Source organism: Malus sylvestris, chromosome 16 (assembly GCF_916048215.2).
Source record: "Malus sylvestris chromosome 16, drMalSylv7.2, whole genome shotgun sequence".
In the NCBI taxonomy this organism is placed as follows: Eukaryota; Viridiplantae; Streptophyta; class Magnoliopsida; order Rosales; family Rosaceae; genus Malus; species Malus sylvestris.
In genome coordinates this window covers 32916826-32988914 of record NC_062275.1, presented here as the reverse complement: position 1 = coordinate 32988914, position 72089 = coordinate 32916826, and the positions used below count along the sequence as shown (strand labels likewise).

The 72089-nt window shown below is 38.9% G+C and overlaps 1 protein-coding gene and 1 long non-coding RNA gene across 35 annotated transcripts; one reads left to right on the top strand and one right to left on the bottom strand.

Moving 5' to 3' along the window:
- Positions 1–22329: 22329 nt before the first annotated feature.
- Positions 22330–42465, bottom strand: LOC126607476 (probable N-acetylglucosaminyl-phosphatidylinositol de-N-acetylase). Of its 7 annotated transcripts, none has more exons than XM_050275065.1 (14): positions 42321–42465; positions 41921–41990; positions 27509–27742; positions 26537–26666; positions 26390–26450; positions 26069–26139; positions 25222–25286; positions 25024–25053; positions 24799–24843; positions 24639–24719; positions 24372–24439; positions 23118–23166; positions 22819–22979; positions 22330–22585 (listed from the first exon to the last, which is right to left on the bottom strand). In XM_050275065.1, exons 4-14 carry the CDS (start codon positions 26652–26654, stop codon positions 22522–22524), a joined length of 813 nt encoding a protein of 270 aa, XP_050131022.1. In that variant the 5' UTR covers positions 26655–26666; positions 27509–27742; positions 41921–41990; positions 42321–42465; the 3' UTR covers positions 22330–22521. The 7 variants fall into 7 exon arrangements, with proteins under 7 accessions (XP_050131022.1, XP_050131020.1, XP_050131026.1 ...); XM_050275063.1 differs by having other exon boundaries at positions 25222–25289; positions 26072–26139; XM_050275069.1 differs by lacking the exon at positions 25024–25053.
- On the top strand, positions 27858–51820 carry LOC126607477 (uncharacterized). 28 transcript variants are annotated; one of them, XR_007617618.1, is made up of 15 exons: positions 27858–28482; positions 28633–28746; positions 29323–29387; positions 30252–30682; positions 31530–31805; positions 31890–31942; positions 32284–32329; positions 32753–34099; positions 34184–34268; positions 34374–36859; positions 37001–37700; positions 38015–38539; positions 38638–39303; positions 40255–49828; positions 50920–51820. It is a non-coding gene; the product is annotated as an uncharacterized LOC126607477 (long non-coding RNA). The 28 variants fall into 28 exon arrangements; XR_007617617.1 differs by lacking the exon at positions 50920–51820 and having other exon boundaries at positions 40255–48577; positions 48661–49977; XR_007617619.1 differs by lacking the exon at positions 50920–51820 and having other exon boundaries at positions 40255–48882; positions 49751–49977.
- Positions 51821–72089: the final 20269 nt, after the last annotated feature.

Here is a 72089-nt window from a genome sequence, read left to right as displayed (position 1 = left end):
TTCACAAATAATGTTTTTTATTTGAGGGTAAAATTAATAAAATTAATAATAATTATTGTAGAAGTGTAAAAAATGTAAACAAAAATATACATTCACTCATAGTGACAAACTTTACAACTTTCATGAAGGGGTCAGCTTCGAAATCCAACACTATAATTCATAAACCTTAAATTTATATTTAACCGTCGATTGCCATTTACGTTTTATTCTTCTTATTGAATTTCATTTTTAAAATTTTCTTTTTTGAAAACATGATCATCTGGTGGATGTAAGAAGATGAACGGTTCAAATCTTTGATATCACGTTTTGATATTTACGGTTAACTGAAATATGAGTCGATGTCATATAGTTTGTAGAAACTTTATAAACATCAAGCAATATTTTCACTAACCATAAAACTTTGAATATAATATCAACGATCCAAACCGTTCATCTTCCTGCATCCTCTAGTAGATCAAGTTTTCAAAAAACAAAATCTGAAAAAACAAAATTTGATGAGAACAATGAAGCGTAAATGTAAACAACAATCAACGGTTAAATTTTGATCTATGATTTATATGATTATAATGGCGAATTTCGAAGTTAAGCTCTTCATGAAAGTTGTAAAGCTTGTCATTACAAGCGTTTATATATTTTTTCTATATTTTTTTACACTTCTACATTAATTAAAAACCTATTAAAGACTTTAGGTAAGTGAAATATACTTAAAAGAAAAATGCGTTTTTATGTTTTAGATGTGACAATATGATCTGTATATACTTATTTAGTTTTATGTTTTTCATTTGATTATTTATTGGTTTAAAATATATTTTCCATAACGGGTAATGGGTTGGGTCATATTACCTGTTAATATTATCGGATCGATTTCGGGTTGGGTCATTTTACCCTTTTATTTTAACGGGTATTACACAACATGATCCGTTAAGATATCGGGTATGACATGAAAACGACACGAACATGGAAAACACGACACGAATGCCAGGTCTAATCACAACCATGTCCATGAAATCTGGTGTGGACGAGTTTGACTCACCAACTCGGAAGGTCGACTCGGTGAGTTGGACATATCGATTTTCAAGCCATTTATGGCTTAGGTAAGCCTTGAGAAACCTTTAGAACCTTCATTTCACTTCTATGGGTTGTTATTGATCCTTTGTTTGTGTTTTCAACGTGTGGTTTTACCCATAAAACTCAAGAAGAAGGAGAACCTGCGTTTTTCATTCCAGAACCATGACCATTTGGTCACTTTCAAGCCATTTTTTTGGTCAACCTTGACCACAACTGGACTTCTTCTAGGTACAAACTTGTTCTCTACATTCTTAACTTCAAAATGGCTTTTGAATCACTGAGTTTGGTTAAGTAACGAGTTAGAAATCAACTCTGGAAGTTAGGAAGAAAAATTTCAGCTTCTGGAAAAATTTGTAACCGTGGTCGTTTGGCCACTTTCAGACCAAATTTCGGACTATTTTCGACATTTCTATGAATTGAGATCGGTAGATCACATTCCTAGCTTTAATTTGGCTTTTGTAGAAGTGAATTTGGTTGAGAATCGAGCTCATTAGAAGCTCTGGAAGTTGGGCCAAAAATTTGCAAAAATTGCAGATTTTCGCGAGGAAGGCGAGTACAATGTACTCGTGGGGCGTGTGGGCAAGCTGTGCAATCCACTTTGGGCAGCGCATGAGGGCGCGTCCGGCCTCCAGCAGGCGCGTGGTTCACACGTGTGTGTTTGTGTCGTCGAGTAAATCGATTTCATATATTTAAAGCCTAGGTTTGAGCAAAGTATGGAGGTTTTATTTAGGTTTCCGTTATGTGCTTTAATTAATGCTATTTTAATTATTGCACATATAGGGGAAACTTATCCCGAGGATTTTCAAGGCCAAGCTAGGCTCGGTGGCTACGACCCAGCGAGGTACTTGTGAGTGGGCAATTGTTTTATACCTATACATATTTATAGTTTCCATAAATGCGTATTTATTTCACCTTTACTCCTATATTGCCTAGTATCATTATTGTGATATAAATTGTGATAAATGCTGCTATATGGTTGTGATATTACTGTCATGGCATTCATACATATTTGTACATGCTCATCTTGCTGCACCCGGTGTTAGTACTCGTCTTAGGGCCAGGGCCAGTCCTTCACGTGTATGTCCACATCACACCGTTCGCTCACCTTGGACCCAAGTTTAGGTGCCAGTCATGTTGGGTAGATTGCACTAGTCAATCCGACTTGTATGTGATGTGCTTCTGCACCAGTCTTCACGTGATCGTAGTACTAGAGCATATTAATTACACCAGTCCTATTCGTGTCAGAAACCATCTGTTCGAACTTGTGTGTCAACTTAGATAGATGAGCGCTTAGCTATACTTGATCATCACATGAGTATTACTATGGCATTCGATACATCATTTACTTGGCATATTTCTGATTATTATACTACTTTAATGTTATCGAATTATTGTTTATATACTTGAGTAGTATATTTAAGGAAACTATACTTGTTTTACGGCGAGAGGTTAGTATATTTGAAAATAAAGGTTTCATATAAACATTGTTTTGCTGACCCACTGAACTTTGTTTTTCGCCCCTCCAGGACCTAGATAGTTGTACTCTTTGTGGCACTCGAGGAATCCGGGCAGTTCTAAAATTTCCTTCTATTTTAGACGTGCGAACTTATCACTATGATGTAATAAGTGTACTTTGGTTGCTTTGACTACTCTTATGTAGTCTCATTGTCTATTACGCTCTGAATAATTGTAGTGGGTTCAACCCACGAATTGCGCACTCTTTCATTGTTTAGTTCTAATTAGTTTTAATCTTATTCACTTTTTGCATCACTTACCCTTATGGTTATGTCACCTCACGATGATGGTCAGCATGCTTCGACCTTTCCAGGTCGGGGTGTGTCAGTTTGGTATCAAAGCATCGATTTAGACAATCCTGCACTTCCTAGTGTGTTTTAACTCTTGTTTTCTTATGTCAGAACCATGCCACCTCATAGAGAGCCACATTTTCCAGCTGAGAATAACTTTCCGGACTTTGGGCAGTTTGGTGAGGCTATCACCACTGCTATTCAGTCTTCACTCCGTCCTACCATGAGGAATACTCTGGATATTGTATCTCGCCTGAAGATTAATGATTTCTTTGGTAATGAGGGATTGGAGAAGTCAGAGATATGGTTCGTTCATGTGGAGAAGACTTTTCGAGTTATGCACAAGCAGGGTAATCTTTCCCTAGATAGATGGGTTGAGATAGTGAACTGGTTCTTTTGAATGGGAGCAAAATCTTGGTGGGATCATGAGAGGAGATCCTTATCTGATGCAGATGTTATAGATTGGGATGTTTTCAAACAGTTGTTTCAGACCAGATTTGTCCATCCCGAGTATTTGGATAGTAAGAAAAATGAGTTCACAGACCTGAGGCAGGGCAATATGTTAGCCACTGAGTATCATTGAAGGTTCCCAGACTTATCTTGTTATTGCCCTGAGACTGCTGCTAATCCCCAGGAGATGTTTTGTTTGTTTAAGAGGGGAACTTGCAAGAAATGGCGTACTATAGCAACTTCTACTCTCTGTGCTACTTACCAAGAGTTCTTCGAGATCTTGCTTCAGATTGAAGATTCAAAGAATGCTCCTGACGATGAGGATGTTGGCAGGAATGTCTAGAGGTACAATAACAGGGGGCGATCATCAATTGGCCCGAGAAGGGCTCAAAATTTTAAAAGGAGTGGAAACAGCTCTGGATCCTCGAGCGGGTTCTAACTTCGGTACACCTCAGAGAGAAGGCAGGTCCGCTGGTGGTTCTCATTTTCAGAATCAAAGAAACTCCAGCAGTTCAGGTGTTCAGTTTTGTCGCATGTGTAACACCCGTCACTATGGCGAGTGTAAGAGAGGAAGCAGAGGATGTTTCACTTGTGGAAAAACAGGGCATATGGCCTATAATTGCCATCAGAATTAGAAGAATCAGCCTGCTAATCTACCACTAGCAGTCCCCCTACAGCAGCTTCCAGCACCTGGTAACCGTCAGCAGATAGGCCACGATGGAGCTTTCCACTACCAAGAAGGCGTAGTCCCGAATCAAGAAGGATCATACCAGTATACACCTGAGGTTCCCTACTATTAGGGAGGCTATCAGCAGACTCATGGAGGTTATCCACAGTTCCAGGGAGAGTACACACCGTATCAAGGTGGCGGAGCATAGATGTATACTGGAGGGCAGTATCAAAACCTAAATGTAGCGTCTAGCAGTGGAGGTTCAGACAGACAGGCAAATTTACCCTAGCAAGGCCGAGGTAATCAGGGTTGAGGTAATCAGACTCAAGCAAACAGGGGTCGTAGAGGCAGACAACAAGTTCAGGGAAGAGTTAACAACATCACCCTTCAGGATGCTTAGGCGAATTCGGACTTGATCATGGGTACGTTGAATGTTCTAAGACATTTTGCTAAAGTTTTAATTGATTCTGGTGCTATGCATTTAGTTATTTCCCATAAGTTTGCTCAAACGACTCAACCACATCCTACTTCACTCGACTACGAGTTGGAGTTCTCGATGCTTAGGGGTGAAATCTGTTATATTAGTTGGGAATATCAAGGATGTCTTATCCTTGTCGAAGATGTAGTCATGCCGACTAATCTTGTTCATTTGGATATCGTTGATTTTGACGTTATCTTAGGCATGGATTAGTTACACTGCAATCGTGCCAAGTTAGACTGATATGAGAAAGTTGTTACTTTTCACCGACCGAGCATGCCTATTGTCACGTTTATCGGTGAGCGCAGTGGTCTAAAGCACGGAGTTATCACTACCATAAGGGTGAGATGACTGTTGAATAAAGGTTGTCAAGGTTACTTAGCTCATGTCGTGCTAGCGGAGGAGACTACTACATCTGTGGAAGACGTCATAGTAGTTAGACACTTTCCCGATGTTTTCCCAAGGAATTACTTAGCTTACCCTTGAATCTTAAAGTGGAGTTCACCATCGATCTACTTCCAAGTACTAATCCTATTTCTCTTACACCTTATCGTATGGCTCCCACAGAGTTAAGGGAACTTAAAACTCATTTGCAAGAGTTAGTTGATAAGGGTTTCATTTAACCAAGCACTTCCCCGTGGGGAGCTTTAGTTTTGTTTGTAAGGAAGAAAGATAGAACCTTGAGGTTATGCATCAATTACAGGTAGTTAAATCAGGTGACAATTAAAAATCGTTATCCGTTACCTCATATTGATGACCTCTTCGATCAGCTCAAAGGTGCTTGTGTATTCTCGAAGATTGATCTGAGATCTGGTTACTACCAACTGAAGATCAGAAGCGACGACGTTCTAAAGATAGCTTTCAGAACTCGATATGGTCATTACGAGTTCCTGGTGATGCCATTTGGATTGACTAATGCACCAGCAGTTTTCATGAACCTGATGAATCGAGTATTCCATCCATATCTCGACAGGTTCGTCATTGTTTTCATAGATGACATTTTGGTGTATTCTAAGAATGAAATTGATCATGCCAGGAATCTACGTTTGGTTCTAAAGACGTTAAGGGCAAATCGGTTGTATGCTAAGTTCAGCAAATGTCAGTTTTGGCTGGATCAAGTATCATTTTTAGGGCACGTGGTATTAGCTCAGGGTGTGCTTGTGGATCATTAGAAAATAGCAGCTGTGGAGAACTGGGAACAACCTTGGATAGTTATGGAAGTTCGAAGCTTTCTTGGTCTTGCTGGTTATTATCGACGCTTCGTGAAAGACTTTTCAACCATAGCACTACCTCTGACAAAATTGACTAGAAAAGATATTCCTTTTGTGTGGAGTAGTGAGTGTGAGCAAAGTTTCCAACAGTTGAAGTATCTTCTCACTCATGCACTTGTCTTAGCACTTCCCGATGATGGTGGGAACTTTGAGATCTACAGTGATGTGTCTCTGAATGGTCTTGGTTGTGTGTTAATGCAGCATGATAAAGTGATTGCTTATGCATCGCGACTGTTAAAGCCCAATGAGAAGAACTATCCTACTCATGACCTCGAGTTGGCAGCGATCATCTTTGCCTTGAAAATCTGGAGGCACTATCTTTATGGGGAAAAGTGTAAGATCTTCACTGATCATAACAGCCTTAAGTACATCTTTAATCAGCCAAACCTCAGTCTCCGGTAGCAGAGGTGGGTAGAGTTGCTCAATGATTATGACTGCACCATTGAGTATCACCCAGGTCGTGCCAATTCAGTAGCTGATGCTCTTAGTAGGAAGTCTCATGGCCAACTTAATGCTCTTTATGCTAGTCGCATTCCTCTTTTGACTGACCTGAGATCCACTAGAGTAGCTTTGAAAAAGGGTCGTTGGGGGGCCTAATTGCTAGTTTTCAGGTCAGATCGGTTCTGTTGGATCATGTTCTCGAAGCTCAGAGGAACGATACAAAATCTCAGGAATTGATACAAGCAGTGTTAGACGGGAAAAAGAATGACCTCTGGATTAGAGATCCTGACAGCATGCTTATACAAGGCGAACGAATGTATGTACCGAATGTTGAGGAACTAAAGAAAGACATATTGGATGAAGCGTATATTTCTGCTTATGCAATGCATCTAGGGAGCACTAAGATGTATCATACACTTCTATTATTGGCCAGGTATGAAAACAGAAGTTGCAACGTATGTTAGTCGTTGTGCAATTTGCCAGCAGGTTAAGGTAAAAAGGAAAAAGCTGTTTCGATTGCTGTAACCACTCCCAATACCTCAGTGGAAATGAGAATATATTACGATGGATTTCGTGTACAAGTTACCTCGTACACGAAATTGTTACGATGGTATTTTGGTGGTGGTTGATCGACTTACCAAGTCAGCACATTTCATACCCGTTCGTGAGAATTACTCGTTGAGTCAGTTGGCCAAACGGTTCATCTCTGAAGTGGTTAGGTACCACGGAGTTCTAGTTAGTATCATTTATGACCAGGATCCACGATATACTTCAAAGTTATGGGTAGCTTTTCAGGAAGCTTTGGGATCAAGATTACTCTACAACACCGCCTATCATCCTCAAACTGATGGGCAGTCAGAGAGAACTATCCAGACTTTGGAAGATATATTGAGATCGTCAGTTCTATAGTTTGGAGACGCTTGGCACAAGCGTTTACTGTTGATAGAGTTTGCGTACAACAACAGCTTCCATTCTAGCATTGGTATGGTATCGTTTGAAGCGTTGTATGGGAAACCATGTCGTACTCCACTTTGTTGGTTTGAGGTCGGCGAACGAGTTTAAGTGGGCCTTGAGATCGTGGAGGAGACGACACAGAACATTCAGGTGATAAAGGCTAACCTGAAAGCGACCCAGGATTGGCAGAAGAGTATCGCCGACAGACATTCTACAGACAGAGTTTGTGAGGTTGGTGATTGTGTATTCTTGAAATTATCATTGTGGAAAGGTGTTGTGCAATTCGACAAGAGAGGGAAACTCAGTCCTAGGTACATCGGGCTGTACCAGATCGTTGAACAAGTTAGGGAAGTTGCTTATCGACTTGCTTTGCCACCAGAGTTCGCGAGAGCGCACAATGTGTTTCATGTATCGATGCTACGGAGGTATGTTTCTGATCTGTCACACATAATCCCCCCTCAGCCTCTGGAGATCAATCTAAATTTGACCTATGATGAGGTTCTAGTGACTATCCTTGATTGGAAGGATAAGGTTCTTAGGAACAATACCGTGCGGATGGTGAAGGTTTTGTGGAGGAACCACTTAGTGGAGGAAGCCACTTGGGAGACAGAAGAGCGTATGCGAGATATGTATCCACGTCTATTTTATGGCTTTGATAGTAGTCAGTATTGAAATTTCAGGGATGAAATTGTTATAAGAGGGGTAGATTGTGACGACATGTCCCTAATTTTCCTATGTAGTTTCTCCCCGAGTATGTGTATTGACGATTATGCCTTTATTGGCAAGTGACGTGGACTTATTCTTATTGCTTTCCTTTTTATTTGTCGTTATCGCATTTAAATTGTACATGCTAGTACGGGTAGGCATAGATTTTAAAGTGTAAAAATATCTACTTCGAATAGATTTCGATTTCCTTTTACTGTAGGAAATCTAAAAACCTATCCATTGGATTCCTTTTTAACCCATCCCGTGCACCTCTCTTCATTATTTCACTCTCACCTATCCCATCCCTTCTTTATTTTTTGCCCCCCCCAATCAGAAAAGTAGCTCTCTCTCTTCTCCCTATCCCACGCCGCACTTATTCTTCTTCTTCCTCTCTGCAACCATCACAAAACCACACCAAAACACTTAAACGTGAAAAACAAATTACACCATTGTGATCATCTCAGCCTCACGATCACAACCGTGTCTATGAAATCTGGTGTGGATGAGTTTTGACTCACCAACTCGGAAGGTCGACTCGGCGAGTTCGACATATCGATTTTCAAGCCATTTATGGCTTAGGTAAGCCTTGAGAAACCTTTAGAACTTTCATTTCACTTCTATGGGTTGTTATTGATCCTTTGTTTGTGTTTTGAACTTGTGGTTTTACCCAGAAAACTTGAGAAGAAGGAGAACCTGCGTTTTTCATTCCAGAATCGTGACTATTTGGTCACTTTCAAGCCATTTTTTTGGTCAACCTCAACCACAACTGGACTTCTTCTAGATACAAACTTGTTCTCTACATTCTTAACTTCAAAATTGCTTTTGAATCACTGAGTTTGGTTAAGTAACGAGTTGGAAATTAACTCTGGAAGTTAGGAAGAAAATTTTCAATTTCTGGAAAATTTGTAACCGTGTTCGTTTGGCCACTTGCAGACCAAATTTTGGATTAACTCGGATGGCCACTTTTAGACCAAATTTCGGATTAACTTAGACTATTTTCGAACTTTCTTTGAATTGGGATCGGTAGATCACATTCCTAGATGTAATTTGGCTTTTGTAGAAGTGAATTTGGTTGAGAATCGAGCTCGTTAGGAGCTCTGGAAGTTGGGCCAAAAATCTGCAAAAACTGCAGATTTTCGTGAGGAAGGCGAGTACAGTGTACTCGAGGGCGCGTGGGCAAGCTGTGCAGTCCACTTTGGGTAGCGTGTGAGGGCGCGTCCGGCCTCCAGCAGGTGCGTGGTTGACACGTGTGTGTTTGTGTCGTCGAATAGATCGATTTCATTTATTTAAACCCTAGGTTTGAGCAAACTATGGCAGTTTTATTTAGGTTTCCGTTATGTGCTTTAATTAATGTTATTTTAGTTATTTCACATATAGGGGAAACTTATCCCGAGGATTTTTCAGGCCAAGCTAGGCTTGGGGGCTACAACCTAGTGACGTACTTGTGAGTGGGCAATTGTTTTATACCTATACATATTTATAGTTTCCATAAATGCGTATTTACTTCACCTTTACGCCTATATTGCCTAGTATCATTATTGTGATATAAATTGTGATAAATGCTGCTATATGGTTGTGATATTATTGTCATGGAATTCATACATATTTGTACATCCTCATCTTGCTGCACCTGGTGTTAGTACTCGCCCTAGGGCCAGGGCCAGTCCTTCATGTGTATGTTCACATCACACCGTTCGCTGACCTTGGATCCAAGTTTAGGTGCCAATCCTGTCGGGTAGATTGCACTAGGCAATCCGACTTATATGTGATGTGCTTCTGCACCAGTCTTCACGTGATTGTAGTACTAGAGCATATTGATTATACCCAATCCTTTTCGTGTCAGAAACCATCTGTTCGACCTTTTGTGTCAGCTTAGATGGATGAGCACTTGGCTATACTTGATTATCACATGATTATTAATGTGGCATTCGATACATCATTTACTGGCATATTTCTGATTATTATATTGCTTTAATATTATTGAATTATCGTTTATATACTTTATTAGTATGTTTAAGGAAACTATACTTGTTTTACGGCGAGGGGTTATTATATTAAAAAATAAAGGTTTTCGTATAAGCATTGTTTTGCTGACCCATTCAACTTTGGTTTTTGCCCCTCCAGGACCTAGATAGCTGTACTCTTTGTGGCACTCAAGGAATTCGGGCAGTTCTGACATTTCCTTCTGTTTTAGACGTATGAACTTATCACTATTATGTAATCAGTGTACTTTGGTTGCTTTGACTACTCTTCTGTAGTCTCACTGTCTATTACACTCTGAATAATTGTAGTGGGTTCAACCTACGAATTGCGCACTCTTTCACTGTTTAGTTCTAATTTGTTTTAATCTTATTCACTTTTTGCATCACTTACCCTTATGGTTAGGTCACCTTACAATGATGGCCAGCATGCTTCAACCTTTCCAGGTCGGGGTGTATCACAACCCTCTTTACTGTGAATCTAATCCAATCCAACGCATGTGTAAAGAAACTCCCACCCACCCAGGCTCAATGTGAGCTAATTTTCGAAGTTGAGGTGGAATGGGAATGAGAAAGGTCGTAGTGGTGGTGGGTGATGGGTGGCGGTGGAGGTGGTGGAGCAGTACAAAATAGTGCAACTTAGTTTGGGGTTTATGTTCTTTTTTTTTTTTGGACAAGGAAACTTTATTAACTACAAATAATCATATTTACAAACGAAAGGCATAGAAACAGAAAAACATAAACAAGCACAAGACGGGCTAAACACCAAACGAACAAGAGCCCAACCAAACAGTTGAGGCTGAAAAACAAAAGAAAACAAACCAAGACGTCCGCTACTACCGTCTCCACCAGAATAGTGCATCTTGACCTGCAAATCCATGCTCACCACCAAACATCTCCTCACCAGTCTCATCATCCAACACCAATCTACTCTCCGAGCATAGCCATTAAGTAAAGATAACCACAAACTGAAAAATATCAGTTGGCTATCGATGGAAACAAGCCCATGGAACACCATGAGCAACACTGCCACACATGGCAGACAACAGAGAGAAGGTGGTGGTGTTGGGAACACTCGAGTCAGTCGAAACACTGAAACTCGAAGCACCATCTCAAAAAGTATGGCCAAAGGTTGAAACTTAGATGAAGGAGGAAAAGGGATGTTAGCAAGGTAAGAATAGGAGGGCAAATCAAGAGGAGGAGGAGGGGAAAAACAGCAGAGAAGGGGAAAAGAGGAGAGAACAAAAGAAAGGGAAAAGTGGCAACCGACCCCAGCCGGAGCTAGAGTCGGTGCCAAAGATCTGATGAAACAAGATAAAAACCCTCACCAAAAGGGGGAAGAACTCTCACGCTGGGAAAAAGCTCTCTCACGGAAAAAGAAAAAAGTTTTTTAGGTTGGGGTTTCTGTTTAACAGACAGTACACTACACACTTCTGCTAGAGGGAAAAAGCTGAGTCAAATTTAAGTGCATGACTTTATTGCTTGTCCAGCTGGACACTATGTGCAATGCAGTGGGCCACAGCAAAACAGGTCAATATTGTATCTCCCCTGTCTTGCTTATGGGTGGGCATGGTGCGGTTCCACCCCTAAATCGGAACCGGAACTGGAAAATATCAACAATTCAGTTTGGTGCGGTTCCGCTTAAATTTATTACTAGAACCTTATAGTTCGGTCTACACCGGTTCCGATTCGGTTCTTGCCAGTTTACTGTTCCAAATATTAAATTATTTGAACATCAAATCATCATGCATTCAAAACATCTTCTAAAACTGATTATATAAAGTTGCATACAACACATCTTTTTTAATGCAAATGTCTTTGGTAGTGGCACCAAGTCAACAAAAAGAGACAACTAAAAGAAATATTAGACCTGGCATTCGTGTCACGTTTCCCGTGTTTGTGTTGTTTTCGTGTCATACCTGATATCTTAAAGGGTCGTGTAATGTAACACCCGTTAAAATAAACGGGTAAAATAACCCGGCCCGAAATCGACCCGATAATATTAACATGTAATATGACCCGACCCCTTACCCGTTAAGAAAAATATATTGTAAACCAGTAAATAATCAAATGAAAAACATAATACTAAATAAGTATATACATACGATATTTCACATTCAAAACATAAAAACACATTTGTCTTTCAAGTATTACATATTTACATACCCAAAATAAGAGCATAATAAAAAATAAAAAAAACTTTAGAGCATTACAAAATATCAAATGTTCAAAAAGATTTGCAAAATTAAGGGAGTTATGTTTCAAGGTTTGGAACCTTGCACATTTTCTTACAATCAAACTCTTCAATTTTCATCAATCACCACGGGAAACGGTATTGGAACTTTGGTTTGATATATTGTCTTCAAGAGTTATATTAATGTTATTTTTAGTGAGGCTTTCTACATTAACACTCTCTTCTCATTTATCCTATGGCTATTGTTTAAGTAAAGTCTTTAATAGGTTTTTAATTAATGTAGAAGTGTGAAAAATATAGAAAAAAAATATATAAACGCTTGTAATGACAGGCTTTACAACTTTCGTGAAGAGCTGAATTTTGAAATGTGCCACTATATCATATAAATCGTAGATCAAAACTTAACCGTCGATTGTTGTTTACATTTATGCTTCATTTTTCTCACCAAATTTTGTTTTTTTAGATTTTGTTATTTGAAAACATGATCCATTAGAGGATATAGGAAGATGAACGGTTCGGATCGTTGATATTATGTTTGTCACGCCCCGATCCCAACATACGCCCAGGATCGACATGTGACGTCACCAAAATTCGTATCAAAAACTTATTCCGCCTCTGGAATATGGCAAATTACAACTCCATAATCAAATTTCGTAGTGATTTTTCGTATATCTTATGGCTGCATCTAACCTCCTCAATAGACTGCCTACGTACCCTCAATAGGGATCAAGCCATTCATAGTTCGTCATACATTACACCAATTATCACATCGTTCACTTTACCTTCAGCGTGATATATCCATAACATGTAACATATCAAATAACAAACGAAACACAATATTAATCTCAAGTTACCTTGATTAACTAAAATAATCATAATAATAACAATCATATTCAACGTCATTCCACAATCCCGTCAATTAAACAATTCATGAATTAAAGATGCATGATCTTAGCATTTAGCTACGTTAATCAAACAATGCAATAACATATCATTTTATGAATCTAATTAAAGAACTCTATATAATTCCCTAATTGGATTATAAGTAATAAACATGGTAAATCTAATTTATATTCAGGTTTAGTGTGGGTAATTCCCATTTGCTTGAATCTAGGGTTCTAGACTAACCTTATGGAAATGAGAAAGAGCAAGGATTCCGGAGCACTCAACGGAATCCAAAATATCAAGTGGTTTCTCGTAATCTACCCAAATCTATCTGATAGGAGCATATTTATGTGACTTAGTTAGCTTGTTTTCTTGCATTTTCATAGTTTGTTTGTGTTTATTATAGTGTTTTAAGCTATTTTCGTGTGTTTGTAGGTCCATATGACAAAGTTGGCAAGAAAGTGCAATTTGGAGCATTTTGAGGCAGTTTTGGGCACCAAATGGATAGCTTATGAATGGAGCAAGATGGATGGACGAATTTGAAGTTCAAGAGGCTAGGAATGTGCTGAAAAGAGTGAAGAAATAAATCCAAGTCAAGGAAGATAAGAAATCAGCTCAAAAGAAGGAACATTATCCAAAATCTTATCCAACCTTATCTTATCTTATCCTATCCTAATCCTATCCTAACTTAATTCCAGTTGCAAAGGGGATTTATTTTCAGATTAAAACACATTAAAATAGGTTTCTAGAAGCCCTTATCCACTCCTACAAAGGTGTTGCACCTTATCCCTTGTTTTTCTAGAAATCAGCCACAAAACAACCTTTCTAGAAGGCCTTATCCCTTGTCCTACAAAAGTGACGCCCCAAACCTTTCTAGAACTTCTAGAAACCTGATTATTCCTTTCCCCCTTGGTTTCTAAAAGCCTTAGCCTTTTCCTTCAAGGATTGTGTGTTATTGTCCTATACAAATTAGGCCTTTAAATCCTTTTCCTTTGCTACATAGGGGCTGCGAATTTCAGCCTATAAATACCATCCTTTGCTGCACCATTTAGTCACCACCCTCTACCATAAATCATCTACATCCATCCACCACACCATCCACCACACCATCCACCACAATCCTCTTGTGCCGCAGCTAAGGAAGGAGAAGAAGGAGCCATCTGGAGTGTTTCTAGGTGTTTTCTATCTTTATGTCAATGTTTAAATTTATTTATCTTTGTTTATTTGTGAACATGAGGAACTAATTTCTTTGTAGTTAGAGGGGAATTCAAAGCCATGATCATATGTTTTATATGACTTGATTTCCTCCAGTTATGATTTCATAAATCGTGAATGTGGTTTACTTATCTATTTGATTGATAACATGTTTATGTATGTTGATTGAGGGTCGACACTTAGTTTGCATGCATGAATTTGATGCTAGAGGATAAGGGAATTTCACCTAATCATTATTAACTTAAATTCATAAGTAGTAAAAGTCGCTAGTCACGATTGTGTTAAGTAAATCCTTGGCAAGAGTAACATGCGTATTCCATAGTTATGAATGCCTCGTCAATGCTTATGATTTCCATTGAACTTAATGATCTTTGATATGTGTCTCTATCATGCGTATTCCATAGTTAGGGTCCTTGATAAGAATAATTTGGTTGTAATGCGTATTCCATTCAATTCAATGAATCTAGGGAAATTTGAGAATTAATTGGTGCAATCTAGTTAATTTGGGGCATTGTCATTCATGGTTTGTTGAAAGAGTAACTGGAAATCGAGTCGTATGCATATGTCACGTGTGGAGAAGGACCCTCTAACTAGCCTTTCACCATTCTTTTTCATCCAAAATCGTTTTTGTTAAGTTTGTTTTCAAAGTTTATGTTTTAACTTTCAATTTCGTCAAAACAAAATCCCCATTCATTAAGTCTTGTTTTTAGAGTCAAAACCTGTTTTCTTTTGGTCTTTTGAGTCTTTTAAGTTCTATTTTCGTCCAAATCACTTATTAGGTCTAGAATTGAGTCTTTTTTATTGTTTCTTGCTGTTTTGAGTGTTTTGAGTCTATAGAGTCTAGTTTAGTGTTTTTGAGTCTTATTTGTGTTGATTAGCATCCCTAGTTAATCCCCGGTCTAGAACGATCCCTACTTGCATCATTACTACAATTGTCATCAATAGGGTTTAATTTGTGTGTCAAGTTAATTTTCACATCACTATCACATGTAAAATCAATGTCTACATCATAGAAATGGTACATTGGGCCAATCAGACTCTTAGATAAATTGCAAGGCTTGGGTGAGTGACAATAATACAAGTATGTGATATTTAGTAAAAACAGACCAGTGATCACAATCTATAAACATCGAGTATAGAATCATGCTTTATGAAATCATAATCAAGTCACTGCAAACTTCAAAGGAGTCACCCAAACATCCAATGGCTTTTCTAATTCAAACCTCAAGATTCTCAAAACCATCATTCATATGTACATAAAAAAAAAAACTAGGGCTAGAGGGACGCAGTTCCGCCGAAGCATACATAAGTAACCACACAGGAAGTGGCCCCCCAAAGTGGATTTACCAAGCAGAGCCACCCCTGACAAAGTAACCAAGTAGGTAGTGACTCCCTAACGTGGATTAACTAAGCAGAGTCACTCCTACAACTGTTAGGAAGTGATCACCTAATGCGGATTAACTAAGCATGATCATTCCTAAGCATACATGGCCATAAGGATCACCCAACGTAGATTAACCAAGCAGGACCACTAGTGATCCCCCAATGTGGATTAATCAGGTGATTACATCCATGTACCACTGTTACATGGTGCAGTTAGATCAACACACAAACCACTTACCCTTATCTCATCCGCTATGATTTACATTGTAATCACTTGCACTATCAACTTCCCATGACCACTAACTATCTTATCATACAAGCATAAAAGTTCTACATAATACTTCTCATAAGATTATGGGTTCATATCGTCATAAAAACAATCATACACATCATACTAATCATACATATCTAACCACATTTGATAAACGTTTCCAAGCTACAGTCGAATCATAATTAATAAACATAGATCGATGCTAAAAATAAAAATAACAATTCAATAGAAAGCACATTTAATAACAAATATAACTCAATATGGTGCCACTAATACATATATCGAGACACACGTCAATTGGAAATGACACGTCATCGTGATGAGCCAACTAAGCTCCATCAAGCCTCAACAACAAACTAGAGATAAACAACACTCTAGAGTAAAGCACATTGACTAGAACGTCAACCGTCGATAAGGTAGGTCCATTAAGGTCAACAATCTAAGGTTATTCAATCTTGAAGATCCGTACGTTGGGTTTTCGATTCGTAAGTTCTCAAAGGTCCAACAACTGATAACTAGGGTGCTCACAAAATTGTACGACGATCCAATAATCAGATTGTTGTCAATCAAGCAAACAAGTGGTGGTCCAATTTGATCACCACACAAACAATTGAATTTTTGGAAACTGAGCTAAACATAGGTTCATAGGGTCACTACAAGGTATTTGGTACTTAGACAATACTCATGAACGGTCCCACGCACCACCACAAGTCATGGTAGCCAAGGTGGAGGGTTTAGAAAACCTGAATTTTTAACATTAACTAAATGAGCTCAAATTTACGTGGTAGCTAGAGCTCAACAAGGGAAAAACTTTTCACAACTAGGCCGACGATAAATTCTAACCGGAAACCATCCAAATTCACCGAAGAAAACTGGATTTCTAAGGTTCTAAACACCCAACTCTAAAATGAATACGAAAGCACTAACCAAGCATACAAACTTGAAGATTATGAAGAGTAGATGAAGTTTCATACCTCATTCGAAGGAAATAGTTGCTGGAATCACCGGAAAAATGATAAAACAGCCGGAAAAGTCGTGCCTTTGTGGCTTCGAACTGCAAAGATGGAAAAGAAAATGAGAAATATAACACTAGAGATGTGTAGGGGTCATCAACAACTTTCCATGGACACCAAGATCACCCAAAATAGAGCTCGGACAGAGGAGATACAAGCGGGTCAAGTTGGTGGGTTAACGGGCCCCTCCCCCTCTTTTTTTTTTTTTTTTTGAAACCTTCCCCCTTTAATTTGATTGGTCCTTCTCCTTCTAGTTGATTGGTCCCCTTATTTTTGCTTAAATCTGATTAGGCTTCTTCCTTTTGGAAGTTTAAATGATTTCAAATCTATAGTTTAGTAAAACAACTTCAAATGTCCATAACTATACTGTTATGATCCGGAGTCGCAAAATGGCTTTCGCCTATATGTTTGTGGTTTCAAGATCTATTCAAAAATATAAATTATGACCTCGAATGATCTACGGATTTTAAATAATTAATTTCCAAATGTCAAACTTCGTAACTAGTTTAATTAAAATCTAAATTCAAACAAATTAAAATAAATTCTCGAGAAATAATATAAAATCTCAATAATACAAATACGTAGATTATAACAGTGAAATCCAGGAACGGGATTTCACAATGTTTAGAGTTTTATTGTTAGTGAAAATATTGCTTGGTGTTTATAAAGTCTCTACAAACTATATAACATCGACTCATATTTCAATTAACCGTAAATATTGGGACATGATATCAAAGATCCGAACCATTCATCTTCTTACATCCCCCAAATGATCATGTTTTCAAAAAAGAAAATTTTAAAAATGAAATTCAATATAAAGAATAAAGCTTAAACGACAATCGATGGTTAAATACAAATTTAAGGTTTATGGATTATAGTGTCGGATTTAGAAGTTGACTCCTTCACAAAAGTTGTAAAGCTTGTCACTACGAGTGATTGTGTATATATATATTTTTACATTTCTTACACTTCTACAATAATTATTATTAATTTTATTACTTTTACACTCAAATAAAAAATACTATTCATGACGGTTTGGAGGGTTTTAAAAATCTAAATGATTATGTAAGTGTAACCATTATCTACTCGTGGAGGAATGATGAATCACAAGTGTTTATAGATTCTTTCACATTTTTCATACTTGTAGGGATGTCTTATTGCCTATACTAATACTATACTAGTTGGTTTTAATTTTGGACAACATGTTAAGTAAAATTTATCATATTAATGATAATAAGAAACTCTCGTAATAAAAATAAATAAATGAATAAAACTTAATTTTTTTACCTTATATAGAATAATAATACAAAAATATATATTTAATATAGAATATACCAATATATACAATATGGCTATTGTATTTTATAATAAATTTTTGGGTAAATTACATAATATCCCCTCAGGCTTGAGGTCTATACAACCCCATACAACATCTTTAAAACATTTGACTTTCATATCTCACGTACTATTTTATTTCTAAATAATACATCTGTTACATTTTCCATTTATTGATCTGTTAAGCGCTGACGTGGCTACCACATTTGTGCCACGTGGCTGCCAAATGTGTGCCACGTGGCTGCCAAATGTGTGCCACGTGGCAAAATTATTATTATTTTTTTTAAAACCTGAATCTTTTAAATAAAAAAAAACATAAAAACCAAAAACAAAAGCTAAAACACACCTCCCCGCAACCCCTAAACCTAGAAACCTTCTCCCCTCACGACCCATGCAAACGCACCTCCCTCCCCCTCCTCCTCTTTTCTTCTCCCCCATCTTCATCTTCTTCCCTCTGCAACCCAAGAAAAAAAAAACAAGCCCTTCAGTTCGTCTTCACCCATCCTCCTCCTCCTCCTCATCTCTTCTCCCCCATCTTCATCTTCTTCCCCCAACCCCCTACCTTCAACCCAGAAAAAAAAAAAACCCAGATCCCATCTACGCCACTATCGCCTGGTTCGTGAGGTGAAAATGAGAGGAATGGGTGTGAATTTAAGGAGTGGGGTGCGTAGAGGAGGGAAGAGGGTGGGTGCGAGGGTTGGTGCCAAAGGTGGGTGCAGGGGGAAAATGGGTGGGGGTGAAGAGGAGAAAGGGCTCGGGGAAGGTGGGGGTGGGTTTTTGGATTCGAGGGGAGGTGAAGAGAGTGGAGGAGAAGGAGGTGGTTGGGAGGCTTGGGAGGGAGAAGAGGGGTGGGGAGAGGTTGCGGGGGTGGGTTCTGCGTTTTCCAAGTTTTTTGTTTTGTTTTTTTTTTCCCAGAAGATTCAAGCTTTTAAAAAAAATAAAAAAAAAATTTTGCCACGTGCCACATATTTGGCAGTCATGTCAGCGCTTAACAGATCAATGGATGAAAAATGTAATGGAGGTATTATTTTGAAATAAAATAATATGTGAGATATGAAAGTGAAATGTTTTAAAGATGTTGTATGGGGTTGTAATAGACCTTAAACTTGAGGGGGTATTATGTAATTTACCCTAAATTTTTTAGTAATTAAACTTTAAAATTTTAATTTATTTTTCCTAACGGGTCGAAACGGGTTACCCACATGTTACCCGCATGTATACCCATTAAGAACCCATTATTAATGGGTTCCTAACGGGTCACCCGATAATGACCCGATTAGCTATTTTGTTGACCCGAAACCCATTATTTTCGTGTCGTGTCACCGTGTCGTGTTGTCAATTAGAGTGTTGTTTTTCCCTTAGCTTTTACTGGTGCTTCATCTTATTTCTTGAAACTTTAGTTTGAGATAGGGTGTTATTCATCACCCTCATGCTTTCATCAATATGACTTACGTTTCACATTTTCGTTACGGGCAGCAGAGGGGCATTTTGCTTATGCCTTTCAAGGAGGTGAACCTTAAATAGATAAGTGAGTCTGGGAATCTGGTGGATGATTATTATATATAAGTGAGTATATTTCTTTTGATGTTATAGAATTAAAGAAAAGTAAATTGTTTTTATTCCTAAAATTTTGAATTCTACTACAAGTGAAGCTTTTGCAAAAACTGAACCACATAACCAATTGAACCACATAGAAGAAGAGGAAAGTACATAACTTTGAACCCAAGTATAACAGAAAGTGGTCAACTGATTCCTAGCAATTTTGGTAGTACTCCAGCTTAACAAATGGCCCTAAATTAAGGGGGCAGATTAAAGCCAATGACATTTTTGTAGAATCTATGAACTTAAAACACCCTTATTGAACCCCCATAGACCATCTATATACAAATGGCCCTAAATGCAGGACAAGAGTGACTCAATTAGACAGTGTTAATCTCAAATATATAGTGCAAGTAAAAGAGAAAGGAAAACCAGTGGAACTCAACCATATTCCTAATCTCAAATATGAGAAATGATAGAGAAAATACCAAGGAGGGAGGACGGAGGACGAAGAGTTATGAGCTGTCGCGGATGATGGATGATAAGGGCCATCGCAGAAGTTGAGGTTGTGGGCAAATCATTGATATTTTTGGATGAGAGGCCGTGGTGAGGGTTGGATCTCATATGTGCGAAATGGGGGAATGGGGATGTGAGAGGGGTGAGGCCGTGTGAGTGAGGTGAGGTGAGGGAGGGTGAGGTGAGTGACAAAGTGAGTGAGTAAAACCAAATTGGGATGGGATCCAATGCTTTGCAACTTGGTGAAACTAATTTGTCAACCTATTATATCATGACATGTGTATATATATATATATAATTTATTTATTTATTATTAATAAAACGGTTCAGTTCAGTTCTAGCTGGTTCTTATTCATTCGAAACTGAAACCAAAATCGGTTTGAACGGTTCAGTTCGGTTTTTTACTCAAAGTTGACTTTTCCGGTCAACACGATTCTTTTCCCTTTTTTTTCATACGGTTCGATGCTGTTTGACGGTTTTTATGCCCACCCCTAGGCTTGCTTGCTAGCTACATCATGCCACATCTCCTTTTTTCGGTCAATCTTGAGGACTCATGTTCCTTTATTTTTTTTCAAGTTTACAAGATTCGAATAGTGAATTGTCTTGGTGGTTATCGTTTTTTTTTCTTTCTTAAATTCACTTAAACTCAAGTTTAAAATTTCTTCTCTCTTTAGTATAGATTAAAATAAATCATTTGTAATGTAAAGACTTACACAGCTCAACTTGCTATTCTTTTTGTTTAGATTTGTAATATTTTTATGGAGAGTGTTAGAATCAAATTCGGGCACTACTTTGAGGGAAATGAGATGTACAAACTCAACTACCTGTAAAATAATAAACAAACCGTAAAGTAAAATGGCACCGGTGGGGTGCTACCCAAAGGCTACGACGGTCAATTTAGTAAGCAATGTATAAGCTTCAAGTAGTATGCAAGAGAATAGAATATGCAATTATTGCACTACCAGATATGAACCTTAAGGGTGTATTTATACTAGTCGAGAGAGAATCCCTTGAGGAACATGATCCGCATTTTATTGGAAGAATCTCAAAGGATATGTAGAAGTAGATATCGCATCCTCTTAGGAGTGATTACTTGGGGCACGTCAAATCCCTAGATTCTAGGAATCTCTAAGAATATAGGAAACTTGGTTGGTTTCATACGGGATCAGGTTTCGTATCTTGCAAAATAAGAAGGGTCAATCTCGGCGAAATCGACAGACTTCACCCACTTATCCGGAATAGGAGATGGTGGCATCGCTAATCCGTTTGTGCACTCTGCAATAGGAGCTATTGAATCAATGACCATACTTTTGTGGTATCCGTATTTTGATCGCCCTTACTAGCTCTAGAAAATCAAGGTCCCACAATTCACCCTAACTATGCATACGAAAGGGATGTTCCCCTTGAGGAAGGATAGTTATTCACAGACCATATCTTTTGGAGTAAATTGGAATACGGTACCATTTAAATTTTTTTGATGTAAATTGGAATACGGTACCATTTAAATTTTTTTGACACGTGCGTAACCTGCAAATTGTAACGTTCTTGATTCAAACGTGCGGCCTCAAAAATTGGGGCGCGAAGACTGTAATGATGAGCAGCGTCATGTTGCGTTGCACAATAAACAAGAGGCAGCTCCTTATATTATTGAGTAGCTCAGCTTTCGGGCACACGAATCTTGAGGTAAAGCGTTCCGTATTCAACAGTGAAATTATTCAGAGACTCCTTCATTTATGTTGGAAGTACGTCAGGGAGTCCGAGCCTTGAACTCAAACCCATATTAAAAGCATCCAGCACAAAATGAAATGAGGAACTGGCTTGACCTCCGTCAATATCTTAGCAGTTCCGCACTTACATTTACGAGAACTTTAATGAAAAACTCTCGATACTGTTTATTTTAATAAAAACCACTTTTTTTATATTAAAAAATCAATCATAATACTATTTATTTTACCCTTTATTTTGTTATTACTGTTAAAATTCAAAGTTTTCAAGTTATTTTCATTAATTTTCCTTACATTTATTTTGTTTTTTCAAAAAATGACATGAACTCAACTAGTTGGTGAAATGTAAGACAGCGGCTTATAACTGAAACTCATCATACAGAGAGGCAGAACAAAAGAGTTATTCCATTCGATAGGATTGCTATTGTATTGCTCGCTTAGATTCATATAAGAAGGGTTATCCCGGATGCAAAAATTTGCAAATCAGGGTACATATTCGATTTTCTACAGAATCATGTCGTAAAGAAACACTAAAAGTAAGCACACGAACAAAACAAAAAAAAAACATATCCGCAGCTGGCAGTGGCAGTATATCCACAAAAATAGAACATCTACCATGAGGCTACTACATCTTTTTAAGCGTGTTCACATACGTGTAACTGGAAAATGCTACAAACAGCTTGCGGAACCTGTAGATATAAAATGCAAATGTTAGAAAAACTAATAGCCGACTATCTGAATTTGGGACTAGCCAGAAATTGATGACTTGGATTCGTTTCGGTTGATGGAAGCTGAAGAAGATTTTGTAAAAGAAATCTAAGGATTCACAAGTAAAATAAGGATGAAAACATGAGAAAATGTTTTGAGATTGCATGAATAATATGGTTCGGTATCCTTTTCAATTCATAATGTATAAGCGTACCAAACCCATTGGCTGGAATGCTGTGCCATCGCCAGGAAGCTCTTTCTGGGCTGCTCATTGAGCAAGCAATGCACCACTTCATGTGAGGATTGCATGGGATTTAAACTGGACAGCCAGATATCGACTGGTCCGCTATACTTGCGAAATATGTTTGTACTAACCTGGGAACAATTAACGGGACAGCAAAACAAAAACTAACATCACTGTTCAACATCCAACAAGTATTATCGTATAAGAATTCAGGTGAATTATTGTTTGTTCAGAATTTCAGGATACTTGCAAATGAAGAGAAAACATACGAGTTCCCAGGCTTCAATTTTCCTTTGTGATGACGCTTGTAAGAGTTTCCTGCTTACAACATACATAAACTATAAATAAATGTGGCAAATTACAGTATGCCATAGTAAACAAATAACACCACAAAATGGTCATCCCGAAAAACGTACATCAACCAGGATGGAAGAAAACAATAGTTAAGTTCGGTATTCATTTGGGGCAAGTACGTCATTATCTTATTATATGCAGTCAGTGGTGCAAGAATTTGCAGGATTACTCTCATTAATTACTATTTTCTTTCTTTTTTTTCTTTTATCACCCAGGAGAGCCACCCTGTCAGCTTTCCTGACAAGGAAGCCCAACCTGGGGCCCACTGCTGAACATTACAAATCTTGGGCAGCAGGAAACACTTGTGACTGCTAGATAGGTACCTTGACAGGTTTCAAACCTGAGACCTCATGGGACAACCGAAGTGCCTCAGCCACTACCAATGTAGCCCTGTTACTTATAACTCCCGAAGTTTCAATTTAGAGGTCAAAATTTGTCCGAAAATAGTGAGATTCAAAAAGTAAGGAAGGAAATTTGTACAGCAAGAGAATACATTCATGTCCCGAGAAGACTAGTACCTGGTCTTTAACTTTTTTGTAACATCTGTCATAAATATCAAACATATTTAGGAATTTGTTGTTAGGATCTGGTTTGCCTTTTTGTTAGTCATATTTTGTTTAGGGTTGTGTTAGGAAAGGTAAGGTGCACAGATCCTTGTCCTACAAGGATTAGAAAAGAATTAAGTTTTCTTGTACAATTAGATTGGGAGTCCTAGAAGCAGAATTGCAATAGGAAAGAAACTGTAATTTTCTATCCATATAGAATAGGAAACCTAATCAGAAAATAGGATGTAAACCATACCCTATACTTATAAATAGAGGTGCGGGTAAGGCTGAAAAGCTAGTGAGAGATAACAGAGAGACAGCTGAGGGAAGAGAGGGACTAGGTCTAGGGTTTGCAAAAGTACATTATACTCTATTATTAATCAAAGAAGCCGTGGTTTCTCTACCCAGAGAAATCATAACTGGACATAGGCAAAAGTTTTGCCGAATTAGGATAAATCTTGTGTGCTTCTAGTTATTCTCTAATTTGCCAAGTTTAGTCTAGTGCCGGAAACATCAAAGAACAAGATACAGAGGGGAGTCAAAATTACAACATTTTGTAGCAAGAAATTCCTTCAATTTCAAAAATATTGATCAAATATGACTAAGAAATAGAGTTCAACTCACCTTACCCCATAATGCACATCACGGTGGTTACAATGGCCCGAAACTCCGTAGTTATCAAAAGTAATTATCTGGTAAAGTTTGTGTGAAATGGATTTTAAAATGGGTGTTGAGATTAAAACAATAGATTAGGCAATACTTCATACAAAAACAGTAGTCCATCAAACGATGCTTATCACATCACCACAAAAAGACAAGAACTTAAGCAGTACTAAATTTCAATAGTCCGAAATTACAACAGAAGGTGAGTTCATAAAGAAAACAATTTACCAAGTCAATGTTGTTTCTTGTAATTTCCTCTTCGATAATATTTGCCAATATGCTATCGTTCCAAACTTTGCCAAAACCATCCTAAGGATTGAGAAGTATGTAGTTATAGATGCCTCAAGAATGTACTAGAAATTATATTAATTCAATAGTTCAGTAGAACCTGAAGATTTGGATGATCCAGAACTGACACTTGTTGATGCGGAACCTACATATCCAATTTCGCATGTTACAAAGTCTAAAATGGTCCGGTGAAAATACTTGACGATGTATCAAAGATTAAAAATGAACACAGGTTCTGCAAGCAACGACCCTTACAGGATTTTCAAAATTGTGGACAAAATAAAGCTCACAACACTAAATAGCTTGGGAAGTGATTTTTACACACCTTTTTTAGCTTCTCAGCCCCTCTTTCTTTCTAGCCATCAGATTGAATAAGTCAATCATAATCAACAGCCATGATTAAATAGGGGTGTGTGTTTATCATATCCCAATAACTTTAGCACTGGATTGACATGAATAAATTTTGGCTCACAACATTATACCAAGCTAAAATGAAAGCCTCAACCACAACATTGCATATCACCTTGAGAATTGCAGAAGCCTGGTAGAGCTCTTCTTTTCTTGTAATTCCTTTGCCATCTGCATCACCTACTCAACAGATGAAACTAAGAATTCATTTCAAAAAAAAAACAATGATACAGGAGATGATAAGGGCAAAGGTTAACAACTATGAGACATAATTCCAATCGTACCATCAAAACTATTCGCTAGAGATATGACAATTTACAATAAGTAGTGGTAAAGGATGAAACTACCGTAACACAGGATGTATGAAACCAGCAGAAAGACCTGGAGAGAAATTCTTATCCCACCTTAAAGGAATGGGCTTACCTCTATTCCAGATACACTTATGGATGGAGAACAAAACCCTTGTATTGATACAAATTGTACTTTTAAGAGTAGGGATGACTACAATAACTGTACATCATATATGCTCATTTAGTTTGACTAAAATTTTATACATCAATTTCATGCAAACACTGCCCTTGAATCAGTTATAATCACTTTTAGGTTTTCATTCTGAGAGGCCCATTTCCATAGCTAAACCTATAAACAATTGTTCAAATGTTCAAGAAAAGATATGGATAAAATAAGAGATTTATAAAACAAATTAAATAGGGTGACATAGATTTCAAAACCCGTGATGACCTCAACTGTTCGAGACATATCTACAATTGTGTTGTCATGTGATCTATCTCTAGTTAAAGTATATGTTGTTTTTATGTAAAATTAATCCATTGTACAGGCGATTATTGAAGGAAAAAGTCATTTCACCGCATAATAAATTTGCGAACAAGTTTATGGTTTAAGCTAGAAGGAGATTAACAAAAATGCATAGACAAAGTTATCTACAGGTTAAAGTGCATTACCACTTGACAAGCATAAAATGTGAACATTATGCCCTCTCAAGGTCAGATAGTTTATTGTTGGAGTAAAGAACCTGCAGAAGTACGACACGAGGTTTTAAAACATTATAAATTCAGAACCTCATGCATCACATTATACAATTTGGAAACAAAAAAAGACCTCGTCTCTCATAAGCATAAAATCTCAACAATTGCACAGGGGGAAGACCAGTCAAACAAATGAAATTAGGCCATGAGAGCCCTTAAAAAACTCAATTGAAAGTAGCTACAACTGAAGCCAGTATAGATTCAAAGCAGTGACAATCCAATTTTGTATAGGCTTACATGGACTCGTCATCTGGGTGGGCAACAACGAACAAAACATTTCTCTTGTTGACACTGCCACCTGTTTAACAAATATATTTTAGTCAATCAATAGTCGGGGAAGAAAAAAAAAACACCCGGGAAAAGAAGCTCATGCAAACCACCCACCATTTTTCAAATTATTCAAAAAAGTGCCCTTGGGAAGCGAATATGAGCCATGAATAATTTTGAATAACGAAGCTACCCATAGTACAATCACCGAAGAAACAATCAAGAACCATGCCATTCTAGCATGCACCTGCACACAATGATCACCAACACATCAAATCAAACAACCTCCAAACTCGAGTGAGGAACAAATCCAGCAACCCAATCATTGTTTTGTCCTGTAACATACCCCGTAAACATTTAAACGCTACAGGCTTCCCCTATGTGGCATTTCATCAAACACATGGACTACAATACTAGAAAACCTGACTTCCATCAATGGAAGTAAAAAAATAAAACCACTAAAATGCCTAAAAATACCTGAAATAAGAAGTTCATTCCATCAAAAATAGTTTCCATGTGTTTCGTAAAGGGTGTATGCATCAAGATAGAACCTCTACCATTATACAGACAACTTTAGCTCTTTCACAAAATGACTAGTAAAGTAAATGCACATTGGTAAGCTGTAATAATGCTGTTTCCCCTTCTTTTTTTAACTTTATAGTAAGGCCAAATACTGATCGCACTTGCAGGGGCGTATTGCACAAATTTGATCTACATAGAGCAAAGGGATTGACCATAGCATGGTAGGGAGCATTAAACACATTATCATATGAGTCTAATCCAATCCCGACCGTACCTAAAATAGAAAGAGATAATATTGTACGCAAAGAGAAAATCCCCAACTTGTTTTTTCCGCTCTACTATTTCGGGATCACATACATTAATGCAGAGGATGCAACTAACAGAGAATGCAAACCAAGATACATATTAATAAAACAAACAAAACAGAGAAATAAATAACATTTGAGTACCCAGGAACCAAACATCATCAACCTTAATACCAAAAATTAAATTAGAAATCTTTGTAATTATAAATTTATAATTCTTTCGTTTCCTCCTATGAATGATTGACTATATCATACAATTTACCTCTGGACCGAGGAATGTGGACTAATTTGTGATGACGGTGGCTCCGTGGAGGATCTCGGTGATGGTGCTCATCTCATCCGGGGAAATGATTGTTTGGAGAGGAGAGAGACTAAGAGAGAATGTGTACGTAGGCGGCGGTGACGGTGGCAGCGTCGGACTAGAGAGAGAATCGTGGGTGGTTGAGGGTTGAGAGAGGAGGTCGTGGGGAGCGACTCACTATGGATATACCGATATCTTCGATGGAAATTTTAGAAACGCATATCAAGTCAATTGTCTATATATACTAGCAAATTGTACCCACGCGTTGCTGCGGGGTTTGAAACACTATTGAAGATGTAAAAGGTCTCGAAAAATATTACTTTAGTCTAAAGAAAGCATTGCAATTGGCACTGTTTTTTACTGTTCATAGCTACAGTCAATTGTTTGCCACTTGATTTCACCTTATTTACAAGGAACCCATCAGATTTGGGCTGGGTTGGAAGGGTAATTATTAGAACTTAGAAGGGTAAATTTGTCCGTAGGGTTCACTGCCTTCGACTTATTCTTGCTCTCTCTTCATTTCCCTCAACCTGTAGCCCCAGCGCCGCTCACCCCCATTCTTCTTCATCTTTTCTAAAACCTAGCCGTCCCTCCATCTCTCTCAACCCTAAACCATCTTCCCCTTCTTCGTAAAACCTAGAGGCCGAGAGGCCTGAGTCCACATCACAACTCGCCACTCCGGCGAGCCTCAACTCCATCAAACAACCACTAGCTCCCTGGACTCCCCTTTCTTTTCTCTGTAAACACCGAGGCGCACCAACGCCTCCATTTTCCGGCAAAACATGACTACAGCACCACCACCACTCACTCCATCTCACAGAACCACTATCACTCACTCTGTTCTGCTCAGGAGACACAGGCGAGGCTTTCACTGTGCACTGGCTCCTGCCACTGTTCGTCGACTTCTCCTACGAGACTCACCTCTCCTGACCTCGGTAAGCCACCCTTACACTCCTCCCTTATATTTTCAATTTGGGACTCGAATTCAAGCTTACATGTCTTTTAGTTTTTCATGCTTCTTTCATCCAATCATCATAGCCCTTTCCTCTCTGTCTCTTTATAAACAATTTCCAATTGGTTTTTAGAGAGAGAAAGTGGCAGCAACAGCAGTGGGAAGGAATAAGGACTATTCTTGTCTCTGTGATCGTCTCTGCCCTTCGAAGCTCTAGGGTTTGGCTTTGGCTCTGTTAGTTGTTGAGGTAGTTATTAATCCGTACTTTGATTGTAATTTTTTTTTTCAGTATTCAGTAAGTTTGATCAAATGCGTTTCTTTGGACTTGCATAAGTTGTGTATAAAATTGCTTTAATCATCTATTGGGTTCCTTTTGTATTATTGAGTTTTGGGTTTTGCTAGAAATTGTATAAAATTTGACCAAATTGCATAAATTATTGAGCTTTTGTTTGGTATTTTTATGGCTACTATGCTAATTAGTTCATACCCAAAAAGGAGCAGAGAATTAACTGTTCTAATCAGTAATTCCCCACTTTGAGAACTTGAGACCTTGGCTTGGACTGATATGCATTTCCAATGTTTTAGATTACATTGATCTGTATTATTTTAAAGTATATATAAAGATTAGTTTTTAGGTGTAAGCACTAAATATTGGATATATGGTATTTTCAGGTTCTTTGACATCCAATTGCATATAATCTCAATTTTCTCATGCAATTTTTGTCTGAGCTTCGGAATCGTTGAAAAATTTGTCTAAATAATTAATTGATTGAAATGGCTGTTAGTAATGAATGAGGTGTTTACTGTTTTTTGGTGTGTACAGAGCGAAAGATATGTTGTTAACAAGGGCAAAAACAAGATGCAGTTTGCTGCATATAGAAAACAGAGGTTAGTTTGATTCCAACTCCTTTTCTTAGTTTATTTGAATCAGAAATTGGTAAGTTCAAGTCCAATTTGATGATTTCTGGCAGATTCTTTAATCAGTGATTTTCTTAACCCTGATTACACGTATGAATCCTATTTGATAATGAAATAACATAGTTATTTTAGTTATAGTAAGGATTAAAAGCTTTCTTTTATCTGTCCAATTTTTCCAAACTTAATAAATTAGGTTAGTTTTTAATACCTTTTTTATACTGCTCAATAAAAAATTTGTTAATCATTTTATTACATATAAAATAAATTTTTTCCTTTTTACATTGCATTTTAAATCTTTGCAAATAACTTGATTCAATATTGTCATATGGTATACATATTTCTATGCTAATGAGCGTATCCAATTTAGTTTAGTTGAATCAAATGTTGATAAACTTGAGTCCAATTCGGTCATTGGCTGCCAAACTCTAAGATCACTAATTTTGGCAATCCTAATGACACACATCAATCCCAATTAACAATGAAATCACATGGTTGTCATACTTATAGTAAAAACTAAGAGTTCTTTCATCTCTCCAGTTGTCCAAAGTTAACAAATTAAATTAGTTTTCTACACCTTTTTCATGCTGATTGGCTAAGAATGTGTGTATCATTTTCATACATGCCAAATAAGATTTCTGCTTTTTGTAATCCATTTCTAATCTTTATAAATTAATTGATTTAGTATTGTTATATAGTATATAAATTGGCATGTTAAGTGTATCAGTCTGTTGTTTTAATAGTTTTATTTTTTAATTAATCACTTTCCTTTCTGTTATATCTTTGCATTTTAAATTGAAGTTATTTACTAGAGTAATTATGTTTGTTTGATTGTAGGGATCCTATTGAAAAGCAATGAAGAAGAATTGAATTATTCTATTGCAGAGCTCAAGATAAACTACGCTTCTTTACCAGAAAAATTTACGAAATAAGAGTTGGATAAGATGGTAAGTAAGTGGGTTTGGTATTCAATGTGGCTGTGTTTAGTTAATTTCTGTAGAGTATTAAATGCTTGAATACAAAGACTTTTGGCCTTCTTTGATGTCATAATTTTTGTTCCATCTTCTTTTGAATTTCTGTGCAAATATTTTCGAAGCCCAAGTGATTCAGATTTCAAATTTATGTGTACATTGATAAGTGTGGGTGTAGACACCCAATATGATTCTTACATGGTGTTGCTATGTGGATTTTGACGGAATTATATTGGGGATTGTCCAAATTTTGGTTTAGCTGCAGATGAAGCAAGATCAAAAGGTTATAAATTAGAGGTATAATTTAATTTTTATATTTGATGCATCGTTGGATTAATGAATACAGTAGGAACATTGACTTGGAGTATGTGCTTTCGTTCATTTTTTAGAATGGAAAACTGAATTTTGTGTTTTTATGAGTGTGTATATACTCAGTACTTATTTTAATTACAGTGGAAGTGATTGAAAATTATCGAGAATTAGTAAAGTTTACACACCGAAAGAAATAGATCGAAAATAGCATTATTTAGTAGCAAGGAAAATTAGGGTTTCAATTAAAGGATGGCAGGAGGAGGAGGAGGAAGACCTTTGGGGCAAACACCAACTTGGGCAGTTGTCGATATTTGTTTTCATTTGGTTTTGGTTTTGATCCACATCAAATATTTCATTCATTTAATTGGAAAGGTTTCCTTTCACACGTAATTGGGTTAATTTCATCTTATCAAGTCACTTTCGGGTTTATTATGAATGCGAAATGAATTATTTTGATTAAATTTGAATTGCAATCCTTGCAGTGGTTGACAAAGAGAAACAAAAGAGCTCTCTATGAAGCTCTTGAGAATATGCTATTAGGTTTAACGCACAGTTTTTAAACCTCTTAAACCCTGTTCGTTTTAGTGTTTTGCTTCATTATTTAACATTCATTTGGATTTGTCATTGATATCAACTTGGTCACGTTTTCATACTTGCAAAGCATCTTTAGAGTAATGCCTTTAAACTGTGTCAATTTTTCAATGAAAAACCTTGAGAACCTTATTCAGTATTTGGCGATTAGATGAAACATCAACATAATTTCCCTCGCTTTGACCGATTCTCTGTGATTAAAGTCTGGAAAAATACAGTCCTTGCCTCTTCCGTCTCGCAGACCCCACGAGAACGACGGTCTCGCCTCCATCCTATCCTCCTCTCGCCGCCGTCACCCTTCTCTCGCCCCTTCGTCTTACTCATTTCTCTGTCTCTAGAATCGATCAATCTATTCGAAGAGGATCGACAGTTTTTTTTGGGGGGCGAAGATTTGATTGGCACTTTGAAATGGAAGCTCGAGGGAGCAGCAAGAGCCAGACGGAGCCTAAGAAACGCCAATCGAAGACGCCCAAAAAGCCCAAAGATAGTGTTCTCGAACAGAGTTTCTCTCTCTCCTGTCTCTCCTCTCTCTCCGCCTTCGTTTTCTGTATGCATGTTTTAGTTTGAATATTCATTAGCCATGCTTTCAATTTTTCTGCAGAATCACCAGCGGAATTCTTTGTGAAGAACAAGAACATTGCTGGGTTCGATAATGTATGCTTTTTCTTTTACATTATTGTTTTACCTTTCTTTTTTGGACGAAAGTTGGAATCTTATGGTTTTTAATTTAAAGACTAGGAATATGAATGCTGTAGTGGAGGTTGAAGTTGTTTTCCACAATTTTGTTATGAATTCTCAATGTTTGATGAATTCGGGAAATCAATTTTTTTATCTCTTTTGCAGTTATGATCGTATGAGTTGGAATTTGGATTTTCACACTTTCCAGAAGCTGCACGCGCAATATACTTTTTTCAAGCTTAATTTTATGCGATTGCAATTTCTCTGGTTCAATTGCAAGTGCTTTATTGTACTTATCTGTTGATTAAAATTGGCAGGAGCTAATTGGCAGGAGCTACTGAGTTCGAGCCTTCATGGGCTGAGGTATGTCAAAATTTCGTACTTCTGAAATGGTTGTCACCTTATTATTTGTTCATGTGCATGTGCCAAGTTATGATGGTGCTCATTGCTCTAGGAAAATTGGGAGGGGAAATTTTCATATGCTTTGTGGAACCTTTGATGCAATTAGCATTTTAAATTTGACTCCTCCCATTAGTTCTTTTTCTTTATGATAAATTCTGTTGTAATCTATGTGTGTTACTAATGAAAAAGATAAAGGTTCAGCCATCATCCTTAATGGTCCCTGAAACTCAGATCTGTGTTGATGGGTACTTTCACTTGCATGCATATGGTGATAATTGTGGCAGATGCCGTTATGATTCATAACTACGCAATTTCCTCTCATATTTTCTTTGGTTGTGTAATGATTTTCTTTTGTCCTAACTTCACTTGCCATCATATGTTCAGGCTTGGGTTACCCTTGGTAGAACACAGTTAAACTTTGGGGAGCCTGATAGTGCCATTCAAAGCTTCGACAGAGCATTAGCCATCAAGGTATTGTTTCACCTTTCAAGAAATTATAATATGTAGTTCTCAAAGCTTCTTACGCTGTTTTTTGATGCGTCGTTGAGCCACTGACCTTAGGTGGAGTCTGATATTGCAATATTATGTGCTAATCTAATAAACCCTGCAACTTATTTGTCTTCATTATGAGTAATTTTTGGTTTTTTTCATTGAAATAGGGATTTAGTGGATGATTGTTTTTAACGCATATTAGTTAAAATGAGTTGAGTATTGGGTGCTAATCCCATGTTTGCAAATCACAGTACCCTAAGGAAGAAACATTGTCTGCACGATCTTTAATACCTGTTCAAGCAAGAATCTTTTCCCAAACTAAAAAGCTTACATTTCAAAACCTATAAAGGATGTGCCACTATCATCTTACTTTTTCAATACCTAAACCATGCAGTAATGCATGGGCTGGATATTGCTCCTTTCAAGTTTCAAATCATCAAATGCTAAAGGTTTCTAGATAAATCATAATATATATGCATGGTCACGTGATTTTTATTTTGATGCAATGTAATGTTGTGATTCGGGTCACAAGAACATAGAAGTTTTTGTCTTTGGTTAATAATCAAAAAGCTGTCCAAGCTTTTAAAGTTCACATTATTTAGTCAGAATATTATAATATTTCAAACATATAGGCCAAAAGAGTCGTCAGAGGACTAAAATGGTTCATTTTTTTTAACAAGTGATATTATCTACATTAAGGGGAGGGGGTGAGCTTAGCCTCACAATGGGCTAGCAATAATATGGTTCAAACTCACGTTTAGCGAGAATCGAACCTAAGACCTCTCACTTACAAGTGAAGAGGAATAATACTAGACCGTAGTACTAAGTGGTCATTTGATATTGAAGCTAAATAATGTACTTCACCATCACCATCTAATGCACTCTATGTATGTGGATTTCAAAAATCACTTATCACCATTGTTTTCCAGAGAGAGAGAGAGAGAGAGAGAGCTTTAACTGTTTGGAAAGATAGGGACATTGGTCCAACCATTTAAGACATTTGGGGTCAAAAAATGCCATTTTTGGCAAGAAATATATCGATGGCTACAGAGAGATGGAGAGCACCATGGAAATGTAATAAAACCACCAAGCCGTTAGAAATCTCTTCGATTCTCCCCCTCAGAAACTACGAAGCACAACAACCTCTTGCTGAAAAAACCGTGAATTTGGTCCCAATTCGAAGGAAATTTAAGCCCATAAAAGCCTTGGTTTCCTGGTGAATTCTTCGGCCGATTTGGGGTAGGTAATTTTGTGATTTGCAGTTTATTTTGAGAAATGATTGATGGGTTTGCAGTTCATTTTACCATTTCTAGAATTTTGCAGTTTATTTTGGGGGTTTACACTCAAATTGAGAAAGCACATATGAACACAAAGGCTCGAGGATGTACGACAACTTGGATATGATAGGGTACAAGCTGTGACATTTCTGCAAATTTAGTTTTTTTTTTCCTTTTAGGGGTTTTTAACTGTTTATTTTTTGGGTTTTGTCTAATTTTTGTGGTCTGCTTTATAGATTGTTCTCTTTGGAATTCCAGCCTTGAGCTTCTTCTTGCCTGGTGCCTTCATTGAGTATTGGAGCATTAAAACACAGGTGTGTGATTTGTCGACGTAAGAGGAGAACGACATAAGAACATCCGTCTCTGTATTTTTTGTGTTTTTTCTAACCCATCAATTTCTTTTGAGTCGACCAAATAGTCCCAGCTTGCAACTTATGTTGTGAAGTATTATTGTCTGAAAAATTTATGCATGTATATTTTATGTGTGTGTGCGCGTGCACACCTCCGCATGGTGTTAATCTCTGTGGGTCATCTATATATATTTAGACATATCTGTGTGTGTGTGTGGAATGCAACATATCGGATTTAGGTTATACTGTGCATAGTTTTATTGTCTACTGTTACATTCAGGTCTTCACTCCACATTTCATAAGTTCAAATTCCATAGAAGTCGATTATGCAGATTGCTTCTTAGTTACACTCAGATGATAATGTATTTACAGTCCTTGACATGTTTTTAAAGTTTGCATTTTCAATGCATATTTCATTAACTAAGCTTTATCAGCGGAACATCATCGAAAATTTGTTACGGAAAATACTATTGCTAGATTATGATATATCTACTTTAGTTTTCAGGATTACACATTGTTTTACGATATAAAATAGATGTTCTAACTTGATTTGATGCAGGGGTATGCATTAGCTAACATTAATTCTGCTTAGTATTTCTCAAATTCTTTGGTGTGGAAGACTCTTTCTCTGAGAATGGCTGACTACAACTGAATATCCTTCTTCCTTTCTCCTTTATTTGAAGCAGTGATAACTCAGTCAACTATGAGTAGATGTATAATGGCCTGCTTCGGTGCTCACTTGGTAAAGTTTTTTGGTCACATAACGGTGCTGGAGTTGGGAACTTCTTGGATCTTAAATCATTGGTTGCCTAACATTCTCTATATCGAAAGACATCATTTTTGTTACCAAATTTTATATATTTTAGACAATGAATGTGAGTGCAGTGGACTATGAGTCAGTGAACAGGGAGTTACTAATTTTGTTATATGAGATTTGGTTAAATGTCTAATACACATAGTTGCTTAGGTTTGTTTACATTGGTGGTAAATTCTTGCATTCTTTTCAATTTTGTTTTATTGTAATTCGTCTTGGTTTATGGATCTTGCATTGCTTACGTGAAATGGTTATATTTCAGTGTTTGTGAGATGTCGTATTGTGTGTTTGTGGCTTAGTGAGAGTTAGATTTAGATTGTGTAGAAAATGTGGGCTTCGGAGTGTAACCCAATTAGCAATTTGGAGTGACTGGGGAGAAGTATTCTGAGCTGCAGTGGGACTCAGTGAGACCATGTCGTCGGACCTAAACCTCAACTATGGAGGGAAGCTCGCTACTCTGTCTTAGCTGATTCTTTTCTTCTCCCCATTCCTCCAAAAGCCCCCCCTTCATTTTGGTTTTCTGTGTTGGATTTCTCTTCAATTTTGATTTCCCATTTAGAACAATGATCATTTCGTTTCCCTTTTTCTTTTTTCTTTGTTGGGGTTTTCAATTGCCGTGTTTTAATTAAATTTAATTTATCTGTGGTTTGGTTCCTAAAAAAATAGAACCATTTCCTGTATTTTCTGGATAATTCTTTTATCCCCTTTCTTCTGCGTTTAATTTGCTTAGGAAAATTTTTTTTGGAACCGAAAGTGTATGTCTCTTAATGTGATTAAACTCTGTTAACAAGGATTTTGGTCTCTAGATTTTTCATGGTGGAATTCTTATGGTGATAATTTTCTGCCGATGTCTTTGTTTTTGTACTTCTCTCAATTGTATATAAATTCAATAAATTGTGAAATTTTTGGTGTGGTGTATTCAATGAATTGGCCAAACGGATTGATAATTAACAATAGTAATAGTTGCTTTCACTTTGCAACACTTATGGTGAAGCTGTAGATACCAATGTTATATCTGAAGTGTATACCCTTCGGATTGCAGTCAAGGGGCAGAAAATTTATCTAACAATGCTGGTCGCCTTCCCATTAATAAAATAAGGGATCCAAACTTAAATCATGCTGAGTTTTCTGATCTTCCAGTTGAGGACAAGTAACAGGCTCTGCTGGTAGAGGCCCTTCGTGGCCAGACTAAGAAGTTCAATACCATAGTGGCAGTCCGGCCGATTTGAGGTGGGTAATACAAACTTTTATGTTAAGTTGATTCGTTTTGGTTTTTTAGGATGCTTAATTTCATCTGGAAACAAGGCTGAGCATCCAAAAGTTTTAAATTTATACCCATTATTCAATACTAGCTCAATAATCATCATGTTTTCTCTGACTTTGTTTGTGAATTCTGATATATAATCATATTTTAAGAGTTTTGTATTGGGGAAACGTTAGGAGCCGATTGTCCCACTTCGAAAAAACAGCAGCAGTGGGTCCTATTTAATATTAATCTAATTGACGAGACTAAGGACTGGGCAACTTCTACAAACTGCAGTACTACTACTCATGCGAGGTCTATTTCATTTCCTCTTTGCTCTCTAAATCTTCATAACTTGCTTTTACGTGCATTTTTTGTTTGGTTCTTATTTAAAATGAATCTAATTGAATATTCATAATCAAAAGAATTAATTTTTCTAATTGCCCAATTTTGCAGGTTTTGTATTCAATTCTATGTCATTGCTTTATCTTAAGGCAGTTGAAATGTGCATACAATATCTTAGTTTTTGTTTTTTCTTCTTTGGCTGCTTAGAGATTATGGGTCACCAACCTGGTTTTTAATGGTATAGCAAAAGTTTGCATCTTTTTGTAAGCTACGAAATAAATATCAGATTATCTTTGGCTGCTGCATGCCTATTGCAGAAAACACCACGAGTATTTTCCAGATCTTTCATCAATAACTCCATGAAATAATCTTTCGGCACCCCTCCATGGCATAGAAGGGAAATTAAATTCCTCGAAAATTTTGTATTCCTAGGCTTTGAACTGAAAGATGAAAACGTCGACTTAAAAACTACGTCTTCATTTGTTTGCTATGCATCTGAAATTCTCAACCGTAGGGGGAGCAATACAAATTAGGCAAACATACATTCAAAATAATGGGTGTACCTTACTCCAACTATCTCCAACGAATTCACTGTTTGACCATCCAGCATCTGTCTATCTATCTCAACATTGGACATGGAATGCTGTAGGACTAGGAGAAATGCCCTACCCATCGGGGCAATCCATCTCTCGACATTCCAGCTGCATTTCCCAGAAACCATTGAGGATTCAATTGGTTCACAGCCATCTGCTTCCTCCACAGATCTTCTTCACAGCACAACATCTGCCTTCGTCTCACTCTCACTACTCAGGTATTTCACTGATTTGGGGTTTTACGCAATTACAAATTTAAGTCCATTCATGTGTTGAACTCGGTTTATTTCTGTCACTCTCTATCTGACTTGAAAATGAAAACCCTAATTTTAGATTGTTCTCTGAATCCAAATTGATTTCATTCACAACAATTCTTAACAAATTTCCCCAATATTACATTTTCCCTTATTATTTTCATACATTTTATGGTTCTAATCAGTTTTTTTCGACCTTTATCACTCCCTATACAATTGTGAATAAGTAAGTTCCATGTCTGCAAAACTCTAATTACTTTGATCTAATTATCTTTCAGGAACCTAATCCCTGAACTTATTAAATTCGTTAGAGAGGTGATTTTGGATTGAATCCCAAAGTTCTCTTCCTATTTCTAGGGTTGGTGTTTTGTGCACATTTTGGGTGGTAGGTGTTGTGAATCATCACATTTTATTGAAGGTATTTGATCTGGGTAATTCTAAACCCATGTTTGGTAGTGCAAAAGTGGTCTTGATTCTTCTGCAGCTTACTGCAGTTGTGGAAGTTGTGGTTTTGAGATAGTATAGGTTAAGTTCAAAACATCCTTGAGAAATAAGGGTTGGCACAGATGGGTAGGCCATTGGTTTTTGAGATCTTGGACAAACCAGCCACAAGTTGTTTCATAGGAATATGCAGTGCAATTTGGTTCTACATACAGAAGAAAAACATTGGTTATTCACATGTGGGCTTGAGTTATGAAACTGCGGTTGCAGGGCACCATTGGAGGATTATAACTTCAGCTTTCTCTCATATAAGCATGAAGGCCGTGTCGAAGCTGGTTAAAAACGATTCCTCAGTGCATCAGGTAACTTCTATATGGTTTTCCCAAAATTAGATCACTTCTAATTCCAATCTGTGGTCTTCAATCATGTTGTCTTCGTCTGTTTTTAATTGTTGGGGCAGGTTCTTGACTATTTTTAGGGTATGTGGCTGTGAGCCCACATCAGAGGCCGGTTCGACATTCCATTGTTTGTGAGGTTGCCACGAAGAGGCCTGACTCTGCCGTGAAGAGAGATCGGCAGGCCGAAAAGAGGAGGATTTACAACAAACCCAGAAATCTGAAATCAAAACCCGGATGAAGTAGGTACTTCTCTTTTCGGCAAGTTCATTTGATTTTAGCTGAGGGTTTTGCTTCTTTTGGCTTGCATTGTATATAAAATAAGTTTATTCTGACTGTTGTCTTAGGTAAGGGGCATAATAGTCTTGAGCAGATTGCTGAAAAGTAACCCACTGCTAGCTTTCCTTTTTGTAAATTAGTTTGTGAGACTATCAGTTAAAACTCATTTCAAAAAAGACAGATTTTCTGCTTTACATATTTTCTTTGAATATGCATGTTGGATATGGTGTGCATTGTCCTACTGTATATTGGTGTAGGTCGTGATGTCATTCCACGATTGTGGAGGTAATGTCGGGGATGATGTACATATCCCACTTCCTCACTGGGTGACAGAAATTGGCCAAAAGAATCCTGATATATATTTTACTAATAAAGAAGGGAAACACAACACTGAATTTCTCACTTTGGGAATTGATAAAGGGCGGGTTTTAAGAGGCCGCACTGCTGTTGAGGTATGGTATTCTAGAATTACTTAGTTATGCTGGTCTTTTATTTCTATGGATTGCCATATCTCCTTCCCTATATTTGTCTTCTTTTACGTGTTCCACACATGTTTTGAAATAAACTATTGTTAAACCTATTCCAACTTATATGTTCTATATTTCTAAGAATTTTCCTTTTGTATGCCTTAAGAATCAGACCCTATGCATTCTTACTGTTTAATGCTGAGAGTTTCTATTCTGTTATATTATAATGTAACCAATGCAAGTTGCCTTTGAACAGTTGTGGTTACAAAATTAGCTACCTGAACAAGTCCTCAACACTTTATGTTTTTAATTACCTGTTGAAATGGCTGCCTACACTGCAGGACACATTATATGTGTGAACTATGTCTCTTAAGGAAACAAAACTTTTTTGGAAACCATCTCTTTCTCATCAAAGATGTTCAGTTTCTTCCCACTCATTGTACAATGTGTTTTTATGCCAGCTCACTTGAATGTATATAAAAGCAAATATTATATGAGTTTGACTTGCATTTTGTTTCCCTGCCGTAATCAAATTTGGATCTAATGCATGGCTGCCTTTAAAAACCTTTTAGCATTTCAAGACATTTATTCTTCACTGCATGGTCTATTAGGGTGCGTTTGGTACGCGGGACGGGACGGGACGGAACGGGACGAGGCGTTCCGTCCTGCGTTTGGTGCGCCAAAAATGGGTGGAACAGGCTGTTCCACGGGACAGATTTTGGGTATTTTTGCGTTCCACCTCCCCCCTGGAACGGGTTTGTTTCACGTATGTGGAACACAATGTTTTACCATTTTAAGATAAATATACCCCATGTCTTTTTCAAAAATTACACCTTCGTTCCGTCCCGTCCCGTCCCGTCCCGTCCCGTCTGCGTACCAAACGCACCCTTAGGTCTCTCGGCTCATTAAAAATCTCATTTTTATGGCTCATTGTAGAGTAAGAACGGTGGTTTAGCGGCCTGGAAACCAGCAGGAGCAGCAGAATGGTTAGAAGTAAGAATTTTAAAGAATTGGAGTCATTTCGTTGAACTTAGTCTGCTGCGTATGAAACTAAAGTTTTTGAAGGCGTTATTAATTAGTATACCTACTGGATATTCTCTTTTCTTTTTTCTCATGTTGAATCCCACATAATTCTTCTCCGCCATTGTGGTTGAGCATGAATATGTTTAATGTACTTCATCTGCAATTCAGGCTTATAGTTTTGTTTAAGTTGTGACCTGGCCCCAGGAACAAAGAGAATGATCAATTTATTACCAATGCTGCACGGTACCTGGAAAATACACATATTTTGCCATCTTTAACTAAAAGGGCAAAATATGTGTGAACTGCATGTTGCTTATATTTCTTCTGTTTCTTAAGAGAACAGAACTTTTTTGGAAACCATCTCTTTCTAATCAAAGACGTTCAGTTTTTTTCCACTCATTGTACAATGTGTTTATATGCCCACTCACTTCAATGCATATAAAAGCAAAACTGCTTATTTTATCGACCTCATTCACTCATGTATCCATTTGTTTGTTCATAATTGTGTCGAATTTATTCGACTTAAATGTGTTTTATTCATTTGATTATGCCAGAAATAGCTGATTTCCGCGGCAACGCGCGGGCCTAATTTCTAGTATATACTAAAGAGTGGTTTTTTTTTTTTTTTGAACAAACACTATTATCTACACTAAGGGGGAGAGGGTAGATTTAGCCTCGCAATGGGTGTGGTTCAAATTTGCCTTTGGCGAGAATTGAACCTAAGACCTCTCACTTACAAATGAAGAGAAATACCACTAGATTGTAGTACTAAGTAGCAAGAGAGATGTTGGTATGCATGTTATATTACAAAAATTAGGAATGTTGGTACGCCATCCTGAAAGATTGTTTTTTCAAAAGCTATGGCTCTATCTCAAGGAGTGTTTTATGTTTACAACTATACAAAGTAGGAATAAAAGTTTGATCACCCGTGAATTGAATCACCCTAAATTGCATTATGAATTGAATTGAATGAAAATCTAAAGATGAAGGGAAAGTTTTCATAATTTCACTATGCAAGATTTCACTATGCCAGATTTCATTTGAAGGCACCAAAACATGTGCAAAATTAAAGTTGGGGTTTTCATACTCTATTGGGTATCAAAAGTCATGAAATAACCAAACCAACATCCAATTTAGTACACACCTAAGAAAAACATAAGCAAGAAAATATATCCAATTCCTCAATCATTAATCAAACACAGTAATACAATCATTGAAAAACTCTCAATCATTTATCAAAATTGAATTAATAAAATTGGATGTTGGGGTCAAACTTTTGTGTCCGCCCAAGGATATTTGAGGGTAAAAATTTAATTTTACTCAATTCAGCTTGTAAGTTATTTTATTTTCAGTCTTCAAATTTAGAGTAAATATTTAACATTCTACAATGTAGTTTCAATTTCAATAAGCATCCAGGAAATAAAATGACATCAAAAAAGAGCCCATCAATTTAATGAAGAATTCTCCAAAACTCAGAACTTTAAATGTAATTCTACGAAATCATGAAAAATTTACTAAAACCCAAATAATACGTAACAAAATTGAAGCATATCTTGACATGCAAAAGGTTAAAAGGTACCTGAAGTGATGAGCAATGGTTTGAGATACTTTTTTTTACTCACCACTTTGTAAGTTGATCTTTGCATAAACTACAGCAATTTAAAAAAAAAATTAAAAAAAAACCATTACGTTAAATTCATCTGAATATTTAATCACAGGTGCACCAGAAAATTATAAAAGTTAAAATTAAAAAAACTCCAAGATGAATTTAAGCAAAACCCATATCAGATTCTAGACATCAACACTGTAAATAAATAAATAAATTGAAATTTTCCTACCTTTAAGGTTCAAGGTTTTTACTTTAGAATCCAAGGAAACCCCAGATTAGATTCTAAGTGTGTTTATCAGAAATAATAATCTAATAAGAAATTAACACTGAAAATAAATAAGAAACCAAAACAAAATTTGAATTTTCTTACCTTTACTTTCTGGGTTTACACTGTGGAATCCAATCGAGAACTGAAGGATGAGAATGGTGATGGTTTTCGGTGTTTCTGGGTTAGTGGGTGGGGTTGCGGTTTTGAATCGTGGTGTTAAGAGAGAGCGAGAGAAACAATGATGTTCACCGGAAAGGAAAAAGAAGATAAAATGGACGGACTGATTTTTTATCACAGTGCCAGAAATAAATAGACGGTCCAGATTCAATTAGATTTACATTGGAGTACTATTGAAATTACACAATTAATACAGGGGCATTTTCGATATTACACTGTTCTTATGAACAGTAACTACTATGTGTTTCAGCTTTAAGGAGTGTATTCAATTGAGAATTTGAGAGACTTTAATGGATTTATAAATCAATGAATTTTTATGTAGTTTAATTGATTTGTAAAGATTTCATATAAAATTTTGATTCAATTTCCTCAAAATCTCATGGGGACAGGTGTAGATGTTTAAAATACACTACGAAATCTCTTCAATTCCCTCTAATTCCTCAACTTTCTAAAATTCTTTAAAATCAATTTGTAATTGAATACACCTGAAATGTTATAAACTTCTTTAAAATCCTAATTAAATGCACCTTGAATTTTAAAGAATCACTTAAAATCCTGATTGAATACCCAAATCCCTTAAAATCCTAATTGAATACACCCCCCTTAATGTAGATTGAATTTATTTTTTAATGATGACACATTATTTAGAAACGTAAAATTTTATAAACTAAACAACATGGAAATTGATAATTTGTCGTTGATTAACATATTTATTTTTTAATGGTGACACATAATTTAGTTTACAAATTTAGTCTCTTTAGTATTATATATAGGGAAGTGTTATTGGCACTCCAAAAATTTCATTTTAAATTCCTTACAAGTGTATTTGTCTTTCATAATATAGAAAGTTTAAAATGTAGAATGAAATTTTTAGAGTGCTAATAACAATTATATATATATATATATATATATATATATATATATATATATATATTAAAGTATTGTTGACCTTAAAACTACCTAGTTTACGTGACGCGCAGACCCGTATAATTAATAAGCTAACTACTTCATTCGGTCTAATGCGGGACGTGTCAACTCATCGGCCGAGCTCGACCGTGGAGTAAAATGTATGCTGATGTGGCGTTGGGCGCGCTGATAACTTCTTGATCTCGCGATTGTAGCCAAGGAATGAACACGTCTCGGCCTTAGGGTTCTAAAGTTTGAAGACAAGACTACTAGTTCTACGAAGTTCAATATCAAATTCAGCTTTCAGTGTGTCGAATATAGTAACATGTTAACATTTCACTTCACTGAGATACCTCTACCAACAAGGACTCATAAATCTTTGTTGACAGAGATTTGGATAATTAACCAGTCGGTCTCGAAGCAATGTTGTTTATCCAAACTGAAGGTGCTCCTCGGTTGGCTGATTCTACGGCTCTAGTGTTATTTATCCAAACTGAAGATGTTGTCAGTTACCTCCACAGTGCTGTTTATCCAAACTGAATATGTGTTGGCGAAAAAAAATCTCAAGGTGTTTGAAAGATTTGGACATGGTAGTTGTGTGTTGAATTGGAGGAGGTTTTGAATGATGCACCCCCACTCTATTTATAGTAGCGATTTCCTCAATGATCGAAGTATAACTTTACTCGAACTAGGACTCCCAATCCAAATAAATCTCGACCAAGTCCTAACACTCTTAGGACTCTGAATCCAGCTCCCTAATTGTTCTGATTCATTCCCTTGATTCTCAACATCTTTTTTACTCGAAGCATCCCTGATTTTTGAAATCCTTACCGCATCGAGATTTGACCTCCTGATCCTTATCCAAACAAAAATCATATTATGATAGGACTCGGACGAACTCTACTGGGCTCAACCTATGGCAACGAACTTCTTATTAGACTGAGAACAATTCTGGGCTCAACCCAAAGTGTTATTTTGGACCTAAATATTACCCCTTCACTTCTGAGGTGTTTGACCTATAGCATCTGGCCGAACTTCGACCTTGAAGAAGCGATCCATTATCAAACAAGAAATAAACCCTTGGCCTACACTTTTCGGCCGATCAAAAGATCCATTATCAAACAAGAAAAAGACCCTTGGCCTACTCTCCATCCACTCATATGCATTTATCAAGCACGATCTCCCACGATCAAGGTGCGTAGATGCCGGAACGTCGCTTCATAATGATCGTGCTTTAAAGCTCGTTGCCACACGTAATCGTGCAATCTTGATTTGCGTGCTTTTCGGGCTTTTTGCATGGATCTTTTATTTTATAATGAATGTGAAACATTTTGACCGGATTTACCCCTCAAATTTTGTATCTGAGACTGTCGATCTTCTTCCTAATTTGCCTATAAATACCAATTCTGGCCTCATTCCTTATTTAAGCGTTCAAAAATCCTAAAACTCTTGCCACTTTGCTTCTGATTGTTCAAAACCTAAAAAAAAAAAAAAAAAAACCAACCTTTGAAACCCAGAAAGAAACCTCCAAGGCCTTGCTTCAATAGTTGCCAACACCTTCGTCACCAAGCTTGCCGAAGAATGTGACAAATGTCACAATTTCATTGATCGGAGTGCCATCAAGACTTTCAAATTTAAAGAGGATTCAGTTGATTCTCATCAGATCCTGGGCCATTTGTTTAAAAATGACGTCCTAAAGGTCATCATTGAAATGCTGAAGAGCCATTGCCTGAGTCCTTTATTCTAGGGTTACAGTTGGTCAAAATGGGAATCGACCAAACCTCAGGGAGCCTGGCCTTCAACCTTGCAGCCAGGGCTACTTGAGTTAGCCGAACCTTACTTCAATGCCAACTGAAAATTACTTGGCATCTTCAACGTCATTAAACTCTTAACCATCGAGATTAACATAGATTGAGAGTTCCTGATGGTTGCTATAAGTTTCTAGTGCTCGACCACCAACACTATGGTGCTCTGGCTCGACCTTATAAAACTGATCGTTCTAGAAGTAACAGCTATCCTCGACACCTCTCCATCTGTTCTTCCAGTTGATACCTCTCTCTCTCGGTATCAATTTTACTTAGATTTGAAAACCGTCTTCGACGAGCGTGCTCTTGAAGTTCTGAAAAAAAAAAGACAACCATGAGGAAGTACCAAAAAACGAAGTAAACAAATTACACTATAACTTCTTCAACTATAACACTCTTATTAATCACTTTGTCGGCCGAGTAAAAGAAAAACACAAGGCTTTCTTGTTCTACTAGAACAATAAGTTCATATTTTATACCAAGTCAAACAAATGCCTTGCCGAGAATATGCCAGTGGCCGAAGCCTTGGCTAGTGGTCACAATCTGGCCCTTAGTTCCACTATCCTCATCAACCTTACGCGCTGCTTGGTTGAGGCAACTGTCGGGAAAATCGACCTGCACCAAAACAACCCATTCTAAGTCTTTCAACTGTGATTGTAGGTCTATTTTGCCACTCTGAGGCCAGAGAATTTTAACTTCGACTCTTCTTAAGCAATGGGCCTTCAATTAGCTTCATGCCTTACCCTGACTCACTTAGCCGAAGAAATTTTTAAATACTTATTCGGCCTAGACGACCTTACCAACAACGAATTCTTGATTTGTTGTCGAAGAGATTATCCCTCCTCAATCAAATTCCTATATCTGTATGGGAGAAAACAAAAGAAGTAGATCTTTGGCAGAATTGGGGATCGTTCGTGCTGGCTCGCAACCTTCATTTCCTTTATAACGTTTGACGGGTCGGTTGGGAAGTATACCACTCATATTTTGTGGCTCGACAAATAGACTATCTCCAGGTTACCATGTGCCTCTGCTCACCTCCCAATCGCTTATAAGTCGAGAACGACTTTCTAGTTCTTCAAAAAGGGAATGTGAAGAAGTATAGCAAAAGTTCCAAGAACGATGCACCAAATTTCGCCTTCGGGCGAATACCCCTGAAACCCACGGTACTAGTACTTTCATTGACTGGTGGGATATCTATACCAAGGATTTCTTCGACATGTTGGTCAAAGAAATTAAAAACAAAATCTTTGGCGATCAACCAATGAAAACTCTTACTCCAAAATCCAAAGACACAGCTCAAGGTACTTTTATTCTCAGTATTTTGCTCATATATATATTCGACTAAAAAATCTTCGTCCTGACTCTAAATTAGTTTTTCCAGGTGGTCACTCAATAAAGTGAGCCGAAATGGTCGCGATGGTCGTGGCAAAAAAAAAGCTCACCCTTATTCCAAAGAAGGCTGTTGCTATCATGGTCGCCTCTCCCAAGATAACTTTGACCATCCCAACCCTAACAAATGTTGCTCCTTTGCAGGCCACTACTATGTCACATGCTGCTACCGTGGCTGAACAAATTGACATTCTAGTAGCTGAGGAATCTACAGCTCAAATCTCGACCATTCCTTATCTCGATGTTGTGGTCATCAGCCCAAAAGTTGATATTCCTGAGGTGGTGACAATTGTCCTGGGCAAAGTGACTCCCTCTCTTAATCCAAAAATTATTCCAACATCGAATATTTTAGAGGAATGGGTACATATCTTTCAATACATTTTTTTTTAAATAAACAAAATATCTTTGATTGATATCTAATCCTTTTCTGTCATTAGGAAAACAATAGTGAGCCGATCCCGCTAGTGAGGCACCCTTGATCGGTTGAGTAAGCAAATATAGATCATTTGCCTCTAGACAAAGGCAAAGTTGTCATATCCTCTGTGCCTGATCCAAGCCAGGATGATATCCAACTACTGGTAGGGGCCACTAGTCATGCTAATCCTAAGGTAGCCGCTAAGGGGCCATCAGTCGAAATGGTGGCTTTTACAGAAGAAGAAGCGATCACAGAGACGCCGGTTCATCATCTAGACCAAGATCTCGGCATCCCTGCCCATGATGTCACCTCGACCTTTGTAAGTTCTTTATTTTGATTCTGAATTTTGTCTTGGAATGCTAAACCATGATAAAAACGTCCAACTGTCAGGTGCCCAATCGTTCATTCTATCGAAAATTTTATGTGCCGAAGGGTGTTGTCTATATTTCATGGCTGCTTAGGAGGCCATCTAACGTAGATGAACTTCATTGGCCATATGAATTGAAGAGCTATCTTAAACATTGGGCTCGCCATTAAGCTCTCTGGGTTAAACCAACAGCCCAAAAGATATGGCCGAAGTCATTTCTCGACAGGTTTAAAACAATTCTCTGTTGTTTTTTCTTTTAGATTTTGCTCATCTAAACCCTTTTTTTTTGTAGCCTTCATGGGAAGTCGAGCTTGTCGCCTATCACTAGTGCATCCAGGATGGTCAATCATTTCCCTAACTGAGTCCAACTCTCTAACCAAATTGCTCGTCTTTATCCCTCTCGACTTTGTAAGCTCTTCAAATGAAAGGTCGAGACTCTGTTGGAGAGTGCCTGAACAACTTTGTAGTTGACAATTTGGTGAACAATGAAAGTGTTGTCCACTTGACAACCATCTTAGAGTGAACTCAGCTATACTTTGATATTTTCTAGAAGGCTCTACAAGCTGATGACGACCTGAAAGCTACATCGACTTCCTAGAAGGCTACCTTACCAGACCTAAAGGCCATCAAGGCGAAAAAAGAACAAATGGTAGATCTCGAGAGTCACATTTGCGAGCTTTAATCCCAAAGATCTGACATTGCTTTTAAACTTAAGAAGGAATTTGAGGTAAACAAACCTCGGTTTGCAGAGTATGCACTCGACTCAAAACGGATACAAGCGTTGAAGGTGACAAGAAGACTTGGCAGGCCGAGATCATTATGAGTGAAGTAAAATGGTTAGACTGCCTAGAATACTTTCTTCCCTCGACCCCATAGCTCTATCCTAGTGTCGACTTGTGGGCCGGTTGACTATTTATGTATATTCATGTTGTCACAGCCCATTCTGAAATACTTTTATCAAATGTGTGAAAATACCATAATGCCCTTGGGCGTTGAGATGAGTCATATGTGACATGGTTTTAGAAGTGGACCAATATAATTATTTTCCTAAGTTTTTGGGGCCAATAAGAACTAAACCTTGGCTAGTTATGATTGGTGTGTAGATTGGACCACACACACACATCCACATTACTTTATCTCTCTCTTCCCTCCCGTGTTCTCTTTCTATCTCTCGGACTCACTCTTTTCCCTCTCCTCTGTATGGACAACCTTGAACCAAGCCAAATCTTGGCAGATCGAGGAAGAAAATGGTACCATTATGTTCGTGAGGACCACACAAGTTCAAAGGTACCCATTTCAAGTAAGAACTCGTTCGATATCACGTTGAAAGCTCAAGCTCCGAGTTGAGCACTATTCATGAACTTTTGAATGGTTATGTTTTAGGACAATCCAAGCTTGCAGCGAGCCCTAAGAGGTTCTCATGAAGCTCGGAGTGCTTCGTTGGCTCGGTTTTGACGTCGGGATCACGAGGTTTAAAGTTGACCGATTTTTATGGGATTTTCCCGACAAATTTTCGAGGGATTTGAAGCTCCAAAGAGGTGAGGCCTATCCCGAGGACGAGCATATCCACGGGCGACTCGGGGGTTACGACTCGTCGACATACTAGTGAGCGGGCTTTTGTTTTCAATATATATTTATATACTTGATATATTTCCCAGAAATGCATTTTAAGGAAAGTATGCTTTGAAATAATATGTCAAATGCTTTTATATTCTGAATATGCATTTCATGGTTGCATATATATATAAACGTGGTGCTGTGGAGGCACAAGTAAGTTCAGGTAAATTATGTTTGGCTATGTGAATCATCAATGATATGATATGTGATTGAATGATGTTGAGCTCATAAAATTGCACCTAGGGTGATTGTGATTTAGCCAGAGATATGAAGTATAAGCCTGTTTATTTATGTCACCTCCCGCATTATATGCTCATATTGGATCCAACTTAAGTGCACAGTCTTATCGTACAGACCTTATTTATGGTTCCGACTCGTAGGTGACTAGCGATTTATCGCCCGGCTATTATGAGAGAGTAAAAATTGAGCATAATTATATTACACCTAATCTTGTCGTACAGACCTTTATAGGGGTTCCGACTTATGTGTAGTATATTACCGTATAGGTCATTATAGTGACTCCGGCTAGATTGATTTTGAACTATGAATTCAGTCCTGCAGACTACCATAGGGGTTCCGACTAACATATTATATTTCTATGAATTTATTTTTACTTGAATTGCTTACTCTGTTATATATTGGCATGGCATATATGTTTGATTATGATTATGTGAAGCATGAATTGAATTGATATGAATTCATATATATGTATATATATTATGCATATACTTATATTTTGATTATGGGAAAAATTATACATGATTTACAGCGAGGGGTTAGTATATTGATAAAAGAAAATAGTTTTGTAAAACATTTGTTTTTGCCCACTCACGTTTTCTATTTTGCACCTCTCCAGGTTTTAAGTAAGCTTGTTGTTGGTGGCTTGATGACATTGGTAGTTTTGACTTATCCAAATAATAGTAGGACATTCCTGGTATTGTATAACTAGTACTTGTCCTACTGGACTGCACCTAGACTTTTATGCTCTGATTATGAGTGTTTACTGTTGTAACTAACTCCTATCACTTTCTATTTAGTAATGCACTCTAGTAATTTGGTTTTTAATTATTCGTATATGTCTTATTTTTATTGCTTCCGCACTGTGCACATGGCTACGTCACTCTCACGGGACGGCCATCATGCCTTGATCTCGGTCGAGGTGTGTCACATCTGTACTTTTTTGCAGTCTTAATGAATTCTCTCATTCTTGCATCTCCCAAGCATGGTATTAAATATTGATGATATCGGAAATATCGGTAGTCCAAAAACACGGAAATTTCGATGGAAATATCTGGATATTATCGATATCGATAAAAATTGAATAAAAACCACAGGAATTGTAAGAAAAACTTGGAAATTTTTATTGAAACTTTGCAGGATGTTTATTTAGTCAATTATCTATTAGTTTATCACAAAAAATTGGAAGGAAATGCATTGCATGATAGATGTAACTGATTTAAGTTGATTATATAGCGAGCTGGCAAACATTGTGAGTGTAGAAAATATGTAGTAATTAATGAAAGAAGTTTAAACACACCATAATAATTTATATATAATGAATTAGTACAATATTTTACACTTTATACGTTGTATGGTAAGATACATGAGTGACTTAGCAAGATCTAAAATATTGATGATATCGGAAATATCGGTAGTCCAAAAACACGGAAATTTCGATGGAAATATCAGGATATTATGGATATTTTAGACCATGCTCCCAAGTAACCATATAATACTTTTTTAAGAACTTCTCATTGATTGGCAACTTGTGTATTAACCCAGTTCGATCCTTGAGATGGTATGCCCCCTTGCCGAGAACCTTATGAACGATAAACAGTCCTTTCTAATTCGGTGACAATTTTCCAAACTTCGGATCCTTGATCCCAACTGGCAACACTGTTTGCCAGACCAAGTCACCTTTGTGATAGGAGCATATTTATGCGACTTAATTGGCTTGTTCTCGTGCATTTACGTTGTGTTTCCTTAGTTATTTTAGTGTTTAAAGTCACTTTTGTGTGTTTTCAGATTCTAAGGGCAAAGGATGCAATTTGGTGCCTTTTGGAGAAAATTGGGCTTGGAATGATTATCACAAGCTTGGAGCAAAAGGAATGGACGTAATTGAAGATTTGAAGAAGTTTGGATTCCTAATCAACGAAGGATTCCTAATTGAAGATGGATTCCTACTCACATGAGGATTCCTACTCCAACAAGGATTCCTACTTGAAGTAGGAAAGTTAAGCCAAGGTTTCTTATTTTGGTTTGACCTTTCCTAATTCTAAAAAGTCCTTATGTTCCAGCCACTTTGAAGACTTCATATGCATTCTAGGACACAAAACAAAGGCCCTAGAACCCTTATGGACCTTTGCCGCACCTCCCTTGACCTTTCCTCTTCCTTGCCGTGCAAGGGAGAGGGTTCTTTCCTATTTCCTTGCATTAAAACACATTCCTTTTGTGTTTTATGCCCTTGCCGCACCTTTTAGTCAATCTCCTTTAAGTTTCTGGTTTGATTTCCTATTTCTAGAAGCTTATAACTTAATTTCTATTTACCTAAATAACCTAGGGTTTTAATTCCTGAAATCCTTTAAATAAACCTCCTTTTTGCAGCCACAATCCATCCATTCACTCACCCATTCACGCCAGAAATCATTCCATACACTCTGCCGCACCCTTCCTTCACCATTCACCCTAGTTTTTCCCCAAAAACATCCCTTTCCGTCCCATACATCTAACCCAACCATAAACCCATCATTCTACACCATCCATAACTCCCTAAACTCACCACCAACCCTTGTGCTGCAGCAAAGGAGAGGAAGAAGAGGTGCTTGAAGGTTCTAGCTGTTCAACATTGAATCGTTGGAGAATTTAGGTGTTCTCTTCTTATGTTTACAATGTATAAATCTGTTTTCCTTTGTTTTGTGAACATGAGGAACTAAGCCTATTTGGCTAGGGGGCTATTCAATACCATGATTATACTTGCAAGATGAACTGATTACTTCCAATTGTTACTTCATGAATTGTGAATTCAATTTGCTTAACCGTTTGATTGATAACTTATTTTTGTGTGTTGATTAAGGTGGCCAACTTAGTTTTCATGCAGGAATTTGAAGCTAAAATATAAGGAAGTTTCACCTACTAGTTACAACCTTATATTTGCAAGTAGTAAAGGTCGCTTATAAACGATCGTGTTAAGTGAATTCTTGGCAAATGTTTCATGCTTTTCATAGTAACAATTGCCTCGTCAATGCTTATAGTTTTCATGAAGCTTAATGATCTTTGATTGTACCTTTATTGTGCTTTTCACGTAAGGGACTTTTAGAGAATGTTTTGAGTTGTTGTATGTGCATTCCCATCCAATTCAATAACTTAAGGAAGACTTGAAGGTTAAAAAAGTGCTATCACAGTTAACCTAGGGCATTGAGGTTCATGGTTTATTGAAAGAAGCAATTGGAAATCAAATTTGAATGCAAGTGTGTCATGTGTGGAGAAGAACCCTCTAGTTACCCCATATCTCATCAATTCACCTAATTTTGTCTAAGAATCTGTTTACATTGTTCTTGTCTTAATTTACTTATTTTCGTCCAAAATCAACCCCACCTTATTTCTTTGAGTCATATTAGTTAGAACTTGTCTTAGATTATGTTTTTAAGTGTTTTGAGCCATTAGAAAACCAAATTTCGTCCAAAATTGTGTTTAGAGCTCAAAACTGCCCAGTTTGTGTTTTTAGGCAGTTTTGAGTGTTTTTAGCTTGTTTTGAGTCTTTTGAGTTTGTTTTGAGTCTTTTGAGTCTAGTTAAGTGTTTTAAAGCTTAGTTTTATCTAATTGAGTCAGTTTAGAGTGTTTAGCAATCCCTCCTAATCCCCGGTTTAAGAAAGATCCCTACTTATACATATACTACAATTGTCAACAAGAGGGTTTAATTTGTGTGTTTAGTTATTTTACGCATCACTTTGCCTCTTTTGTTTTACTCGTTGATTATAGCTCGCTCAATGATATTTTTCTATGCCACCAACATATTATAGGCATCGAGTCGAGCTTCCTTAAGATCCTCTAAATCTTGCCTCATTGCTTGACTATATTCGGCGCTAAACAAACTACTTTGTTCGATAATTCGCAATGAGTTTATACTTAACTCGACTGGTAAAATTGCATCATGCCCATAAGTCAAGGCATATGAAGTCATCCCTGTAGTTGATCGAAGTGAAGTTCGATATGTCCATAATGCCTCATTTAATCTTAAATGCCACATACTAGCCTTTCGTTCACCATTTTTTTTAGAATACCAATCAAAACTTTGTTGCTTGCTTTGGCCTGCCCATTCGCATGTGGGTAATACGGTGTGGACAGCTCGAGCCAAATTTTCATACTTGCTATATAGTCTTTAAACCAATCGGTCGTAAAAATCGTGCCATTGTCTGTGATAATCGTTTATGGAAAGCTGAATCTTGTTACAATGTTTTCTTCTAAGAAATTACAAACTTCTTTAGACGTTAACTCGGCGTACAATTTCACTTCAACCCACTTGATGAGGTAATCAGTCATTAAGAGTATCTATGCATGTACCTTGTCTTGCAGAGGTAATCAGTCACTAAGAGTATGATTTCGTTACAACTCATTCTGATATACTACGTAATTTGTAGCATGGACCCTTGTCTTGCAGTTGTGCTTGCCACTAGGTTATCAAGGTATCGTATAATTGATCTTATCCAATCATCTGGCAATGTCTCAACCACACAAATGTCTACGGGAGTCTCTCGTTCAAGTAACAAAGGTAAAAACATAACCCGTGTCCGGATTACGCCGTTCGGTTTGAGAACTTGTTGATTAACCAAGGCTGGGTATGGAAGCCAATTGACTAGTATGACCCATCCTACCTCGCCCCCCAGGAGTTGTGCTCAGGAGGCTATTTGAGCTAACTCATCAGCATCAGTATTCTGAGTTCAAGAGATATGGTTAAATATGATGCTTACAAATGATTCGGCTAAATAGCTGGCGACCATATTATATGACACCAGAGTACAACTCATGCAAAGTCCCATTGAGCTGGTTAATCATAAGTTCTGAATCGCTGAAGACGAGTACGTAGGTTGCTTTTGTTGATGCACAAAACCGAAGGTCTTGGTACAACGTAAATCCGACCGTGAATCTGCTAGAAATGTAAATAGCACAAGATGTATCGTGGTTCACCCCAAGGTTTGGGCTACGTCCACACTGATTATGTATTTATCTGAGGGAGAGAGAGCATTTGTAATGTGAGAGGGGATGTGAGAGGATGAGAGCTTAAGGCCTAGGAATTGGCCTCAGAAATGGCCTCCTCTAATTGTGAGGGTGAGGGGTCATTTTATAGATTAAGGACTCCCCACTTATTACATATTTGCCCCTTCCTTTATCACATAATTACATTTAAGTCCCCCGAGCATTTATACGAGGTCTAAATACAAAGGCCTTAAGTATGGTATAAATAGTAGTCCCCCAAGTCTTCAGTCAAGAGAGTCTTTTGGCTGGAGACTTGAAATTCAGTCCATGTGTGGGCCGAAGTAACTAGATGTCGTCTTGAACTGGTACTTGATATGAGGCGGTGCTAAAAGTGAAATGATGCTCAACTATAAGTAGCACATGTTGCGAGGCTGCTCGGCTTGTGGCTTATGTTGCCTTGGTTGGCTCGGTTTGTGGCGCTTGAAGGTGAGGGGGTCCCTTTTATAGAATAAGGGCTCGCTTCTCAATACATAAATGATGGGCTATAGTTGATGCTCACGGCGAGGCGGTTGCTCAGTAGGCGGCAATGCTCTCTAATGGTGGTGAGGAAGTCCCTTTTATAAAATAAGGGCTCGCTCCTCAGTACATGAATAATGGGTACTCTCTAATGAAAGTGAAGGAGTCACTTTTATAGAATAAGGGCTCGCTCCTAATACATAAAAAATGGGCTAAAGTCCCCCAAGTATTTTTCATGAGGCCCAGTTGAGGCCTAATATATGGTGTATAGTGTAGTCCCCCAAGTCTTTGGTCAATAAAGTCTGTTGGCTGGAGACATCAAATTGAATCCATGTATGGGCCGAAGTGGCGATTGTTCGGAGGCGGTATTTGTATACCCTGCACTGAAGCTTTGTAGGTGAAGCTCTGCAAATGAAGCTTTGAAGCTAGAGCTCTGTAAATGAAGCTTTTGAAGCTGATTGACATGAGTGATGCTCATGGATGTTGTCATGAGTGATGCTCATGAATGTTAACATGAGTGATGCTCATGAATGTTGACATGAATGATGGTCATGAATGTTTGTGTATGATTGTCATGAGTGATGCTCATGAATGTTTATGTATGAATGACATGAGTAATGCTCATATATAATTTGGAGTACTGGGCGTACTTTTGATCACCTGGTTAGTGGCATGAAGGAGAGTACGGGTTGTACATTTCATCACCTTGTTGGTGGCATGAATGGCTAGTTGCCAAATGATATTAGAGTACGGGTTGTACATTTCATCACCTGGTTGGTGGCAAGAATGGCTAGTTGCCAAATGATATTGGAGTACGGGTTGTACATTTCATCATCTGGTTGGTGGTAATAGCAGCAGGTTGCCGAATAATTTTAGAGTACTGGGCGTACTTTTGATCACTTGGTTGGTGGTAATAACGGCAGGTTATTGAATAATTTTTGAAGTACTGGGCGTACTTTTGATCACCTGGTTGGTGGTAATAGCGGCAGGTTGCTGAATAATTTTGGAGTACTGGGCGTACTTTTGATCACCTGGTTGGTGCTATTTTGGGCTTATGGACCTTCGCCCTCCACACAACATTCCAGCCCATTATTTTAGGCTTTGCCCTTTTTTTTTTTTTGTGTACCCTTTGATGGAGTTTATACAGATGTCTCCGACAAATAAAAATAAATTACATCATTTTGGTGGGGTGTTTATTCCTTGCTTTTGCAGTGTCCCTATGTGCTTCCCTTTTGCTTTCTCTTTTCACTTTCTTTTCTTTTTTTTTCTTTTCCTTTTGTTGTCCACTGCGTCTTTGTCTCTGTCTCTTGGCGAAACTGGAGGGCTAACTCCACTTGCTTTTCTTGGATAGCCTGGTCGTGCCCATCATTCCTCATTTTTCTTTTTCTTTTTCTCTTTTCCACGACATCTTATTTTTTTTCTTTTCTTTCTTTTTCCTGAAAGAGGACCCATAGCACATCATTATCATTCCCCTGTTCAAATATGGAGTTCTAAATGTAAAACTCGCCGGCTGTACTCAGCGCCTCCGCTTCATAACTCGTCCAAGTTGCTTGAATCGACTCAGCTGTGCTTTACAGTAATGGCTCTAGCTAAAGCATCAAGGTCTTCAAGTAGTTTCCCGAGTAGAGCTCAAGATTTAGTTACCTTCGGGTAAACTTGTACGACGAGAGAGCTCCGATTCATCAGTTGCAGCCTATCCCAAGCAGTTTCCATTGACAGTGACACCACTCGTCTGTGAGCTCATGCTTAATAATTGGGACCCTTTGACCAGGCATCCCTATCCGCATTGAGTTGGAGTTGCCGCTGTAAACATCGAAATTTCGGTGAAATAAATGTTGATCAATAATTAAAATTTCAACGTTCATGTGTCACATAAATTTTACACATAGCATGTGACTAAACGAAAAATCAAAATAAATCGAGAAGTCATCAAACAGGACACGTGTCAACACCTGGCAAAAATGATTTATTTCATCTGATTATTTAAATCCAAAAAATCAAGTTTTGGAATTCTATAAATAGGAGGCCAAGGCATTCATTTTGGGGGACACCAATTCATAACCAATTCACCTCACACCACAACCTTGAAGCTTTGAAACTCCAAAGCTCCCAAGCAAATCCTGGAGGACCAAGAAAGCTCTATTCGTTCTTCGTCAAATCCTCATTCAAAATTAAGCCCCAACGGCCCTTGAAGAACTTCCACTAATTCAAGATCAAGCTCCGACAGCCCTTGAAGAAAGTGTCCATCATTCATCATTCGTTCATTCCTAGATCAAGCCCCGACGGCCCTTTGGATCAACGACGTCAACAAATCCGCACAACTGTTTATCCCTAGATCAAGCCCCGACGGCCCTTTGGACCAACAACATCAAGTCCACCCATTACAAAGATAGAATCAGAGGCTAAATTTGTAGAAGAGATTGTAACCCTTAAATCATCAATACAAATATTATTTTGTACACGTGTTCTTGTCTCGTTCATCGCAGGAATTTCCGTGTTTACAAATTTGGCACGCTCGGTGGGACAATCTCTACCTCTCATCTCTATCTTTGAATCCGCAAAAAGCACAAATGGCATCAAAGAAGGCTCAAGTTGTTCTCGCAGCCAATGCAAGGAACAAGAGCGTCATCACTGCAGGCGGTGTCACTTCGGGCGTCACAACTCGAAGCAAGGCAAGAGCTCTTTCTGCCGCCTCTTCCACCCCTACATCCACTCTGCCAAAGGAACAAGAGCACCCGAGGCACGAACCTGTGATCACCCTGGCCTCGCTAAGGGCGCCAAGGAAGGAAAGCCCAAGGAAGTACTCTGGTTCCACTCTTTCCGATGTCGATTCAAGCGGCAGCTCAGCCATGCAAGTCATGACTACTGGAGCGACTTCAATCGATGAGCAGCTGGCTCATATGAATGAAGCGATCACAAGGCTAACACGGATTGTGGAAGAAAAAGACCAGCAAATAGCCGCACTCGTCAACCAAATAGATGTAAAGCTCGACGTGAAAATCGAGCAAGGGGATGATTCAGTAAAGAAGGAAAACGACGAGGATGAAGAGCATCCGGTGGAGAAAATCGATGTGAAGCCGAAGCCAGGCCAAGCAGCAGCACTCATGGGATCTCTTTCTATCCAACAATTGCGAGAGATGATCGCCAGTACCATCAAGGCACAGTACGAAGGAAGTTCACATGACTCCGTACTATACTCAAAACCCTACTCCAAGAAAATTGACGCTTTGAAGATGCCAAGGGGTTATCAGCCACCAAAGTTCATGCAGTTCAATGGAAAGGGAAACCCGAAGCAACACGTCGCCCATTTCATTGAGACTTACAACAACGTGGGGACAGAATGAGATTACCTCGCTAAGCAGTTTGTACGCTCACTGAAAGGAAATGCCTTTGAGTGGTACACGGACCTAGAGCCTGAATCCATCAACAGTTGGGATTAATTGGAAAAGGAATTCCTCAACCGCTTCTACAGCACCCGCCGCACCGTGAACATGCTAAAGCTAACAAGCACGAAGCAATGGAGGGATGAGCCAATCGTGGACTACATCAACCGATGGCGCAATCTAAGCCTCGACTGCAAGGACAGGCTCTCGGATATCTCTTCGATCGAGATGTGCGTCCAAGGCATGCAATGGGGGTTACACTATATCCTTCAAGGCATCAAACCACGGACATTTGAAAAGTTAGCCACCCGTGCCCACTACATGGAGCTAAGTATTACCCATCACGGGAAGAAAGAGCCGATCACCGACTTCAAGAAGGATAAGATGTTTTCCCAAAATGTAGACAAGACTGGGAAGAAACCCCCCAAGGAAGCGTTCACCGTCAGCACTGCGCCCGTCAAGACCGCCTCTGCGCCTATCAAGATCTCCTCCAAAACCAAAGCAAAGGAGATAAAGAGAAATGAGCCTCCTCGCACCCAAGAAAGGTACAAAAGCACCATGAGGGAATTGAAGCAGAAGGTATACCCTTTTCCTGACTCAGACATGGATGCAATGTTAGACGACTTGCTAGAAAAGAAGGTAATCGAGCTACCCGAATGCAAGCGGCCTGAAGAAATGAATCGCATAAACGATCCTAAATACTACAAGTACCATCGAATCGTGAGCCATCCTATGGGTAAGTGCTTCGTCCTCAAAGAGCTCATCATGAAGCTAGCACAACAAGGGCGAATCGAGCTCGACCTCAAAGACACGGCCGCAACACATACTACTACAATTGCATTTGGATCTTTCGATCCCGTGCCTCTCCAAGCAACACTTGACCATTCCTATCAATGCTCAAGTTGCACAATACCTTCTGCGCAACCATCGCCGGGGGTAAACGAACAAGATGCACATACCGATGATGAAGAAGGATTGACATTGGTGACCTACAAAAAAACAAGGAAACCAAAACCACAAGCCACAAGACAAAAGGTGGAACAAGTGAGAAAGCACCGTCGCCGCAACAGTAAGAAGCCCAAAAGAAACGTAAAAGTTGATAAGCCAACGTATGCTGGGGAACCTATGGAGCAAGAGCCACGCATTCCTGTCTCTTTGTACCAGTACTTCCCGAATGACTTCTTCCAACAGTGCACTATCGCTGCATGCCACATGGTCGAAGTAGAAATGAAGAACCTTCAAAAGGAAAAGATATCACCACTGAGGGAGAAAAAACTCTCACACTCGAGAAAGGTCTGCCAACACACTTTAGCATTGAGGAAGCGCTACGATTGCCAAAGAAGATGCGAAGAGCATTAGCAGCGGTCTTGGAAAGTCCCAATGACCACGAAGTGCAAGAAAGCAAGAATGAAGGCTTGAAGCTTCGGCCACATGAATGTGCCACATGTTGTACTATCGAGAACGCAATCCATTTCACCGACGAAGACTTGCTGTTAGGATCCAAGCCTCACAACCGTCCTCTCTTCGTCTCGGGGTACGTAAGGGAGCACAAAGTCAACCGCATGCTTATGGATGGTGGATCAGCCATAAACATCATGCCAAAGTCAACAATGACTATAATCGGCATCAAGGCAGATGAACTGTCCCTAAGTCGTCTACTAATCCAAGGTTTTAATCAAGGAGGACAAAAAGCGATGGGCATGATCCGATGGAGATGACTATTGGTGAATTCAAGTCAAGCACGATATTCCACGTGATTGATGCAAGAATTTCCTACGGCTTGCTTTTAGGAAGGCTTTGGATCCATTCAAATGGAGTAGTACCGTCCACCCTTCACCAATGCTTGAAATTCTACCGAGAATGAGTGAAGGTGATCTATAGCGACACCAAACCATTCACCGAAGCCGAATCACATTTCGCAGACGCCAAGTTCTACATGGATGAAGACATGGTGCCCGAAGCTTTTCCAAAAGAGATCAAATCCACGGGTAAAGCAACACCTAAAAAGCAGGAGTGGCAAGCCATGCCCAAGAAGCAAGAAGAAGAAGCCATGTCGTCTTCAAGCAAGAACGATGATGAGCTTGCTAAACCTGCAACAACCAAAGGGAGTAGGACACCCTCAAATGGACTAAACACACTGGTTTTCCGATACATCTCGATGTCAAGAAGAAAGAATGGTCAATCCCCGTTCGAAACTGAAGCAAGCAAAGCCGATGCACAACGGTACATGGATAATGTAAAGTTGCTCAAGAGGAATGCAGTTTTACCTCTGACACAGCTAAGCAACGCTAAGGTTGTAAGATTACCACAAGGCTTCGTAAAAGCTCTACCAAAGGGGGTGGAACCAAGCTTTCTCCCAACCAAGAGGACCGAATAAGGTTTTGATCCAAACACCTACAAACTCATGTCAAAAGCTGGGTACGACTTCGCTTCTTCTTCGAATCCTGGAAAAAAGGTTTCAAACACCGTCAACAATAAAGAACGTGACTTCACTGACTCAAAAGAAGTTGAAGAAGCATGGTTACGGAGTTAACAACAACAAAGCTGGACTTGCCTTCACACCAAATGCACCCGTGAAGATTTCAAGCAAAACGAAAAATGCTAGCACTCAACATATCAGCGTGAGCATTGAACAAGATCGAGAGGAGCCTAAATCCGCCCTTTGAATGCCAGTCTTCAATAGGACGAATTGTTCAAGACCCAGAACGTCAGCCCTTGATCACATTGGTGGTCAAAACAGAACCTCCGTCTTCAAGAGGCTTAACAGGCCAACATCCCGAAGCTCTGTTTTTGAAAGGTTGTCAAAACCTAAGAAGCAAAGCAACAAGGCTAGCTCTCCTCCTCGTCAGTCAGCTTTGGAAAGACTTGAAGACAACAGGAAGTTTTCTGGAAATAGGGAAACAACGTCAAAGGAAGAAAAGCTCGACAGGCTAGCAGAAAAAGGCGATATTCAAAGCTCAATTCCTTCAAGGATGAAGCGTCAAGCAATCTTAGAGGTTGACGCAAATGGACCACTGATAGTAAAAAGGCGCACCATCATCCATACTGGACAATCTTCATACCAACAAGCCCAAGAGGACGACACTAAAGAGGAAGTCCAAGATGTCTTCCACATCACGATCTAAGAAGGCAAAGAAGACGAGATCCTCGAAGAAGATGTCATTGTTGCACCATCACAACTTAAGGATAGGGCAAGCCAAGGTTGATGATCTCAAGGAGCTCAACTTGGGCACAAAAGAAGAGCAAAAACCTATCTTTGTAAGTGCACTGCTAAGAGTAGACGAGATAGAGGAGTACTACCAACTGCTATCAGAGTACAAAGACGTCTTTGCTTGGACTTACAAAGAAATGCCCGACCTTGACCCTGTTATTGTTGTGCATCATCTTGCAGTCAAGCCTGGAACGCGACCGATAAAGCAAACTCAAAGGCGTTATCGATCCGAGCTCATTCCATAAATCGAGGCAGAGATTGACAAGCTAATCGAAGCAGGATTCATTCGAGAGGTGCAATACCCCAAATGGATCTCCAACATCGTCATCGTCTTTAAGAAATCTGGACAAATACGTGTTTGCGTAGACTTCCGGGACCTCAACAACGCTTGCCCGAATGATGACTTCCTATTGCCAATCATCGAAATCATGGTGGACGCAACCACTGGCCACGAGGCACTGTCATTCATGGACGGCTCTTCTGGATACAATCAAATTTGTATGGCTCTCAAAGACGAGGAACTAACAGCATTCCGCACTCCAAAAGGTATCTACTGTTACAAGGTGATGCCCTTTGGTCTAAAGAATGCTGGGGCTACATATCAACGCGTAATGCAGAAAATCTTCAATGACATGCTACACAAGAACGTAAAATGTTATGTGGACGATGTGGTGGTCAAAACAAAGAAAAAATCAGATCACTTGAAAGAATTGCGAGTAGTGTTCGAAAGGCTGCCAAAATACAACCTCAAGATGAACCCGTTAAAATGTGCGTTTGGCGTCACCTCCGGAAAGTTCCTCGGCTTCATTGTCAAGCATCGTGGTATTGAAGTGGACCAATAAAAAATCAAGGCCATTCAAAGCATGCTTGAGCCAAGAAACCTGCACGAGCTAAAAAGTCTACAAAGACGACTAGCCTTCATCAGACGCTTCATCTCTAACCTTGCAGGGCGTTGTCAACTGTTCAGCTGACTCATGAAGAAGGATGTTCCGTTTGTATGGGACGAAGCATGCCACAATGCTTTTGAAAGCATAAAAAAGTATTTGTCAAGTCCACCTGTCTTGGGGGCACCTGTGCCCGGGAAACCACTCATATTGTACATCGCCGCTCAGGAAAGTTTAGTTGGAGCACTCTTGGCACAAGAGAATGAATCCCAGAAAGAAGGAGCGCTCTACTACCTCAGCCGAACCCTTACCGGCGTCGAGTTGAACTATTCCCCAATAGAAAAGATGTGCCTTGCCTTAGTGTTCGCCATCTAGAAACTTAGGCATTACATGCATGCTTACACCATCCACTTGGTTGCTAAAGCTGACCCGGTCAAATACGTCATGTCCAAACCAGTCTTGACAGGGCGACTCGCTAAATGGGCGCTGCTGCTTAACCAATATGAGATCATCTACGTCCCAGCTAAAGCCGTAAAGGGACAAGCACTAGAAAACTTTTTTGCCGATCACCCAATCCCAGCTAATTGGAAAATCTCAGACGACTTACCTGACGAGGAAGTGTTCTACATCGACATCTTCCCAACATGGACGATGTTCTTCGACGGATCTACACGAGCAGACGGAGCAGGGGCAGGAGTAGTATTCATGTCGCCACAAAGGCAGATATTACCTTATTCCTTTCAACTAAGCGAATTATGCTCCAACAACGTCGCTGAGTACCAAGCACTGATCATCGGACTCCAAATGGCGATCAACATGGGAATCACAGCCCTTGAGGTATTTGGAGACTCCAAGCTCATAATCAATCAACTCTTAACTGAATATGAGGTGAGGAAAGATGATCTCATCCTATACTTCCGGCTGGCAACTCAACTGCTACAACAGTTTGAGACTGTGACACTAGAACATGTGCCAAGAAAAGAAAATCAAATAGCAGATGCTCTTGCCAACCTAGCCTCAAGCATGACATTAGGAGAAGACGAAGCTACAGACGTGCCAGTCTGCCAAAGATGGGTGATCCCCCTCGTCACTGAAATGCTACTGGATGATACAAATGTCATCTCAGTACTTCCAGTCGATGTTGAAGAGTGGAGACAACCGCTGATCGATTACTTAGAGCATGGAAAACTTCCAGACGATCCTAGACACCGCTCTGAAATACGTCGACGAGCACCTCGTTTTCTCTATTACAAAGAAACACTCTACCGACGCTCTTTCGAATGAGTACTTCTGAGATGCCTAGGTGAGGAAGAAGTTAATCAAGCCATGGAATAAGCACACTCAGGCGTATGTGGGGCGCATCAATCTGGACTAAAGCTACATTTCCAGCTCAAAAGAATGGGTTACTACTGGCCAAGCACGATGAAGGATTACCTGGAACATGCCAAAAGGTGCCAAGCCTACCAATTCCACGCCAACTTCATACACCAACCACATGAGCCATTACACCCTACAGCTGCTTCATGGCCATTCGATGCATAGGGATTGGACGTCGTAGGACCAATTACTCCGAAGTCATCTGCAAGAGAAGTTTACATCCTAGCTGCAACAGATTACTTCTCCAAGTGGGCTGAAGCCATACCCCTAAGGGAAGTAAAGAAGGAAACTGTCGTCCGTTTCATCAAGGAGCACATCATCCACCGATATGGGATGCCTCGCTACATCATCACTGACAACAGAAAGCAATTCTCCAACCGACTCGTGGATGAGCTATGTGAGAAATACAAGTTCAAGCAGCACAAGTCTTCCATGTATCATGCCCCGGCCAACGGTCTTGCAGAGACATTCAACAAAACATTGTGCAATCTCTTAAAGAAGGTAATCGGCCAAATAAAGAGAGACTGGCATGAAAGAATAAGCAAAGCACTTTGGGCATATCGGACGACACATAGGACTCCTACCCAAGCTACGCCTTATTCTCTTGTATATGGCGTGGAAGCTGTTCTACCGCTCGAAAGTCAAATCCCCTCACTGAGAATGGCTATACAAGAAGGCTTGACTGATGAAGAGAATGCAAAGTTGCGCCTTCAAGAGTTGGAAGCACTCGATGAAAGAAGGCTCGAAGCTCAACAACACTTGGAATGCTACCAAGCACGGCTATCCAAGGTATTCAACAAGAAGGTCCGCCCAAGGTCTTTCCAAACTAGAGATCTCGTCCTCGCATTGCGTAGGCCTATCATCACAACTCACAAGACGAAAAGCAAGTTCACATCAAAGTGGGATGGACCATACGTAATACAGGAGGTCTACACCAACGGCGCCTACTTAATCATGGCAGAAGACGGCTTAAAGATTGGCCCTATCAATGGAAGATTCTTGAAGCGCTACTACCCCTAAAAGGTGACAACCAAAGCTCCTGGCCCGCAAGAGCATAAACTGTGTACGGCAAAATCATCATACAAAAAAAAAATGCATTTGAACTACGTTATGATTTAATCTTTCCTCAACAGAGGGTACGTAGGCAACTTGAAACGTCAAAACTTCAAGTACAGTCACACCATCTAAAAAAAAAACACTTTGAAGAATGAAAAGCAAATTCAAGAATGTAAATACTTTATTTCTTTGAAAGAAGGAGTCGGCTCCAAAAGCCTTATTACAAAAAAAAAAAAAAAAAAAAAAAAACAGAAGATATTACTTGAAAACTATGTTCCCAAAACTACGAAGACGATCTTCAAGCAAGCTTTCCAAAGTCTTCAAAGTCTCTTCCTCGGTGGGAGACAAGATGGGCAACTCCATAGTCATGCATTTCTCTCGTTTTAGGCGCCAAATCTCCTCCTGGTACTGAGAAAGTGTAGTTCCCTGCTCCGCGAGAACACTTTCAAGTTGCGATGCTTCGATTACCAAATGCTCTCGCTCTCTCGCCAACGCATCTAGACGCACCTGGACATAAGTGAAAGAAGTCTCTGTAACTTGATAATCTCCCGAAGCAGCTTGCTGAGAAGACTGGACTTGAGCCAGTGACGAGTTTATTGTTGCTAACTGATGAGCTCTAACATCTGGACTTAACTTCTCCAAGGAAATAGCACGCAAGGAAGAATACTCAGTCAAGGCGACCATAAGTTTGGTAATCTTGATCTTCAAGGATGAAGAATCAACATTAAGGTTGTCAATCACAGAAACAAGCTTCGACAAATCCTCATTGAGCAACGTAAGGTCTTTCAACGGGCACTTAGAAATCCTCTTCTCTATATGGCTATTGATATCCATTGCCGCACTAAGACTGATGCGATGGATGACTTACTCAGTACCGCTAAGGTTCGGCCCTCTCAAAGAGATCTCAGAGCTAGCTGGCAAATGTGTTGGACGCATGACGGGTTCTTGCATACCTTTACCTACACATGACAAACTTGAGAAGTTCGGCGGATTTGGAACAAGCTCTGCACCAGGCGGATCCCCGATCTCCCTATCTGTAGGTAGTTCACCCGCAAATAGCATCTCCATATAGGAATAAACATCTGCAGTTGCCAAATCAAAAGAACAAGAAGGCCCAACCTAAAGAAGACAAAGAAAGATGTTAGAAACGAAAGCCAAAATGATGAAAGCATAAGAAATCACGACAGAAAATGAAGTACATACATCTCTCTCAAATGGCACACGGTCATCGAGTAGAGGAGGTCTAAACACTTCTTTCTTCTTATGACGAAAATTGACATCGCTGTCAACCTGAGCATCCTCAAGTGGTTGCTTGTTTGAAACTTGTTGACGCTGTTGCAAAATAAATCCATCTTCATGCGAGTCAACTTCATCTCCCGCCTCTTCAGAAGCATCCGGATGTCGAGGAGACAAGCATAGGCGTTGAGGAGCTAAAGCTACAGGTCTATCTTGTAAGGGAGCCGCACTGGTGCAATCAAGAGTTACCACTTGCATAGGAACCACATGACAGCCCTCTCTCGACATATCATTGCCCGAGTGAGAAGAATTGGTACCACTTGCCATCCCCAAGTTCTTATAATATACCTTTGACCACCAACGAGCATAAACGCTAGTCACTGGATTACTCTTAAACTCATCATTGGCTGGCAGCGTGATAACAACATTTGTACATGCATGAGTACAAGACTCCCAATGCATATACATGGCTTGCAAGGATGCTAATTAGTTATTTTCCTTCAGCTTGCCTGGCAAGTTTTGGACAAAACCAAATTGCCTGCTGAAACGGTGGGGACTATATGGCTAAACAATGCATCGGTCTTCTTGCCGCAAAGAAACAAACCCCGAATGAAGACTTATAAGATAAGACAAGTCTGACGAGCGGAGATGCGAATTGTCTACGATGCCTCGCCGTACCGAGCCAACTCTCGCTAAGGGGTCCATCTTCAAATCTTCACAACTTTTAAATAGCATTCGTGCCTACAAATCATCAAGGCTCTTCGCGGAGAGCACGCCAGAATACTTCGTCATCAAAGGCCTCATCTTGGCTGCAGTCGATAAAGAATGCATTGACTTGTCTAAAGTCGTCAAAGAAAAGTGAGTGCTAAAATATTCACCCAACCAACCATACACATAGTGGTAAGGAAGCACCGCAGCACGATCTTCAGTGTTTGTCGAGTTCGAAACAATGCTCAAGCCATTGTAAATGTTGGCTAAAACTGGAATAGCAAGGCTAAAAGACTCACCTGCAGCCATCTTGCTAGCAATTTTGAAAACTCCAGGACGAACTAAGTTGACGTCGCCTGTCGGGAAAACAAACTTACAAAGCCAACAAGATAAGAAAGCAGCTAGGTAAGACTCATCCACATACTCTGATACTATGCCAAGATCCTTAAACGCTCTCAACTTGTCAGAAGAACGGCGCCTGGTTGAGCCAATAACACCGGACGGGTCTGAGTCTCCTTTTGGCCTAGTGGTCTTGTTACGATAACTTTTCTTCGAAGACTTCTTATACCTCATGGCCTCCCAGTACCAAAATTAGATCCATGAGGAAATCCTCACGCCCGATTTACCTTGAGCATCCTGGAAAAGCTTGTGATACACCCAAAACAAATAGCGGCAACTCGCAGGCAATCCTTGGCTATTGCAAAGAGAAAGTTCCTCCGCGCTGGGAACGACCTCATCATAAAACTTACCATGGATCGACAAGCCTCCTATCCTTTGAAGATCCCAGAGTGAAATTGACATCTCCCCTTGCGCCGTGTGAAGTGTGTTGGTCGCTGAACACCAATGCTCAAAGAACGACCAAAAGATGGAAGGATGATGATCATAACTAAACAAAGATGCGTACACAGCGTGGTAAAGGCCCACTTTAGTAAGCACATCTTTAAATCGGCTTAAGACATCTTCAAGCCACTCCCAATAAAACTTATCAAAGACGGCTTCTCCAGTAGTCGACAAGGTACCATTCCAAGCCATGGCTCCGCTACAAATGTGATCACCAAGAAGCTTAAACGAGGCCGGATGATGGTCACGAGCATGGTGCGAATGATTCAAAATAAGAACCCTCAATGTGCACGCCTTTTTCTTCGTATTTGGTTAAACAGCGTCTACCACCTCCCAAGATACTTCAGAAGACCACGACTTAATATGCATGGAATTGTCTTTCACGAGAAAAACAAGCGCCTTAAGACCAGTTAGTGGCGGGTAAAGCTTCAACGTTGTTCCCTCATATTGTGAATCGCCTTCCTTCGCAAGAATGGTGATGGTGTTGTTCCTAATGTTGGAAATGTGCCCTAAAACCAATCATATGATGATACTTTACGGACATTTCACATGTTAAACTAATCTAGTTTAATATCAAGGGCAAAGATTATTGTTTGAACCGTCTCATATAAATGTTATACGCCTAAACGATAAGTCCAAGGAATATGTGATTGGGAGAATGCGATCTAAAGAAGTTAGATTCATGAGACCATTCTTTCGTAGACACATCCTAAACGTTCCTGATTATAGGATTGCCAATTGGGCATTGACAGTCCGTTAAGATCAGTACGTGCTGTGTCTTCTCTCAGGGAGAGTGACTAGTCTCGAGTCATTGGTGTGTGTGACATCAAGACAAGCATGTAGGTGCTCAATAATGAATGAGTCCACTGAACACGATCAACGAGGAGTTCTCATACTCATGTCATATAAGAACTCATGGTTGGGATAATGTAAAGTAGTCCTTTGACCTGAGGCATCATAGTTGTTTTGTGGTTAAGTCCTTGATCTTTGATTATGTCAAAGTCACTCCATCAGGCGGGTGTCCACGGCATCGTCGGGGTTAAGCCACTTAGCCATGGAGGCAAGTGAATGCGCAACAAGGGATCTCTAACCTTCAAACCGTTTGGGGGAGAATACTCTATGATATGATTAAGAATCTCTGGCTAGAGTATGAATGAGATTTAGAAAGTCGTTCCAAATCACATTCAAGGTAATCATATAAGCACACGAATCACATTGGATAGTAGACATGAATAAACTATCAAACCAAACAATGTGGTTAAGAGTATTGTATTAGAGAAAGACCGTATTGCATTTGTAATCCTAAACTGAATAGGTTCTCCACCTCTTCTGATTAGCTTGGGTAACCATCATATGCTGCTAGGTGTCACTCATGGTTTGTGGAAGCCCTAAACGTGTATAATTACTAAAGGGAGAATTGAAAGTAAGTTTCAATTCATAATCGATTTGAAAGAGTTTTAATCGCCCACTGCCTCGCTAAAAGGAACCTAATGGATCGTACACCGTGTAAGGCATAGATTGAAGAAACAATGGAGATGAGTAAGAATAATTAAATGGTTTAATTATTTATGGCAAGGATTAATTAATATGTTAATTAATCAAACGAATCAAGTTCGTTAAAAGACCACGGGTTAGTTTTGGGCCTCAAGGCCCAATGGGCTTCGAACGTCAAGCCCATTGACTTAAGTTGTATGACAACTTAATGACAAATAATTCACAAAGGCCTTAAAAGCCCAATGAAACCCTATGGCCGGCCATTTTGTTAAAGGAGTGGGTTTTGGACTTAATTACAAGTTTGCCACTGCAATGAATAAAGGTATAAATATGACTTTATAGCCAAAATTCATTTAGGGTTTTCTTTTGGGAAAGGATGAGAACATAAGCTCTCATTTCTCTCTAAAGTGGCCGGCCTCCTTGGAGGGTTTAGCTAGCAATCCTACTACTCCAAGGTCACTCATTTCTTCTCCAATCTAACCTTGGTGAAGAGACTTAGAGGTTCTCAATTTTGGGAACTTGGAGAACCATTTCATCCATCCAAATCCATAGATCTAAGATGCAAGGAATGAAGGCCCTCTCTTTGGGTGATTAGCCCTTGCTTATGCAAAGAGGAATCTACAAAGGTATAATTTCTCAACTAACAAATGTTGTTTTAAGTTGAGTCAAGGTTCACCAATCTACTAGGCTTTGAATTTTATGGTTAATGTTTTGTTTTTGAGTGCATGCAAGCATGATTCCGCCTTTTAATTGTTAATTGCATGCTATAGATGTTGCTCAAATGAACATGTTTTTCACAATATTTCCTTCACCTAAAACATTTGAAAAATACCATGACCGCAAATCAGCCACAAAACTTGAGCAGCACGACAAAGATGGCAGCTACATGATGGTCCTTCAAGGCACGCTACAGTGGCAAAGGAAACCAAAATGCTACGCAATCGCACTATGCAAACCCGCAGCGATTACGCAAGCAGTTTCTTGCACCCCACGTCGACGTCACCACCAAGAAAGAATTGTGACCAAAAGGCATTACGCAGCGAAGCCCCGCTGCAGGCTTTTGCACAGCACCACACGGCAGCTCGCCACCGAGGGAAAATTGTGGTCAAAAGGCACTAAACAGCGAAACCTCGTTGCAGTCTCTTACACAAGCACACCCACGGCCTGCTACCACGGCTCTAAAAGCTTCGCGAAGATCCTGGCGTCAAGCTCTGCCTTCTCAAGATTAAAGATTCCTGACATTACAAACAAAGAAATCCATCAGTGGGGACACACAAATTGTGCGTAAAAAAAAACACATTATATTATGTTATATATATATATAGACATATGTGTGCACGGTTTGGTGATGGGACAAGTGCACAGAATGGAGATGGTGACAAGACGATCAACTTCCACATATATATGTAAGGACACAAATGGAGATGATCACGGGACGATCAACTTCCATACTATATATATATATATATATGGTTTGAAAAGACGCAAATGGTGATGGTGATGGGACAAATATATATACACATATATGCATGGCTCAAAAGATGGAAATGGTATGCACGGCTCAAAAGACATATATATATATATATATATATATACACACACAAAGGACTCACCAAGTAAAAGCAGCATGAAGGAATTGCAGAGGGCAAAGCACATTATATTACATATATATATGTATGCATGGTGATAAAGCAAACTACAACAGCAGCTTTCCGTATATATATACTCAAGTGACTCACCAAGTAAAAGCAGCAGCGCAGGATTGCTGGACAATGGTGTAGTGGCGATGCAAGGTAGCAAGCAACGCAGTGGCTGAAGCTGTGTAATGAGTGTACAAGCAAAGGAGCAATCCCATATATATATATATATAAAGGTCCTCGGAGAAGCAAATGAAATGCGGTGGCTATTCAAAACGCAGGTCCGTGACTGTGCAAACTGTGCAAACGACCACCCGTGCCTAGGAAAGAAAACCAAAATGAGAGGTGATGGGATGGTGCACTATGAAAATATGATTATGTACACACAAAAGAAAGTGCAAGCTACTGTTAGCAAGTCAAAAAAAAAAAAAAGTGAAAAGGGTGGTGGAGACAGAATGATTGAAAGGAAGAAAGTTTTCCGTCTAAAAAAAAGGGTGAAAGAATGGTGTGCATCAGGCACCATCTAAAAAATAAAAAAAAAAGTGAAAAGGGTGGTGGAGACAGAATGATTGAAAGGAAGAAAGTTTTCGTCTAAAAAAAAAAGGGGTGAAAGAATAGTGCAGTAGGCACCATCTAAAAAATAAATTAAAAAAATTAAAAAAAAAATAAAAAAAAGGAAAAGAAAAGCAAAAAAAAAAAAAAAAGGGAGCCTTCACAAATGTCACTTATGTGAAGTCTCAGTACTTGAAGCCTTAGTACTCGGCGGAACCCTAGAAGAGGGAGGCACTGGAGATGGATTATTTGGAGCCTCAATACTTGGTCGAACTCCAGATGACGAAGGCAAAAGGTGCCTCTGGAATACATCCACAAATCTCTGATTGTCACTTTGAATCCGACCTTCGAAGTCCAGCAACTGATCAAGCTTCCTCTTCATGATCGTCGAATAATTATTTGCAAGCACATGCAACTCTCTATTCTCGTGCTTGAGCTGTCTGATCACTTGATTGAGAGCTGCCATCTCAGCTGTCAATGATTCAACTTGGCGAGTTCGAACAAGTAAGCGTTGGCCCATGTTGGAAACAGAGTTCGCACACTGGACACTGAGAGCCTGGGACTCTTGAACAGCTAACTCATCGGACCGTTGTGAAAGTATCCTATTATCTCTAGGAGTGATGAGGTTCTTAGCTACAACCGTAGCCGTTGCTGCATCCTTCATCACAGAGTCTTCAACTGTAAGAGGGCCATTAAAAGATAAGAAGGACGGGCGCCATACATTACCCTGACGCGGTGCACCTATGTCACTGCTGAGACTTAAATCTAAGCAAATGTTAGACGGGTTAGCCATTTCCAAAAAGATGGTAAAAGAAAAGGGTTGAAGTGAGTAAAATCTCAGAAATACAGCAAAGACATTTTCAAAGGCGGGCAATCTTCAAAATGTGCATGTTGAATGCAATTGACACCTCTTTAAAAAGAAGAGGCAACACAACCACTTGTTCAAAAATAAAAAAAAAATAAAAAAAATCGAAGAGACGCCACTCTTCAAAACCCGGATTTTCCTGCGTAAAATCGGTCAACACTTTTAAGACGCAGTTTCAGTTTTTGGCTATCACGTGCAACTTTGCCAGAGATCACTGACAAAGTTGAAAACGTGTGGAGTCCA

Excerpts from the sequence above, each read along its gene's own strand:
- LOC126607476 (XM_050275065.1), bottom strand. The coding sequence starts at position 26,654 with ATGGCATGGTTCTTGATTGTTTCTTCGGTGATTGTACTATGGGTAGCT. Across the intron at positions 25,054-25,221 it reads AGGCTTCTGCAATTCTCAAG|AAAGAAAGAGGGGCTGAGAA; the intron begins GTGATATGCAAT and ends TCTGATGGCTAG. Across the intron at positions 22,586-22,818 it reads CATTCCAGCCAATGGGTTTG|GTTCCGCAAGCTGTTTGTAG; the intron begins GTACGCTTATAC and ends TTATATCTACAG.